Source organism: Thalia democratica, chromosome 1, assembly GCF_965202585.1.
Source record: "Thalia democratica chromosome 1, ktThaDemo2.hap1.1, whole genome shotgun sequence".
NCBI classification, from domain to species: Eukaryota; Metazoa; Chordata; class Thaliacea; order Salpida; family Salpidae; genus Thalia; species Thalia democratica.
Window position 1 is genome coordinate 24,185,977 of NC_139165.1, and position 72,089 is coordinate 24,258,065.

A 72,089-nucleotide genomic window follows, 5' to 3' on the forward strand; every position below is an offset into this window, starting at 1 on the left:
ATTCAATAGAATGTACCAAGACTACTGATTGTTAATTAGGGTAGTGGCAATGTATCAAGTTAATCTAAATAGTATTTTAGACCTGGGTGATACAAATAAAATATTGTCGTACAAATTAGGTCATCGATAATAAAAGTTTATTGAAATGGATAGGGTAAACTGGTAAATATAAAGTTAGCTTGTAAAAATTAACTTAGTGTTACCGAATTATTAGTAAAACAAAACGATTAAAAGTGTTTACATATTCTTAAACACTAGCGGCGCTAAAGGCTACAAATTTGGGTGCACAGAATTTTAATTTTGTGATTCCGGGTTCATGGATTCGAAATAGCGTGCCGACCACTGATTTAGCGTATAATAATTACTTTAAACTAAAAGTTTATAATTTTTTCAAAAAAGCATTTTAGTTATTCTTTCAATAAGCTTAAATTTAGCATTGACAAAGAAAGTACAATTAAAAATTAAATTATCAACACAAAAAGGTTTAAAAATTTAAGTAAATGAAGATAAATTAACCTTTATCTTTAGAATAAATCGTTCTTATTGTAGTTACGACTGTTTAATACAATCTATTGTTTTGGTACTTTTTGTAAATCTACATAACTATACAACTTCTTTTTTATCCCATCTTTTTCATCAATGTTTTATACACATACTTTGCTAGAATTATAACTTTCAAAAAAGCACACACAAAAAAAAATCATTTTGTAATGGAAGCTCACCGTTTTACATGCATTAAAACGTTTAAGACTACACGTTAGCTTACTTAAAGCTTACTTAATCATACTTATAGCATTTATGTATCTAGCTTCATTCTACTGTTTTGGTACTTTATGAATATCTACTCCACAGAAATTATTTTCAAGTAGAACTTCATTTATCATCCACTTTTATTCATCTACATTGTAAAAATGTATTTTGCTAGTAGTATCTGAAGAGCATCTATAAAACACTAATATTTTATTTGTAAAACTCACCGTTTTGCATTCAATAGATCTCTACAAATAACTCTGTAGATTGAAACTATATATAGTAAACTTTCTTAAAACACTATCATAAACTACAGAAGCTCTTTTTTCTCGTCCACCTAAAACAAACAATTTGTTAACAATTGTTACTGAAGAATGATCACATCTACGTTTGATCAAAGCAAATAGAATATTCCAGTTAATTTCGTGATGATCAAAAACTCTTACTTATTTTTAATACCTATTATAATCAAGACCTCCAGTAACTACTATTTGGCCTTCAAAAATTAACAAGTATTTTCACCTCTTCCCTTGTTTTAATTTACTATTTGTCGCCAATCGTCATTGGTTTTATCATACATGTAACATTCTTTTTTAGGTATAATACCTTGATAAGAAAAACCTAGAATAACATAAAAAGAACTTATAAATATACAAACACTAAAATATTTTAGCTGATTATCTAAAAACGACAGTTGTTTACAGACTTAATCTTTTTAAAATACACTTCAAAAATGTTTGTGTGAACTCCTTTTTCGAACACTCTACCAAACATGTAAGTATCATTACCAATAAAAACAGTTTCCCTTAAACTTCTTGATGGTTGATTATAATTCCGTTTCACAGAAATTATATAGTCAGGACAACTAATTGTAACAGTTACATTTGTGTTTTTGTTTGTTCTTTCAAAAATTTACAAATCTAATTAAACCTGATTGCAATAACATAATTTAGGTTTATAAAAGCAGCTTATAAGTTAAAACTTTTAAATATATTATAGTTTATAAAATCGAGTAATAAGACAAATGATTACACTTCATGCTTTTCTGAATACTTTCCAGGAGCCGCATCTTTGAAGACAAATTGAAAAAATTTAAAAAATTTAATTTGGTTTAATTTTTAAACATATGACAATAACAAAAACTAAATAATAGTAATTTGAATACTCATCACAGTAAAGTGAGCCATATAACAGTACTTTTTGAACTTATTTAAGTCATATAACTAAAAAAAGTTTATTAGTTTTAATGAAAAAACACTTTAATTAAAAATAGTTTTATGATAAAGTTACGATTTATTAATGACAAAATTTAATATAAGAAAATTATTAAAACTTGGAGAAATTTTACTATTTTCTCCCTTTAAAAGTTCGAAGGTTGAAATTTACTTGCTTTATTTTTGCATAACTTTTATAAATGAAGAGTAGAATTGAAAAACTTTTATTTTTATTGAAGCAAATCACCTTATTCTAAATGTATCACATTATAATGTTTTTTTAAGTTTTAAATCAGTTAAGATAAGTTAATTTTTTATATGGGTTTTGATCTGTAGTTTTGTATTTGTTGACACTAAATTTTTTTTTCTTGTTTTTGGTAAAGATTTACATTGCAGTTTAATTAATTGTTTCACTAATTAAAAACTTTTAGAAATTCTTACGATGTTTTTTTTTTGTTTACGCTAGCATCAGTATACATAGAAAAGACTAACAACTTACTTGTGTTGTTTTACATTTACAATTGTATTAGGTAAAAACGGTCGATGTTGGCCAACTTAACGGTATCATTGTAAAGCCAATAGTTTTAGTAAAATTTCACACATATTTATATTTTTCTACGATTAGAAATACCAAACTTATGTATACTCGAACATTTTCTGCTAAAATTTTAATTAAACACTAGACATTATTCTAACAATCTTTTATATAAAATCAAACAAAAAAATTTTACATATTTAAGAAGTTCAATCAAACTGTTCAATTACTTTTGACCTGTCGTAATTTTTTAATATTCGATCAAAAATCTAATTATAATTAAACTTCATTTCATTGTCAAAATTTTCTTCATACAGTCTCGAACATAAAACAACATACTGTATAATCAAAATCTAACACTAGAAAATTTTCAAATATTTTCTAGGCCTAATAAATGCCGATGATTGTAGCATAGTACACGGCCTATTTCTTAAAGTACTATTAGGCTCACTAATAGTGGCTAAGTAATAACGTTACTAGTGCAAATCAACTAACAGTGGCAAACAAACAAGTGTTGATAGAGAGAAGTTAGCTAAACAAACATTCTTTAAGTAACGTATTCTAATAAAGAATACGAAACACAACTCCTTAATTATCATTTTATCACTGGTCACTGACATCTGTTTATAAATTTGTTTATTATAATAAATGCATGTATATCACTGATTAGATATATTCTAAATTATAAATTAGAACAATAATACAACTATCACATCACAGTAGATGTAAACAACAAAATTTTTACATAACAGTAAATCGCAACAATACAACTATCACATCACAGTAGACCTCAAGAATACAACTATCACATAACAGTAGATAGCAACGATACAACTATCACATCACAGTAGACAACAATAGTACAAGTATCACGTCACAGTAGTCAACAATGATACAACTATCACATCACAGTAGATAGCAACAATGCAGCTAACACATCACAATAGATGTCAACAACAAAACTATCACGTCACAGTAGATCGCAACAATACAACTATCACATCACAGTAGACCTCAAGAATACAACTGTCACATCACAGTAGCCAACAATGATACAACTATCACATTACAGTAAACACCAATGTTACAACGACCACACTACAGTAAATAGCAACAGTACAAATACGTAGATAAAAACTATTTGAAAAATCTATTTGCAGTGATAGCTTTCCCGCAGTCACTTTTAATTGGCCAAAAGATCAGGAAAAAACTTTATGTAAACGTAAGACAAAATGGTTGCGTAAAAGTTTCGTTTTTAAATAATTAAATAACAGAAATTTGATAATAGTAGTTCCATAGTGTTGCGGACAGCGGTTTGTGATTGTAGTAGATTCCATTGTGTTGCAGGCAGCAATTATAAATATTTGTAGACTAATAGGTATTTGTAGGTGCTTTTTGATAACTTTCAAGTTTTCGGTTATGATTATACGGTTTGTTGTAATATGTTCAATACTACATGATCTAAAATATAATTTTTTGAGTAGTTTTGAATTTAAAACAATTAATATTAATGTTTTATCTCATTTTAATAAGCTATGATTTGTCAAAAACTAAATTGATTATTAAATTTACTTTATACTAAATTTTGGTGTTTTAAGAACATTTGTTAGCATTAAAATAAATTCTACGTCTTTATAGAAATGCATAAAAGCTTGAATCTAATTATAAAACACTTGTGATGTGATACAGTAGACTACGGCTTAAGTACGCGATTTTTTTGGTACGCTCCTCGCCTTAAGTACGCACTTATCCAGAAAGACAACAGAGAATTCTAAAATTTTTAAATAATTTTTGTAAATTATTTATATATTTATATCAAATTTAGATAAACAAATGACCTAAATAATTGCTTTCACAGATTTTTTTGCGAGAATCCATTCTCATTTAAGCATTAAAAATCCTAAAAAGTTTCCTCATATTATCACGGGAGACATAAGAAATTTTATAAAGTCAAAAAAAACATATAGAAAGAAACAACAACAACAAAAAACTAAAGTTTAAAAAAAAATAATGAGTATCTTATCATTGTGCAATTGTATTATAAATGTTTCTACTGGTATAAACTTTCTTACAAAAAATTCTTAAACGTTTTTCTTTCAAATGAAAAAAATATCAAACACTTTTTAGCTAATGCAAAATTATAATAAATGTATTACTTTCTAAATTAAATTTTTAATAAAAATCTCAGCTATAAAAAACAAAAATAGGTTTATTCTAAACCGAAACAATTTAGCAAATTACAGAAAAATGGTTTGAAGTAATAAACATAAGTTAACTTATTTAGACTAGTAATCTATTCAGAATAAGAAATAAAAACCTTTGCTTTATTTCATCATGTCAAAACAAACAACTAAATTTCATATTATACTATGTTGTCAAAAAGTACGCATTACCCGTGCTAAGTACGCACTTTTTGGTCGGGTTCAATTTGCGTACTTAAGCGGTAGTCTACTGTAGTTGTTTTGTTAAAATCTACTTTTATGTTAAGGTTGTAATTTTATAACTTACTGTGCTGTTATTGTTGTAACTTTACAATCTACTTTGATGTAATAGTTAAATTATTGCACTCTAATTTGATTTGATAGTAGTATTTTTGCAATCTTCTGTGATGTGAAAGGTGCATTGTTGTAATCGACTGTGATGTGATAGTTAAATAAATAGAGGTGTTTAAATAAAATATTTTATTTACGACTTGGTTTCGGTGACAAAAAATTGCGACCTCTTCAAGGGAAATAAATAGAGGTATGCAAACTAAATATTTTTTTTACAACCCGGTTTCGGTAACAAAAAAAATGTGAATTCTTCAAGTGAAATAAATAGAGGTATGCAAACTAAATTTTTTATCTACATACGGTTTAGGTAACAAAAAAAAATTGCAACCTCTTTAAGTAAATTAATAGAGGTGTGCAAATTAAATATCTTATTTACAACTAAGTATCGGTGACAAAAAAGTGCGACCTCTTGAAGTAAAATATAGAGGTGTACAAATTAAATATTTTATTCACAACTCGGTTTCGGGGACAAAAACATTGTAACATAAAGTGAGTCGGTTTCGTCAAAATAAGGTATAGATAGTGATAAAAGAGATTTATTTATGTTTTAAGTTATTTTCGGATGTCATTTCCAACAAATTTATTTTACGATCTTATTTATTTGCAATTAACCTATTAGTAATTTGTTTTGAAGGACAACCATGAAATTTCAAAACTACTAGTGAATAACACCTGACTTACAAATATCAGTAGTTTAATTTTGATTATCTTTATTAAGTTTTCTAAAAATTAAAAATTAAAACGTTAGTCAAAAGTTTGTAAGAAATAAGCTTGTTTTAATTAAGGTTTATTAAAAAGAGACTGATAACGATTTTCAAATATTACCTTTGAAATATTTATATTAGTCAGTTTTAAAGTTTTAGTTCTAAAAGTTCATTATTGTTTTTAGGTTTTAATTGTAAAAACAATTATATGTGCGTTCGTTTATTTAGGTACATCAAATTTTATGAAATGCTAAGATTTTGTTTCTGTTTTCAGACAAGTTGTGTTTATAAGTTATAAAATACAATTATTTTGATAATAGAGCTGTTTATTGCAAATACATTAATCACACCTAAATGGTTAATGTGATCTAATGGAAGTTTGATGATTGAATTCAGCAATAAAAACTATTATTTTAACCTGTATAAAAATAAGAGTTACAAAGGGTTTAAATAAAGAGCTTGATTAAGAAAAGTCAGGAATGGTCCCAAAATGTATCTAAGCTAGGTCTGTGGCAACCCTGGACTTGCTGTTGTCGATAGTCTTTTGTTTAATTAACTATTTATTAATTTATAAATATATTAGGATAATTTTGTAAATAACCTATTGTATGTATATGTGTAAAAATTATACTTAATAATAGAGGCTAATAAATACATTTTAAAATAGCTAATTTCAATGCTTAAAAAAAAAGTTAAAACAGTATTGATAAAAAATAAATACAATTTTAGATATCACCGGCTGATTTGGAACGTGATATAAGAAAACTTCATGCAAGCTTGCAAAACCAACTTCTAAATATCAGCAGCATTGCCGAGTTAAGACGATTCGTACACGACCTTTATGCAAAATCAGAACGATTTTATGTTAGAAGACGAATGGTGAAGCTGTTAAGAGTTTCGAAACAATGCACTGGTAAAGCTATAGCTGATTACGATCTGAACGTCTACAAGTCTTGATAAAAAGTCTACAGCGAATAAGTTTCGAGAATGACCGAATCAAGCAGCTTGCTATTAAAGATCAGCAAAGAAAAACGGAAGAAAGTGAAGGAAGAAAACGTCAGGCTAAGGCAAAGCTGAATAGTTTACTTCGAACAGAAACACTGTTTGTTGATATGTTGTTGGAGGTTGTTCATGAAGCAAATAACACATTTCTCCAGTTGCAAAATCTAGGTTTGTCTCGAAAAACAATTAAGACGTTCAGTCTTTTCACAGCTGACGAAACACATGTTGGTGATCAGTGTAGTATTTGTATGGAAGACATACACGTTATTAGAAGAATGAGACGTCTCACTGGCGATGGTCAGCATTATTTCTGCCAGGAATGTATAGACGGATGGCTTGCTAAACACAATACATGTCCTTTATGTAGGCATAAGTTTAATTAAAACGTATTTCGCAACAATAAAGAAATAGATTATAAGTAGTTGTTATTTATGTTTAGTGTTGAGACATTACTTGTTGTGAAACATTTTATGTGTACGTTTACAAAATTGTATTTTTGACACTAAACATCTATTATAAATTGATTTAAGTAAAAAATGTACATAAAAATAACCAGTTGAATTTGTGCAAAGTGTTATCGAATAAGTAATAAACTTTAATTATCATTTAGAACTGTAGATTAAAAAATTTTATAAATATATTTTTTAATTAGATATCATAACCTATAGAAGAATAGTTTTCAATTAAACATAGGAAATTTAAAGTAACATCTAAAAACTATCGTTTTTTTAATTAAACTTTATTTTCCCCTTAGGTTTATTTAAAACTGACACTACAATTGATATTCTTTTATGGAGAATTAGTTTTGAAATAAGAAATAATTAAAAAATTTTATATTGTTTTGGATAACATTTTAGATTAAAAACCAAACTAAAGCAAATATACTAAAACTAATAACTTTAACATTTTCCTAACTAGTCATCATTTAAATTTCAATTTAAAAATCAGAAATTTTATTTAATAAGAAAGTGCGTTAAAAAAAAAATTGTAAACGATATCTTCATATCGTGATCCGAGATGGAAATTAAGACTGTTTATTGTTTACTTAATACATCATTATACACATGTAGATTAAAACCTATTATTGAATTAACTAAATTGACAATAAACTTAACATTTAATACACTATTTTTAAAAATAACTAATTTTGATTTATTAGGACTCAAGTTGTATAACCTCAAGTGCTTAATTTTCTTAAAAGTGATTAATATATAAATGCGCATGAATGGTTGCATCAGACTCTTAATATTCTCTCAACTGTTCATAATACTATTCTTAACTTTTTCAAAAATTTAGGCTCCAGGACCGTTTATATTAATTATTTGCTTTTAAACAAGTTTATTATACATTTTCAATACAGAGTTTTCACTAAACATTCTAACTTATTAATATTTGTTGAATATGTTTTTGTATGTTTTTGGAAATTTAGGACTTAACATTAAAAACAATATTTTTAACTGCTCGTAATAGATTGTTAAAGCATGTGATTTACGACTCGATAACTGAAATGTTCTTTGGTATAACTTTTCGAGCGATAACCTTTTGTCGTTTCAAAAACAGTAATAAAAAAACGTTTATGTTTAAACAAACTACTAGGTTAAAATATTAAACATATTTAATACAACTGGCTAGATACTACAAAAGCACATAAACTCTGTATTTTTAAAAACTAGAGTTAAAACATGCATGACTTATTCTTACAACAAAATAACTCTGTATTAAACGGAATCTTAGTTATTTTTTATAACAATTCCTGATAATAATTAATTAAACGTTTAACAAAAGGTACTTAATTTTATTCATTACATAAATATGAAAAGTCGTGAAAAGTAAAAAATAGAACTTAAGAATGTTTTTGTTTTTATACTATGACTTAAATTTTAAAGCATTGTATCATATATATTTTCAAATGTATCAAGCTACTATAGTTTGGAAAAAATATAATGAATCCTTAGTTAAACTAATTACTATTAAAATTTTATAATTAAAAGTTATATTACTGAAGAAGTTTAGTTTTGCTTATAAGTTTGTTAATCCATGCTATAGTGACGAACCGTGTCATTTTGTCGCTGTGCCAAAGTGACCCTCTGTGCCAAAGTGACGCACCGTGTCGTTTTGTCGCTGTGCCAAAGTGACGCACCGTGTCATTTTGTCGCCGTGCCAAAGTGACCCTCCGTGCCAAAATGACGCACCGTGCCAAGGTGACGCACCGTGTCATTTTGTCGCTGTGCAAAAGTGACGCACCGTGTCATTTTGTCGCCGTGCCAAAGTGACCCTCCGTGCCAAAATGACCCACCGTGCCAGATTGACCCACCGTGTCATTTTGTTCGCTGTCCCAAAGTGACGCACCGTGTCATTTTGTCACCATGCCAAAGTGACCCTCCGTGTCAAAGTGAAGCACCGTGCCAAAGTGACATTTTATCGCTGTGTCATTCTGATACCCACCCAATTAATAATTTATAGAGTGTATATACTTATATAAGTTTCTAATAGTAATCAAGTGTATTAATCATGAACATAATTATTATTATAACCGAACAACAGTACAGCAAACCTATAAAAATATAATAAATAGTTTTTAAATTTTTTATTATTTGTTGTATAAAGTTATCTTTGAAAATTGTTATTAAATAATAAAATATCGAGTAAAATGGTTTTATAAGCAATAATGCTTTGTTGAAACGAGTATTTCTAGTGAGATATACATATGTTTTTAAAATGCTATAATATTTGAATTGTAATGAAAACAAACATTAAATATTAATTCCTTCAAAAAAAAGTTCAAAGCCTTAAAAGCCCACATTCTTAAAGTTTCGTTTTTTTTTAAACAAGGATCAAAAAGTGACTGTACATTAGCGTGCATCTGTTGCCCGATTAAAAATAAAAATTCTGTAGTAGAGCAAAGTTTAACTTCTTGTGCGTGGCAAATCAAATAAATATACAGCAAAAAAATAGTTTCCTACTATTTACTACCGTAAAGCTATTTAAATTTTTCTAAAAAACAGCCCTATGTAAATTGTATGGGACCTTCGAGTTTTTGGCTGAATTTTTTTTTACATAAAGTAATTTTTTCAAAAATTAGTGTTATGAGTTTTCAGACAACTTAACAAAAGTTTTTTGGAGGAATTTCTTTGTTTCTTTCATAAAACTTTGAATAACGAAAAATGATAAAAAGACACAGAAAGTCTAAAAATACCTCAATGAAACGTTCTTCTAATGGTTTGAAAACGCGTAGAATGTGAATGTAGAATTTGTGATGGTTACTGAGGTAAAAACAGTCAGCCAAAAACTTGAAAGTCTACACTTTAAGGTCCCATACAGTTTACATAGGTTGTTTTCAAAAAAATGTAAATAGCGTGACGGTAGTAAACGGTAGTAAGCATTTTTTTTGTCCTGTCTATTAATGTGATTTCCCGCTCACACAAAAAACGACTAAGCGAAATTAAAATTTCGTAACAGCAGATGCACCCTACTGTACACAATATAATATATTTAAGTGCAAGTTTTTCTACATTTATATATGTTAGATAACTTCTTAAATAATAGATCAATTTTGATCAATTAAGTTATTTTTTCATAGATCAATTAAGTTATTTTTATGTTTCAGCCATTTTGGATCTTGCAACATACAAATGGAAAGTTTTCAAAACTGCTATTAGAACCCTTGAGCCTTTAGTCTACTCAATGAAATAGAAGTAAACTTATTTATGTTTTTATTTTTAAAATATGTTTCATGAAACAACTAAACATTATCCGAGATCAAGTAAAAAGACTGGACTAAGTTTTTCAAAAACTTTTTAAACTAACTTGAGTTTTTTTTAGTAACAAAATTATCGGTTTTAGTCAACCTGAGTTGTAAAATAGTATAGATACTTCGCATTAGACTTATGGTTAATTTTAGATGTGTAAAGTATATCTTATTCAGTGATATTGTTTGTACAAATATTTTAATTTATAACTAATTAAGAAAAAAAAAAATGTTTTATTAATTTCTAAAACAAAAATTATAATATTTTATGTATAGAAATTTAATTTGAATTTTTCCATTTGTTTTGGTTTCTGCTAAAACTTAGTATAAAAAACATAAAAAAAAAGAATTAAAAACTATTTTTTTAATCTAAAACAAAAGTACTTTTTTGAGAATAAATCTTATGTTAAAAAAAATATTTTAAGTTTTTAAACATAAAATTCATACTTTTAATATACACATGCCAATATGCACTAAACTATTTTGTACTACATATGTATTTCATTAAGTAATCAAAATATTTAATACTTAGTGTTAGTTACTTTAAGCTGTGTTTCAATAAAAAAGTATATTCACAATTAAATACTCTAACTAATCAGTGAAATCGTTATTGTGTTCATTGTTTTGTAAATGAACGCAGTTTGAGCTAAAAACCTTCAAATAAAATATATTTTACGAATATTAACTTGCTCCTAGATTGTAGAGCCGAGCTAAAAACAGTTTGAATTCAAAAGTTTAAAGTTAATTTAATTAAGGAAATTAAAAAATGTTTTTAATTTTTAACTGTGAGATTTTTAGATATAAACTGAACTCTACTTTTATTTTAAATGCTACTTCAAGGTTTAAATACTTTTGATTTTTTTTACATTGGTTTAGTAATACATGAAAAACCTTAAAATTTATTTCAATGAATATTTAGTAAAAGAGAAGTTTATGAGAGATTTTTATAATACGAATTTGCACTTTGTACAAAATATTGTTTGATTAAAAAGTGCAAACTCAAGAAAATTATTACTGTATAGATATAATACAACTAATTACTGTATGTCAATTTATTTTCAAAAATTTTACTAAATAGGTAAAATAACCTAATAAAAACAGTTCAAGTTATTAGTAGAGTAACTATTAGTTATAAAGTTTTAAAATCACGATTTAAGTGGTATTAAATCCTTAAAATTTTTAGAGAATTGTTTAATATATTAAATTTTTATTTTTAATTAAAATCATACTTGTTCCTTTACTAATATAAAAGTAAATTAACGCAAATCTATTTTAAAATAAAAAAAAAGATAACTTATAAGTATTATGAAATTAACATTACTTTTTTATTAATAACTGTATTTTATTTTTAATTGTACCTAAAATTCTATTTGAGGTATAAGAGCACAATCAAAAAAGCTTCTATCTTTACATTCTCCAATTGATTTTTCATACCACTTTTCTTTTTCTACGTCATAACATAATGCTGTTTTTGATCTGTTGCGAAAAATAATAATCTCGCTTCCAATGGAAACGATATAAGCGGCATAAAATAAGTTAAACTTAATTGCCTCTGGTTTTCTTTTAAGTAAAACAAAATGTTTACTTGTAGAATCGAAAACTTCACATTTTTCTTGCTCCATATCGTCCATATCTAAGCCACCGAAAACAAACATTTTTTTTTTTATAGCAACTGAACAGTGATCAGATCTTCTTTTTATCATATTAGGCATAGATGACCATGTATCGTCGAAATGGTCATATGCCTCAACTAGGTTCATATCTTCGAACAGATCATTCCATCCGCCAGTTACAACAACTCTTCCTTCGAAAACTACAGATGATGCTCCAGTTCTTGCATTGCTCATCTTTAAAACTTTTTTCCAACTTTTATCTCTTGTGTTAAGCCTTACACACGAGTCTAAAGTTTCTTCGTCAAGATATCCGCGATTTCTATCAACGTAATAAATTCCACCAATAATATATATCTGATCCATAAAAGCACAGACGCTAAACTCGTCTCGGTTATCAAACATTTCGTCTACATATTCCCAAGTGTTAGTCGAAATGGAGTACTTTTCAATAAATTTTACTCGTTTTTTCACCTCCCCAAATCTAACTATTTCATTTTTACTATCCCAGCCACCAAATACGTACACCTCACCTCTACAATAAACTGATTTGTGTCTTTCTCGGCAAGCTTTCATTGAAGCAAGTTTCTTTGTATTGTTTAAGTTACTAACTTTCAACTTGTGCATGCTAGGGAGTATTATTCTTAGTCTATGATGCATGCCGCCGCTAATAGTTATATCAAACATTTTTTGACTACAATACCTACTTAGAGTCGAATAATTTTTTTTGTTGTGTCTTAATATCTTACCATTTTTTTAAACATCTGAAAGTATGGACGTTAATCCATTACTTTTCCCAAAACACAGTTTACTATTTAGTATAGCGTCGATAGCATGATCGGACAACAAATTTAGTCGGACTTTTGACAAAACGTCGTATCCATATTTGCTTGTATTTTCAAGGTCGTAGCTTAGCCAAGTACAAGCTGCGTTTAGAACTTCGATTTCTGAATTAACTATTAACTCAGAACTAGATAAAATTTTTATAAGCAAGTTGAAGTTAAGGTGTAATAAATTATTATTTTCGTAAAGTTTTGTAAAAAAGCGTTCTATATAGCGAATAGATAACTTAACGAACTCGTTGAAATTAAAATATTTGGCTACTTGGTAAAATGTAAACACATTTTCAAAATTGACTTTTTCTCTTGTTTTCATTAAGCTTTCGTTTCTAAATTCTTCACTTATTAATGTACTGTTAGCCTGCAATATGGTAATGAAATTCTTTTCGTCTAACTTCTTAGTTCCTTAAGTTGAATTTTAAAGACTTTAGTAGTTTTATATTAATACTTATTTTCAGTTGTTTATTTAATAGTTTCGCTGAAATAAATGATATATTTATATAGGTTTAGTATAACAAGTTATAATAAATACTTTAAATAAAATGTAATTCTACTATGTTTAAACGTCAATACAATTTAAGTTAATTTTTTATATTCATAATTAAGTAGCAAGAAAATACTAACTAGTTTAGTTTTTAAATGAATCTCGAAATACGCATAAACTAATAAACTACAGAGATAAAACTAAACAAAATAAAACTAACTTAATTTTTTATTATGGATAAAGAACTTTTTACACTTTTTTTGGTAATATTATGATAAAATCAAATAATTACAGTAATCTAAAACTTAAACCAAATTGTCATTAAAAGTTCCAAATTAATAAAAAACTTATTTAAACAGCTTAAAATTAAAATATACTATTTAGTATAGACAAATTAATCTACATAAAACTGCTGGTTTTTCATTTTTGTATTTTTTTTCCTAAAAGACAATTAAAGACTTATCTACTAAAAAATATGTGGTGTTTCGAAAAATAGTTTGTTGTTTTATTTTGTCGTATGTCTCACTGTACATAATTAGATTTTTTTAATAACTTAATATTCTCATTTATTTCCGTCTTACTGAGTGGAATTACATTTTTATAACTGGAAATTAGTTCTTAGAATATTTATATGGTTTTTTGAATTTTTAACAGTTCACTAAAATTAAAAATATATTTTTTATAAATTTTATATAAATGTTTATGCAACTCATTTATTTTAGTTGTAAATTTTTATCAGTTATGTAAAACTGTATAAATATTTTTTGTCTTAAATATTTCAAGACATTAAGTTTAAATTATACCTTAAAATAACAATTCATATTAAAATATAAAACAAAAGACAATACATGTGTATATTGATTAATTTTTAAATAAAACATAAAATAGTCTTACCAGTTGCAACTTCATTGTAATTCTTTAAAACACTTTCATCGTTTATTGCATTCGTTTTGTTTAATATGACAAACTTATTATATTTATTTAATATTGTGTCATTTAAAGTGAATTTTTTCATATTTATATCCTAAGTTGCTGTAAATTGTTTTAATTTTTGCCTTACTTTCTATTTAAAAATAGTTAATCATTGAAGTCTATTCTTAAGTTTTAAAAAGATTAATTTTAAAGTATAGTATTGTTTTCAAGAGCATTTAAATTTGTCCTGGACATGACATTAAACTTTATCCTGAAGAATAACTCGATAACTGAAAGTTTTTTTGTGCACCAGGTCTTTAGACAAAACTTTTGACCGCTTAGATAAATAGTCAATATACACGAATAATAAATTTTTATTATTAGCACGAGTCATGTTTTAAGCTTTAAAAAATTTTGTGGTAGTCAAAAAAGTAAGAAAAAGTTCACTAAGTATGCAATTGTAGGCCATGAATGTAGGTTACTTATACATTTAATGTCGTTGTTATAGTATATGTTACAACAACACTATAAACCATAACCAAGTTAAACCTAACTAATATACTAATAAAACAATACTAAATGCTACTACTAGGCATGACATATATAAACATATTCTATTAAAGAAGCATTCAAACAACAATAACAATATAAATTTATTTTTTGAGAATGTTTTAAATACAGAGAGTTAAACCTTTAAACACTTTTAAATTCAAGATACTTTAAAATATGTATAAATAATATTATATTCAACTATGTAGAATTTCAATAAAATGATGAAGATTAATTTAAATTTAAATAAAATACAATACTACAAGTTAAATAATTACTTTTCAATAAACAACAAATAAAACAAATGTCCATTTTCAATGTTGGCATCATTTTGATGGTTTAGAATTAATTGCTGATCCAACTCTTGAGTACTTATATATGGCTGTAACAAATTAATGTAAAATTACATTAGTTTGACCTTGCATACTTTCTCTAAACGCTTGGATGAACAATAACTTTAACTAAAAACCTTCCATTAGAACTAAAAAGTTATCAAATTCAGTTTAATATCCTGTTGCACTTCTTCTGAGTCACTTTAAAATTAGAATCTTTACTATAACTTTCCTCTGCCTTTTTGTTGGATAATAAACATGACCCTTTCTAAATAAAAAATAAAATAAAAAATAAAACATATTTAAAAGTAACTTGGTCGCAATACTGTTATAAACGCTATCCAAAGAAAGATTTAAGGTATGTTAGAAAATAAATTTACTAAACAATTTTTAAGAAATGGTCTTTTAATTCTGAAAGGTTTTATGTATCTAAAATGATGAAAAAAGGCTTTTATCAGACCTTTAACTATATATTTATTCTTAACTCGGACAACGCAATTATGAACATAGTGGTTTATTGAACAAAAACAAAAATTGCTTAAAAGTTCTTTGGTTCAAGGACCTGGATACTCAGACCTTTCGGTCATCGAGTTGCATTCGAAATTTAATCAAATTTGTAATGAGCTACGAATGAAAAAAAAAATACAGTCAAAATTTGAACTTCAAAACGAAAAATTCAATGAAAAATAATACTATTAAATTCACAACAATAAATATTTTTCTTAAAAATAAAACAATTTTTCGATACACATATATCTAACATTATTAGGACCCCGATCCGGACTTTTTTTTAATTAGGATCCGGCCGGATCCGAATCCGGATTTTTTATCAAATTAGAATCCGGCCGGAACCGGAACCGGAAATTTTTTTCTAAATTAAAATCCGGCTGGATCCTGAACCAGATTTTTAATACTTTAACTTATTTGTAATGTAAGTAGTATAAAAACTACTATGTACGATAATGCAATTTTATATAACTAACTACTAACTAAGTATAATTGTGTGAAGTTTATCTTTTATGTGTTATATTTAACTATATACTTTTGAATTTTGAAAAATTATAGTTTTAAAAAAATTTAAACTAAGAAAATATTAATGTGCTGGTAAAATAATTAAATAATAAGAAAGTTTATGATATGTTATTAAGGTCTAGTTAAGAATAAAAGTTAAAAATAGTAGCTGGTATGTTTGCTAACTTTCTGAACAATATTTACATTTAAGTTTTATTAAAATTGAAAGAACAAAAGAAAACTTGAAATTGAAAGAACACTAAAATAACTTAAAATTGAAAGAACAATAAAAACATTTAAATATCTTTTTTGCTAAACTTGTAAACTTTCCATAATTTTTGGCAACAAGAATATCACCTAATTTTAGCTAATATCAGGGTTGCCACTCATTGATTCAAAAAAACTAACCTGAGTGATTATAAACTTTCCTGAGTCAGAATGAGCTTTGGAAAATCAAAAAAATATTACTTTAAGATAATAATCCGTAGAACAGCTAGCCACAAGGTTGAACATTTTAAGTATGTTTACAATTAAGGCTATAGGGAGGTAAACACTTTTTATACGAATTGATCTTTTTTAATAGAATACTATCTTAGCTACCAGATGTTTTTAATAGCTTTACAAAATTAAAAGTATTTTTTGAGATATAAGCGGTTAAAACCGGAAAGTCCCATAGGAACTTAATGGAAGGCGCAAGCTAAAAACGCGGAAATATCCATTTTACTAAAAATCTTTTTCCTCCTAGGATTTTTAAGCTAGGTACCTCAAATTTTCAAAAATATATTCCTTACACAGTTTAAAAGCTTTTGAGTGTTGGAATTTCAAATAATTGAAATTTACAAACTTAAGGTCTAAAAATCAAAAAAAAAACTATTTTTGAAAAAGGGGACTTTTTCTCAAAATAAAAAAATTTCCTACACTCAAATGATTTAAAATTTAGTAAAGAGTAAACTGTGAAAGTTCGAATAAGATTGATTAAAAACTGTAGGAGGAGATAGATTTTCAATGAAATGGTTTTTTTTCGCCTTTTTAGTTTGCACCTTTAGTAAGGAAGCTATTGAGCTGGCCGGCTCTGACCCCTTGTATCTCGAAAACTACTTTTAATTTTCTTCAGTTGTAAAAAGTATCTGGTAGCTAAGATTAATATCTATTAAATAAGATCAACTTGTAAAAATTAAGGTGGACTCCCCTATAGCCTTACCAATCTAAAATCAATTAAAATCAAGTTCTTGAACAAAACTAACTAGAAAATCTAAAAATACTGAAAACTGGATCATCTCAAACTCATTCAAAATCTAAAAAAAACTAGCCTGATTTTTTTTTTTAATCTTTAAACTAGCCTGAGTTTTTATAAAAAACTAAACTAGCCTAAGGTAGCCTTAGATTGTCAAAAATTTTCAAACTAGCAGGGTTGCCACTGTTTAAGTCAAAAAAAAAACTAGCTAGCGTGATTATAAACTAGCCTGAGTCTAAAATTACTTAAATCTAATAATCAGTAGAACAGCTAGCCATAAGGTTGACAATTTGGTAGTAAAGTTTTTAATTTTACAACATAGGAAAAGAGTTGTATTTCTAAAATCTTTAATAAAAATAAGAAATTAAAGGACAGACAAAAAATAAATTCAATTTTGTAATAAGGAAAGAAAAGGAGATTGTAGAAATAAACCCAAATCAGCTTTTAATAAACAGACGTGGCTTTTCAGTGACTTTCAAAATTTTCTAGCTGTAATTTTAATTATTTTTAAACGATACCGGTTACACTTTTTTTTAGCAAATTTAGAGTGTTTTATTTTTGAACTGATTAACTTGAAGACGTAACATTCCTTAAACTTTTAGCTTAAAGTTATTTGAACTTTAACTTATGTTAGTTGTTAAACTGTCTGATGAACCATTATGTCTACTAGATAGAGATAAATTTTATCAAAAAAAAAGCCTTAATAATAATGAAAATTGATACAACTCCTTTAAATAATCGCTATATTTCATATTTAGCTAACAACAGCAGTATTTATTTATACACGCACAAGGCCCATATGTATATAAACTTTTGTCTTTTGTAAAGTCCGTGGATGGTAAGAGACAGTGTGGAAAGACAGATGTTGCTAAATCTTGTTTAAAAATTACTACTTATGCTGTTGTTATCTGATATCTAATTTTATATAATTTGGTTTTCACATTAACAAGAATGCAAAAAATCTAACAGACTGAAGCCCTAAATCGTTAAAATAACAAAAGTTATGCTAAAGTTAATTGTTTATACATATACAGATGGATAAATAATATAATTATATATTTATGTATATACAGATGGATGAGCAATTTATTTTTACAGATTGAAACACATTCCTGGATACAGTTCAGTCTATAATATTACTGAATGTCTGAAAATGGTTTATAGTAAGAGTTTTGACAATATTTAAATATAAGCAATTTCAAAACATACATAACTTACTACAAAACACAAACACCATGCATTTATTGCGAACTCTATGTGATAACTAAATAAAACGGAAGACTAGCACAAATGCACGACTTTTCTTAGTTATCTCTTAAATGTAGGTTCCATAAGAATTATCGAGCACATAAATAAAGAAAAAGTTTATTAAGAAACCTCTAAAATAAAAGTAAGACATTATCAAACAAAGTCGCAAATTATACTAAAGTAAAAGTAATAAAGTTATTAACAAAAAGTAACATGCATCAACTCAATTAGTTGTAAGTCTTATAACACAATAAATCAATTTTTTGAACTTATTTGATAAAAAGTAAAATAAAAGACTAGTCAGTTTTGCTATTCCATCAGTATTTATTCTGTCTAGCTGGAAGAAGCCTCATAAAATTTCTTCTACTTTGAAGTTATGATAATATCTAATGATATTTGATAATTGATTTGACAGAAATATATGTGGTTTTAACTGTAATTATAGCTATGAAAGGTACTTCACAGATTTAAGCAACAATTTTTTTTAAACATTTGAAGAACATATTCAAGTATTTGATTTTGAATTGCAGCTTTTCTGAACTTAGGTGCTGTGCTTATTAATACTCTCCTTGTAGCTTTGACTTAAAAAGTTTTAAATAGTATTTTTTATATAAGTTGAATTAGACAATGCTGCTTATATAGCTCAGTTAGTTAACATTTGAATCTTGCAGATATGTTAGAAATGTTCGTGAAATCAGTTTTAATCAGAGCTACATCCTTCCCAAAGAGCAAGCATAGAAAAAAATTAAGCTTTTCTTTCTAATCAACCACAAAGCCATTGGTGCTTTGGTGCTTAGAGTAATAAGTTTTGTTAAACTTTTTTTTTAATGTTTATACCTTGTAACAATCATATTAACAAAATTAGATCACTTCAACAGTTTTAAAAGACTCAACATGTTTTAGATTAAAAGATATGAAATCTAATTGATACAGACCAAATTTGATTTCTAATAAATTTGCTTTTCCTAAGGACATGGTTTCCTAAGCTGAGCCAAGTTGCCCAGCCAAGTTGGAGCGACTATATAAGTTTAGGCATCTATGAGGTCATAGTTTAAAACTTACACTAGATATTCTGGTAACTAGCAAAAAAAGTCTTTTGCAGTTTAAATAGTAGCTTTTTTAGAGATCTTGTTGGAAGGGGCTAGAGATTTAAATTTCTTTAAAGAGGGCCTTATTAAAACATATATTATAAAACATATTTGAGAAACCCTACTCTATGATATAAGTATATCTGAATATTTAAAGGTTACAAAAGGTTACCGTGACAATAATAATTTGAAACTAACTTTACTAAATAAACGAATAAAAATAGTTAATTTTGTCTTAAATTAATGTTTATTTAAACCCTTTGGTCTTTTATGATGTTACAGCAATTAGGGCTGAGTTAAACAGTGATAACTTTTAATATATTTACCACCTTTATCCTGACTTCTATTCAAGTAAGAAATTTATTCAAAGATTTTTAACTACACCATTACACAACTTTTTAGGTATTGATTTGGCTTAGTAATTCACAACATAAAAATATAAATCTGGATTAGATTATTTTAAATAAACATTTCTAGTTATTGTAAAGCTTTAAAAGTATTTGCACTGCATATTAACAAAGCTGAAACAAAACTAACTATATCTTAGAAGTTTAAAGTCTGCAGTGTTTGAAATTTTGAGTGAACATCTTTAATTAAATATAAAAGACCTCTTAAAATGAACTTATGCTCATTTGAAAGATCTTTAGGTTGTCTACTCTGTCTTAACTTTAGCTTTGCAGCTTCTATTATTTTTATATCTGGTAGGTTTTAAGTTTATATGCTCTCTAATTTACTTGAATATTATTTTACAGCATTTCACTAAATATGAAATTTATAACAAGTACCTATCACTTTGCTCATCAAAAATATGTTTTATATGTTCAGGGTAAACGGTTACGTGACAATTCAAATTCGGACAACTGCAATTCCGACAATTCAAACTCTTAAAAAATAAATAAATTACTATATTTCAATAAGTAATATAAATTTGAGGAAAATAAAAACTTCATATGTAGACCTTATTAATATCTACAAACAATTTTTTTCTTTTTTTCAAAATCTAACATACTTTTCAAGATATTTTAAAATTACTAATGATAACTATGTTTTTTACTTTATTTAAGCCATATCTCTAAAAAAATTTAATGTTTTGCAAAATAAAAAAATAGCTTGTAGATATTAATATGACTTACATATGTATTTTTTATATTTGACAAATATACATTACTTTTTTATTTATGGCTGTTTAAATTTCTTTACAAGAACTTGAATTGCCGGAATTTGAATTGTCTGAATTTGAATAGTCGTGCACCCAGGGTAAACAAATAAATAATTTTAATACAAAAAGTATAAAATAAAAATAGCATAATAATTAAGCATATGTGTAAAAGTAACACTTAACAAAATTGATAATGTACACGGTAGCCATAACTCGAGTCAAAAATACTGTCCTGAATCACCTTAAACTACCTGAGTCACCCTGATAATTTTATATTCCCTAAGAAAAAATTAAAATTTTTAGAAATAAATAAAATTAAGTTTCTAAACAAAATTGGTTTTAAACTAACAATATATTGTATCTAAACCATATAAATGTCATTCAGAATCCATAAACAAAATGTCCTAAAGTTTTGAAAATACCTTGAGATTTTAACCTGAGATTTTAAAAAATAACTAAAACTGCCGGATTCACCCTGCGTTCTTAAAAAAATTCAAAATACCCTGAGTTTTCTTGAGATCTTTTTTTTACAACTAATTTAGTGCCTTGAGTATATGGCAATCTTGAATACAGCTTTAATTTTTTTTTTGCCAAAACAGAGAATTTTATTTGTTCAAGGGTTTTAAGATGTTTTTATTAAAAATATATATTTACAATAAAGTTTAAAAGCATGTAAACTTTTGCTACACCTAAAGATTAAAGTTTGCTTTTAAGAATTATTTTGCTAAACTTATTTTACATAGTTTTAATTTAGCTACCAGTTTTGTTTTACAAAATAAATAAATTTATATTATTTTTAACAAAATCTTTTTTTTATATAAAAATATATATTTATCTTTGAAATCATAAACTTCCTTCTAATAAACTATAAAAAAATTTGTAGATTAGGCTGTAAAAAGTTGGCAACAATTAATTTGAAAATAAATGTAGGTTTTAAGTAAATTTTTATTTTTTGCTGTTTTAGCTACCTTCTTCTATTATAAGCCTATTAAACCCTCTAAATTAGACAGATTGTATCAAAAAAATTGACAATTTTTAAGTTTATTCAAAATTAACAATGAACTTTGATAAGATATTTAAAACAAGAAAAATATTAAAATGTGCTATATCCAACCTTTGACTGTCACTTTTTTTGTTGACAAAATGTTTTGAATTGAGATTTGTTTTCTAAGTTTAATGTTTTTTGTTGGAGTTTCAAATTCAATAGGTTTCTCAGGGTTATAAATATCAAAAGTATTATTAAAAGATTTTTTATGAGTGTGAAGATAGCTTAAATAAATTTTCAAAAACTTTCCGAACTATAAAATTTAACTATTTTCCTTATCTTAATAGCTGATTAAAACCTTTTTTTATTCTAGAGTTAATAAAAACTTTTATAATTTTTTCTATGAGTTTGAGAAAAAAATGATAAAGATTTTTTTTTATACTATTTGTATAAATGGCTATAATTTTTAATTCACTGACTGTCAATATTTTGCACAATTTGGCCGTAATTGTTTTATTCATGTATTTATGAATTATAAACTTAAACGCAAAAAAAAATAAAAAAACATAAAAAAAACTCTATAAAGTCAAAGTTGTTCAAAATATTGACAATTAGTAAAATAAAAATATAGCCGTTTACACACATATTATAAAGAAGATTTAAAAAAAAAATTGTAATTTTTTACTAAAACTCCTAAAAAAATATTTAAAAACCTAACTTTTTCTAAGATCCCTTTTCAAAAAACTATACCCCAATCAAAAGAATTTTTTTAATTAAAGACTAAGGACAGTTTTCTAGAATAACAAAAAAAAAGTTTCTATTAGCTATTAAGATAAGGAAATTAATTATATCCAAAGTTTGGACAATTAAAAATAAATTTTTCTAGCTAACTTTACACTGGTGTTTTCTTTTATGACAGTCATTTTTAGGAACTTAACTTTATTTTAAGTTATTTGGTAAAACTTTTTAACTTTTAAATAAATAGACAAATGATTTATAAATATGACTTGTGAAATATGTTCCTAAAAAATTATACATTCTATTTTATTTGATTTACCTGTTTTTTACTTTTAAATTCAAATTAAAATGAATTTGGAAAATTAGTAAACTTTTAAACTAAATTTTTAAAAAGGTATGAAAGTAATTTACAAGTCTATCTCTGAACTTAGTTTAATACCAAATGCACATTAAATAATCTTTAAGTTTATATAATCTACTCCACATTTTTTTATCTACATTAAATCACGTAGCTTAAAAGAGAGGTTCCTAAAAGCATTCAATAATTAAACGAAAATATCTCCTTACAATCAACTTCATTTACAGCTTTTATTTAAAAAAACATCTACTAATGCTAACATATTTACTAAAACTAAAAATTTTAATATTATTAGCTTCTTGAAACTATACTTAAAGTAAACTAAATATTTTCAAAGTTTATTAAACTAAACAGTTTGACTAATAATGTTATCTGACTATTAATACTTCTAATCTGCACCTTACCATTTTCAACTTTGAGACAAACTAAACTAATGGTTGCCCAACAATAAAATAGACATTATGGCTTTTATTAATATATATCCAAAGAAACTATTACGCCAACCAGGGGTTTTGTGTGGGTTGGAGCATTGGAGCAAAAACCCCCAAAAAGCTGTAACACCTATTATAATGTTATAAACTAATAAAACTATTATTTTTTATAAACAATTTTGTTTATAATCATTTTTAATAAGTATAGTACTTTTATTTAGCAAAATATGTATATAGTTTTAAGTAAAGTATGTAGAAACACAAGTCCAGAAATGGATGTAAACTGACAGGATAATTATTTGGTTCAAGTGGAAATAATAAAAATTTGAAGTTTGCTTGATTAGATAAAATAGTTTAAGGTGTAAGTGAAAGATTTTATATTAAAAATAATTTTTATTTTGTAAAAATATCATAGTTATGTACCTAATCTGTTACTCCAAGCTATCCTAGATAGAGATTTATTAAAAAAAGGCATTTTGCTAATCTATTCTTTTATTTCATAATAATTATAACTAAAACTTTTTGTTGGTTTCGATTAACAGAATTTTATAAAACTTGTCATTTTAAAAAACTTAAATTCCGAAAAAAAAATTGTATACTTGAATATTATAAAAAAATGATATTATAAAAAGGAGAAACATTTAATTTAGGAAATCAATCAAAAACGATATTTAATTTATAAAATGTCCTATTTAGACTTTAAGTTGTACAAAAAGTCTAAGCTAGATATATTTTAAAATTTACTTAAATAAAATCATAAAACTTCATTCTAAGATGCGTGAGTTAATTTGCACGTTACTAAAATTCAAAGAAGCTTTTTCGTGGTATATTTTGTTAAAGTTATTTTTCTATGATTTTCCATAGAGCAGAGACTTGGAACTTTTTTATATTTAATATTAAATATTTAACTTACATTTTTCTCAGACATTTTCTTGTTTTTGTTTTACATCTTTTTTAATTCTTTTATTCAAAGAAAAGTTTTTGATATCTTTTTGAAAAGTCTTTTCTATTAAACTTGATCTGAAAAGAACCTCCGAGAATTTCGTTGTTTCTACTGTCGTACCTGCTCGGCGGAGCTTTAAAATTCTCGTTTTCGTCTATATCGAACTCGTGCAAACCTGGTTTGTTTTTGAGATACTCCTCAAACGTTACTTGCTTTGAAAAATCGCTCGAATGTTTTGATGCTCTGACACTCCTTACTTGGTTAACAAACAAGTACGTCAAATTTTCGAGGCTAGAATTTACCCAACCGTAACATCTTCCATACCTGGAAGCCACATCCACGTTGTTAGACATGTACACTCCAGGGCCAAAAGAACCTTTGGAGGATGGTCTGAAACCCTCCTTCAAAATGCTTTCAAAGTGTTGCCCTTTAGTGCCGTGGAGCAGTAATACAGGCGGATCGCAACTTTCAAGTTTTTGTTTTGAGCTTTCGGTAGGGACAACTCTGTAGATGTTGTAGAATTTAAGCTTTATATTAGGGTAATGTTGTTGGCATCTTGTTGCTTTAAACATACTGTTTATAGCGCTACGGTACTCATTGCTTAAACCAAGAGAATCTCCTAGTAACTTACAATCATAATCGTTTGACTTCAAAAGTTCTAGGTTATATTTAAAATCCGAAAATGGTTCTTGTGAAATTTTCGTTTCGAACAACATCTCATTGATCTTTGCAATTAGTTTTTCCTTTTTTGCGTTTAAATTCCGAGTTTCATAATTTATTTTTTGGTTATTTAATTCTTTTTCTTGGTTGTACAAACTAATCAGTTCATTTTTATAAATAGGGTACTCATCAAATTCCATGTTTATGTTGTCAAAGTATAATTTTACCTTAATAAGTGTTTTATTTAAGTTTCTGCAAAATGAAAAGTTTTTACAAGCTTCAATACTTCACAAAGTTATCGAAATGTGTATCACATACATATCAAATAAATGAGAACGGGTTTTAATTACACATAGAAAAATTTTTAGGAGTTTACTAAATTTCATGATTGCACAAAATTGCGAAAGCCAAATCATCACAAATAGAAATCTGCACCACGGCACAAAGTTACACGAGGGAAGAAAATTGCACGAAGACGATTTTGCACCAAGTATCAATTTTGTATAAGTTACATTTTGCAAGAAAGAAAAAAACACAGAAAAAAAAGGAATAATTTAATGTAAAATTAGAAAAATTAAGTTACTGTCCTGGCGTAAATATATATAAGTAAGATAAATAAATAAATAAATAAATTCGATGGTAAGAATTAGGAAAAACGGTGATAGTAAAAACCAAAATATAACTAAAGAAACTTATTATAAGAAAAAAAAACTGATAAAAAAAAGCTACCGACCAAGGGTATAGGTTAGGGTTATTAGTGGTAGTAAAAAAACAAAGTTAATAAAAATACTAAAAAAAAAAAAGAACCCGTGCAAAAATGTCTACTTGTGCAAAAGTGACGTTTTGTACAAAATTATCTTCGTTCAATTTTATTCCCTCGTGCAAAAGTATCTTCGTGCAAATTTGTGCACATGTGGAATTTCGTCCCCTCGTGCAATTTTGACAGCTACCCGTAATAAATGACTAATTCACCACTCAACTTACAGCAACAGAAATTAAATTAATGGAAATAGTATATCTTATACGATAATAAACTGGTTGAATAAAAACTAACAAAAGCAGAGTATGATTGAGCTTAATTTAAATGACTTCTATTCGAGTATTTCTAGCAATACGCTGCGGAAAAACTCACATTAATTTTAACAGTTTTTATAAACTTATAACAACGCTTTAAAAATACTTAGGGTCTTAGAAGATAGAAACTAAGATTTTAATAAAAATAGGAAACAAAAGGACAGACAAAAAATAAATTCAATTTTGTAATAAGGAAAGAAAAGGAGATTGTAGAAATAAACCCAAATCAGCTTTTAATAAACAGACGTGGCTTTTCAGTGACTTTCAAAATTTTCTAGCTGTAATTTTAATTATTATTAAACGATACCGGTTACACTTTTTTTTAGCAAATTTAGAGTGTTTTATTTTTGAACTGATTAACTTGAAAACGTAACATTCCTTAAACTTTTAGCTTAAAGTTATTTGAACTTTAACTTATGTTAGTTGTTAAATTGTCCGATGAACCATTATGTCTACTGGAAAGAGATTAATTTTATCATAAAAAAGCTTTAATAAAAATGAAAATTGATACAACTCCTATAAATTAACGCTATATTTCATATTAAGCTAACAACAGCATTAACAAGAATGCAAAAAATCTAACAGACTGAAGCCCTAAATCGTTAAAAGAGCAAAAGTTATGCTAAAGTTAAATTTTTAAACGTATACAGATGGATAAATAAAGTAATTATATATTTATGTATATACAGATGGATGAGCAATTTATTTTTACAGATTGAAACACATTCCTGGATACAGTTCAGACTATAATATTACTGAATGTCTGAAAATGGTTTATAGAAAGCGTTTCGACAAAATTTAAATAAAAGCAATTTCAAAACATACATAACTTACTGCAAAACACAAACACCACGCATTTAATGCGAACTCTATGTTATAAATAAATAAAACAAAAGACTAGCACAAATGCACGAGTTTTCTTAGTTATCTCTTAAATGTAGGTTCCATAATAATTATCGAGCACATAAATAAAGAAAAGTTTATTAACAAACCCCTAAAATCAAAGTAAGACATTATCAAACAAAGTAGCAAACTATAGTAAAGTAAAAGTAATAAAGTTATTAACAAAAAAGTTACATGCATCAACTCAATTAGTTGTAAGTCTTATAACAAAATAAATCAATTTTTTGAACTTATTTGATAAAAAGTAAAATAAAAGACTAGTCAGTCTTGCTCTTCCATCAGTATTTATTCTCTCTAGCTGGAAGAAGCCAATACCAAAGTTCAGAAAAGCTGCAATTAAAAATCGAATACATCAATGTGTTCTTCAAATGTTTAAAAAAAATTATTGCTTAAATCTGTGAAGTACCTTTCATAGCTATAATTACAATTAAAACCAAAATATGTTTCTGTCATATGTCGATTTTGAATTGCAGTTTTTCTGAACTTTGGTATTGTGCTTATGAATACTCTCCTTGTAGCTTTGACTTAAAAAGTTATAAGTGGTATTTTTCATATAAGTTGAATTAGACCATGCTGCTTATATAACTCAGTTAGTTAACATTTGAATCTTGCAGATATGTTAGAAATGTTCTTGTAATCAGTTTTAATCCAAGCTACTTCCTTCCCAAAAAGCAAGCATAGGAAACAAAATTAGGATTTTCTTTCTGATCAACTGCAAAGCCATTGGTGCTTTGGTGCTTAGAGTAATAAGTTTTGTTAAACTTTTTTTTTAATTTTTGTACCTTGTAACAATCATATTAACAAAATTGGATCACTTCAACAGTTTTAAAAGACTCAACATGTTTTAGATTAAAAGATATGAAATCTAATTGATTTAGATCAAGTTTGATTTCTAATAAATTTGCTTTCCCTAGGACATGGTTTCCTAAGCTGAGTCAAGTTGCCCAAACAAAGTTGGAGCGACTATATAAATTCAGGGATCTATGAGGTCATAATTTAAAATTTACACTAGATATTTTGGTAACTAGCAAAAAAGTATTTTGCAGTTTTAATGGTAGTTTTTTGTGAGATCTTGTTGGAGGGGGCTAGAGATTTTAATTTCTTTAAGAGGGCCTTATTGAAACATATTTTATAAAACATATTTCAGAAACCCTGCTCTACTATATAAGTATATATGAATATTTAAAGGTTACAAAAGATTACTGTGACAACAATAATTTAAAATTAACTTTACTAAATATACGAATAAAAATAGTTAATTTTATCATAAATTAATGTTTATATCAACCCTTTAGTCTTTTGTGATGTTACAGCAATTTGTGCTGAAGTTAAATAGTGATAATTTCTTATTTACAATCTTTATTCTGACTCCTATTCAAGTAAGAAATTTATTCGAAGACTTTTTATTACACCATTACACAACTTTTTAACTTTTGAACGTGCTAGTAACTAACTACATATAAATATAAATCTGGATTAGATTTTTTAAAGTAAATATTATTGAGAAATATAAATCTTTAAAAGTTTTGGCACTGCATATTAACAAAGCTGTAACAAAACAAACTATAACTTAGTAGTTTAAAGTCTGCAGAGTTTTAAATTTTGAGTGAACATCTTTTATTAAATATAAAAGACCTCTTAAAATGAAATCATGCTCATTTTAAAGATCTGGGGGTTGTCTACTCTGTCTTAACTTTTGGTTTTCAACTTCTGTTAGCTTTGATATCTGACAGGTTTTAAGTTTAGAAGCTATCTAATTTACTTGACTATTACTTTAGTACTATTATATCTAAATATTAAATCTATAACAAGTACCTATTATGTGCTCATCAATAATATTTTTTTTACCTGTACAGGGTAAACAAATAAAAAACTTTAATACTAAAAAAATATAATAAAAATAACATAATGACTAAGCATATGTGTAAAAGTAACGCTTGAAAATTGATATAGTAACCGGTTGCCACAACTCGAGTAAAACAAATTGTCCTGGGTCACCTTAAACTACCTGAGTCACCCTGGTAACTTTATATTCCTTACAAAAAACTAATAATTTATAAATAAATAAAATTAACTTCCTAAATAAAATTTGTTATAAAATAACAACATAATATAACTAAATCATATAAATCTCATTAAGAATCAATAAAAAAATGAATTAAAGTTTTGAAAATACCTTAAAGCTGCCCTGAGATTTTAATAAAAACCTAAAACTGCCGTAGTCACCCTGCATTCTTTAAAAAAATCAAAACACTCTGAGTTTTCTTGAGATATATTTAACAACTAACTTAGCACCCTGTGTATGTGGCAATCTTGAATATAGCTTAAAAAAATTTAACTTTTTTTTCAAAACAGAGAATTTTATTTGATCTAGGGCTTCAAGGGTATTAAGATGTTTATATAAATAGTATATATTTACAATAAAGTTTAAAAACATGTAAATTTATGCCACACATAAAGATAAAAGTTTGTTTTTCAGAATTAACTTGCTAAAATTATTTTACACAGTTTTTATTTAGCTGCCAGTTTTGTTTTACCAAATTAATAAATTTATATTATTCTCAAGAAAACATTTTTTTTTATATATATAAATATATTTAACTTTGAAATTTAAAACTTCCTTCTAAAAAAAAACGTTTTTAAAGATTAGGCTTTAAAAATTTAACAACATTTACTTTAAAAATGAATGAGAATGTAGGTTTTTAGTATTTTTTTGCTGTTTTAGCTTCCTTCTTCTATAATAGGCCTATTACACCCTCTGACTTAGACAGATTTTATCTAAAAAATTGACAATTTTTAAGTTTATTCAAAATTAACAATAAACTTTGATAAAATATTTAAAACAAGAAAAATATGAAAATGTGCCGTATCTATTCCTTGCCTTTCAGTATTTTTTCACAAAATGTTTTGAAAAACTTAAGATTTTTTTTTAAGTTTAATATTTTTTGTTGGAGTTTCAAATTCAAAAGGTTTATTAGGGTTAAAAATATCAAAAGTATTATTAAAAGTTTTTTTACCAGTGTGAAGTTAGCTTGAAAAAATTTACAAAAAATTTCCCAACTTTAAAATTTAACTATTTTATATATTATTTTTAAAATAAATTCATTGGATTGGGGTTCGGTTTTTTGAGTGGAACCTTAAAAAAAATTAGTTATTTTTATAACTTTTTCTATCAGTTTGAATAAAAAAATGATAATAATTTTTGTTTTATTTTTATTATACTATGTGTATAAAAGGCTATAATTTTTTATACTAACTGTCAATATTTTGCACAATTTGGCCTTTATTAGTTTTTTCATGAATTTTATGAATTATGAACTTAAACGCATAAAATATAAAAACAACATAACAAAAACTCTAATAAGGCAAAATTGTTCAAAATATTGACAGTTAGTAAAATAAAAATATAGCCATTTATACACATATTTAAAAAAAAATTTTAAAAAAGAATTGTAATTTTTTTACTCAAACTCATAAATAAAAATATTTATAATCTATTTTTTTTTTAAGGGGCCCCACTCAAAAAACTAAACCCCAATCCAATGAGTTTTTTTTATCTAAAGATTACGGACAGTTCTCTAGAATAACAAAAAAAGGTTTAATTATTTAATTAGCTATTAAGATAAAAAAAAATAATTATATCCAAATTTTGGACATTTAAAAATAAATTTTTCTAGCTAACTTCACAATGGTGTTTTCTTTTATGACAGTCATTTTTAGAAACTTAATTTTATTTTAAGTTATTTGGTTAAACTGTTTAACTTTTAAATGAATAGACAAATGATTTATAAATATGACTTGTGAAGATATCTTCCTTAAAAATCATATATTCTATTTTACTTGATTTACCTGTGTTTTACTTTTTAATTCAAAGTAAAATGAATTTGGAAAAGTAGTTAAACTTTTAAACTAAATTTTTAAACAGGTATAAAAGTAATTTACAAGTCTATCTCCGAACTTAGTTTAATAACAAAAGCACATTAAATATTCTTTAAGTTTATATAATCTACTCTACATATTTTTATCTACATTAAATCACGTAGCTTAAAAGTTTAAAGCTCCTAAATGCATTTAATAATTTTACGAAAATATCTCCTTACAATAAATTTTATTTACACCTTTTATTTAAAAAAACATCTACTAATGCTAACATATTTACTGAAATTATAAATATGAAATTGTTAGCTTCTTGAAAGTATACTTAGAGTAAAATAAATAATTTTAAAGTTTATTGAACTAAACAGTCTGACTAATAATGTTATTAATACTTCTAATCTGAACCTTACCATCTTCAACCTTGAGAAAAGATAAACTAATGGTTGCCAAACAATAAAATAAACATTATGGCTTTTATTAGTATATTTCCGAAGGAATTTTCAATTTTTTTTTTTATATTATTCCACAAATTAGGTTCATTATAATTTTTTTTTAATATGTTTTTAAATGCTAACTCACCTCTCTATATCTTTAGACTTTGTAAACTTTGTAAAAAAGGTTAGTAACATAAACAATTTTTATTAAACACTTTTCTTATATTTTAAATATTTATGTTTAAAATAAGAAACCCATTACAGCACTAAATGCACATTTTTGTAAAAGACTATAAAAACTAATTTTAATATAGACACGACACCATTTTTTAGTACTTTTTGGTACCATACTTAATTGTTAAAAAAATTTACTAATTAGAATACAATATAAATGTTAAGTATTAAATATGTCAAATATAAATTAAGATAAAGTCAAAATCTACTTATTATTAAAATTAGTAAAATTTTTATATATGTGTTATTATTTTATATAAATTTAAATTTTTTTTTTATGTATGTATAATTTTTTCGTTTGTTTTCATATTTATAACTAAAGTGAGCGAATTGTAAAAAGTGGGAAAGTCCGCAGTCCGATTGTAATTAGAATCAATATAAAAAACAGCCATTATAAAAAGTATATTTGGTACTCTCGTATCTTAGCGCATTTTTTCTGTGGCCACAATGTGCGTAAATAAGCGAGAGGTTACTGTATCATTACCAATAAAAAAGGTTTTTATACAAAAAAATATACCTTACACTATCTTAAATTATTTAAGACTGCAATAAAACACTATTTAACTGTGTCATAATCGTATCTACTTACTATGTTTATAAAAACGTTTTTAGAACTGTTAGATAATTAAATTATAATTTGATACAGGTTGACATTATTTAATTTTATAAATCTAGCAAGTCAAAAATGATGACCTCTAGTGTTTAGTGTTCAGTTTTGTATGTAAACCATTATTGCAATCAGGTTGAAAATGATTTTGCTGTTTTTGCAACAAGAAATAAATCTGATTGTAAAAATGAAATTGTTACAATAACCTGTCCTGATTTTAAAACTACAGCTGAACGCAGTTTTATTGCACCACCAATAAATTTAAGGAAAACTGTTTTAGTTGGTTTTGATAATTACATTTTTGATGAAGACTTCAATAAAGGAGTTTATTAAAATATTTTTGAGGTGTATTCTAAAAAGACAAAAATTGTCAAAGAACTGAAGTTCATAAATGATCGAGTAATGTGTTTCAGCGTTTGTTCATTTATGAATTCTATTTATGTAATTGGAGGTAATTTCAGAAGTTGTAATCTTACAGATAGTTGCTTTGAGTATGATAAAATAAACAAAAATTGGTATAAACTAGCAAGTTTGTATGTTAAAAGGTTTAAAACAACAAGTTTAGTTTTTGAAGGTAAAGTTGTGGTTACTGGAGGTTTTGGTTATAATGATTGTTTAAAATCAGTAGAAGCATATGATCACCATGAAGATAAATGGATTATCTTACCTGATATGAATCAACGTAGATACGATCACTCTTCAGTTACAATTGGTAACAAATTGTTTGTTATAGGTGGACGAAGAAAAAGAACCTCCTAGGATTATGATAGTGTTTCAAGAAAGTTTACTATGTTTAGTCTCAATCTACCGTGTTATCCCTACAGACGTATTCAATGCAAAACGTTGAATTTTAATGACAAAATTAAAGTTTTTTGTAGATGCACTTGTGACAACACTAGCAAAATATATGAGTATAATGTAGATGAACAGAAGTGGGTTGGAAGAGTAAAAGTGCTTAAATACAACTTATATAAAGCAGATATGCATAAAATACCAAAACAGTAGAATGTAACAAAATATTTATGCTAAGAATGTTATTAGAATTCTACTTAAACAATTAAAACTTTCTGAAACATAACGTTATTTTAGTTTATTATCACCTTTTCTTACGTTTATAGTTATGAGAACTTTTTTATTTATGTTTCAATTGTGCTTGATTTTTGAGAAACTGAATAAAAATTACTTCTTATACAATGAGTATCGGGGTTATGTTTATATGGTTTATAGAACAAAAACAAAAAATTGCTCAAACATTTTTTGTTCATGGATCTGGATACGCAAAAAGACCTCTCTATCATCAAGTTGCATATTCAACTTCAACAAAATTATAATGAGCTACAAAAAAAAACTTTACAATCAAAATGTAAACTCTAAAACGAAAAACTCAATGTAAGATAAAACTATTAAAATTTACAACAATAAATATTTTTCTCTAAAAATAAAATAGTTTTTTTTACACATATATCTAATATTTCATAGCTTAATATATATTGAATTTTACGTCATACGGTAACGTTTCAATCTGAAATGTCTTTTATTTTAAAATTTATCTAGTTTTAGAAAATAATTTAACTTTTTATATGATTTTATAGATATAAAATAAAAAAATTTCTTCAAAGTTTGTTCCAGAATTTAGATTTTACTGTCAACTTATTTCTACTTATCAAAAAATAACCAAAAATTTATAATATATCAAAAGTAAAACATAAAAAAAAATATTTATATACAAAAAAAAAAAAAAAATAAATAAAAACATTTTAATTCAATTAGATAAAAAGTATAAAATAAATATATCCTTTTATTTAAAATTATTAGTTTTACAAACTTGAATAAAAGTTTAAATAAGGAGTTTAACTATACCGAAATAATAACGTAAACAACCGAAAAAAGACTTAATAAAGTAAATAAGATTCTTTTAAGAAAAAATAAATACGATAAAAAACACTAATAGTCACAAAATAAGTTAACCTTTTACTAGGTTTAAATTTTATTAGTGATTTCAGCTCATGATTTTAATATTTAACTTTCTTGTTTTCTAGCAAAAATATGGTATACTATCAAAATCAACCCGATCAAAATCTACCGGCGTTCAAAATCAACCCGATTTTATTTAACATTTTCTTTATTTACTAGTTTTTTTATATATTTTTTGATTTTTTTATTTATTTTTTCGTTTGTTTGTTTTTCATTATCACTGTTGCCCCTAATCAATACCCTCGTTCTGTAAGCAGTTCTCATATTTGACTGGTTGGATTTTGTACGGGGATGGATTTTGATCGCGGGTGGATTTTGAACGTGTCCCGAAAAGTAATATATTTAGAGACTTATCATTTTATTTACACAGTGTTTTAGATAATAATCTGTAATAAATCTTTGTATATAATTATATTAAAACAATCTTAAACTCAATTTTGCTAACAGTTTACCATATTTTTTACTCTACATGTTTGTTAAATCTATTAATGTTCATTTATACAGTTGCTTTAATAAGATTTTTTAATGGTTTAAATTAAAAAAAAAACGATGATAAGGTATGTTATATCATTTACGAGTTCTTTTTCATATACTAACTTTACCTTTTTTTGTTGAGAAGACAGTTTGAAAACATTTTTACTTTGATATATAATCTTTAATGAAAAATATAATAAATTTAGTTTTAATAGAAAAAATAGTTTATTTAAAAAACAAGTCTAAATTTACTAGAAAATACTAAACCACAAAAGCTATCTTATTTTGTTTTGAACGCAATTTTCGGCAAATGACGCTTTTTTTGACTCAAAAAACTACTGTTTTCATTTGTTTATAATAAACCTTTAAAATACTTGTGTAAACTTATTAACTGTAATCTTTTAGTTTTTTTTTTATAATATTTTTGTAGTAAATGTATAATTATACATATTTTTATAGTTAAGATAATTACTGTAATCAACAATAGCTTTAAAATAATAGCTGTAATAATAAAATTTAAAAAAAAAATCTTAAACTAATTATTCTGTTCGTAGTAATTGTTAAATAACTGTTCTTAATTGGAATACATTACAATACAACAAATCATTATTATGTTTTTGATTTAAACAATTCACAACATTTGAATTGTTATAAGAACTAAAATTATTATTTTAGTTTTTATTTGAATCAAAGTATCTATTTTTTATATATTTGCACTACACACACTTGATTAGAGAGTTAATTAACTGTAAAAGTAACACTTAACAAACAAAACTACCTAAAAGTAACAATACTGATCTGTCATGGAATTTATGACAACTAGATTTTTAATGTTTTGTTTAATAATTCAGTATATGACGAAATCAAAAATCTAAATGATGCTTTTTTAGTAGTTAATAGAAAGTTATTTATAGACTAAGAATCATATTAGATGATAAAAGATAAACATTTTAATATCTCTATTGTTATGCTTGCTTTTTTCAACTATGTCTATCAAATTAAAGGTTAAACTGGTTTGCTATCAGAAGTTTTCTTAGTTTTACAAATAAGTTATCATAGTAGTTTACTTATATTGACTTCAAAAAATAATGATAAAATCAATAAGTTTATAAAGCAAAAAGGTAAATACGGAAATATTTTTAATAATCTTATCAAACTAAATAATATAAATAAGATAAGTTATAATATACTAGAAATATATACGATTCAACTAACTAAAGAGCTGTAAACTTTAAGCTTCTAGGCTTTTTTGGTTTAGTTGAAACTTGAAGTAATATTTAGGTTAAGTTTTAAGATGAAGTTTTCTACCAAAAATAAAATAATTCGATAAATAACAAAAAAATAACTTTGTTTTTTTTCTAATAATTGTTAAATCAGCATTTAAAAGATACAGATTGTCAATTAATTTTTCAAAAACAAAAATACTACAAAGCTTATATAAACGAGTTATATAAAAAATGTGTCTCAAAACATTAATATGTCTGTTTTTATTCTATTTTTTCGTACTATATAAATGTATGCTCCAAACAAAATATTTTCTATTTTAAATTCTTATGTTATTATTCACTTATGTTTATCTACACTGTACAGACACATTTTTATAGAAAAACTTGAGGACTATCTACAAAAATTTAATATTTTGTTATTAAAACCCTCCGGTTTGCACTGGATATACTAAAAGGTAATTGCGGAAGTTGAGATTAAACATAATAAGCTTATTCGAAACTCTATCACAAACCTCAGAGCATGTTCCGGTATTTCCACTGATCATAAACAACTTGTTACCAATTGCAAGTGAAACATGCATTTTTCTACTTTAATTCTATCAGGTACTATATTCTATTTGATATCAACATGATCAAATGCTTCTACTGTTTTTAAATACCCGTTGTTATCTTTACTACAGTATTTAAAAATTTGCTATCAACCAACAAGTTGTATCACACCTTTTAGCATTCAACTTTGCAAATTGCCGCTATCTGATTGGTTATATTCTTTAAAACAATCACCAGTTACATAAACAGAACTCTTGAATAACCACACAAAAAAGTATTTTAGTTGATTGCCAAAAACTTTCAGATAATTTGACTTTTGTCCTTTTAAAATTCTTATTTAAAAGAGTTGAGTCAGTCCTTTTCTTAAACATTCTATCAAAAATATAAATATTACCACCAATAACAGCAGTTTTTAAATTGCAGTCCGCAGAAATTTTAAAACTAGAATAACTTATATAAACTATTAAATGCATAGATTTGTTTATTTTTCCGAAAACAGCAATATAAATTTCACCATGGTTGTGATAGTGATTTTCATACAAAACTGAACACTTAACACTAGGAATCATAATTTTGATTCGCTAGTTTGTAATAGATTGTAAAACTAAATTAATACTGTCACCCTGTATTAAATAATTTTTCATCTACTTTAGATGTTTGAATACCTTTTAAGTAGTTAGAGCAGGGGTCGGCAAACTGTGGCCCGCGGGCCAATTGCGGCCCGCGAAGGGTAAATCTGCGGCCCGCGAGCACGTTATTTTTTTGAATGGAATGCGGCCCGCGAAAGAAAATTTTGTGGCCCGCGAGCATGTAAAACTGGCCCGCTGAGCAAAAATATATTTCAAGTAAATTTTTTTTGGTAATTCGATTTAATTTGTTTAGTTTGGTTTAAAATAACATTTAAAAATAATTAGAAGAAGTTGCTACATTAATTTAAAAATGTGAAAAACATAGATTAGCATTCTAACAGGATATTTTTCTGAGTTTCATAATAACTTCTATTTTACAACAGCAAGTAATTATTTGAAAAAAAAGTGCTTAAATTTAATAAGTTAGTTATATTATACCTATTTATCAAATAAACTAAATGCAAATATTTTCCATTTTGTACAAAAGTAATGCACAGTAATTAACTAAAGTGTCATTTCTTTATAGCTTAGATATTCTTTCCAATATTTTTTTACCTAAGTTTCTTTTATATATTCTTTACTTGTAAATGTTATGTTTTAGTGTAAAAACAATTAAAATAACATAGTAATAAGAAAAAAAGGTTCATTTAAGTTTTGTTTTGACACATTTTAATTTTTTAGAAGTTTTCTTTGCACTTAAACTAACTTATATGCACACCAACTTAATAAAGTGCTCATATTTTAAACCACTTTTTCTAAAATATTTTAGTTAGTTTAAGTTTAGTTTATACATAATTTTCTAAGTTTGTTTTTTCTACATGTAATATCTAAATTTGTACAGACACAATTAAAACAATATATATGACATAAACTAATATAGTTTTTGTTAGGTATACATTTTCATTTTTCAAACATTAATTTTGTCAAACTAAGTTAACTTTTATGCTTTGCATATCAATACACACATTTGCTGTTTTTTTGAGCTACCTATTTAATATAAACTAGACTTAGGGATAGTTTATAAACATTGACACACACTCAGACTATCACTATTTGAAGACTTCAAATCTCAGGCCAACTAAGTCATTTTATAAGTTTTTGGCTAGAATTGTTTTTGTATACAAAAATATCAAGAATGTTTTTGTTAATTCAGGCTGGCTTTTTGCTGAAAAGAGTGGCAAATTAAACTTATGATGTAGGTTTTGCTCCACCCAAAGTGTTAGTTTTATTTATAATATATGTTATAATATATAAAGTTCAAGCTTTGAACTTGAAAATTTATGCTTAAAAATTTTGGAAAAAAACTTGAATTTGAGAATTTTTGAAAAAGCCTGGAGTTTCAAACAATTTTTACATGTAAAATAGTGAAATTTCGATTTGACACAAAAAATTTAGCAAATAAACATTTTTTTTTATTAAAAAATATACTAAAGTAACTTAACAGAGTTTTTTAATATTGATATACTTTATAAGACACTTTTTAAACTTTAATTAAACTTTATACTAAAAATAAAAGAAGGAATTGTACTTCTAAAAACTTTTGGTGCATTGCACCTTTACTTGTAAAATTTCACCGATTGTTGTGCTTCGTGTTTGAACTAAATCAAGAAATTATACTTAAATGTCAAAGTTAAAAAAACATCTCTAAAAAAAATTCTCAGATGAGCAATAGTTTTTCTATCAGTGGTCTCATCTTAACATACTGATTAAAGTCATAATTTGGTTTATGCGACTTAATAACCTTAATGCATTTCCTAAATAGGACTTTTTGTTGTCATTGAAGAAATAAACAAAAGTTTTTCATTACTGCCAACAAAAATTCTTTAAAAAAGTTTTCAATTATAAACGGTATCTCATTATTATTAATTAATTTTACTACTTTATAAATTGCCTTAATAACTTTTTTCTGATAATTCTGTAGTTACTGAAGATAATCATGTGTTTTGTTGGAACTGACTTTGGTGATTTATTTTTTCATCGTTTCTCGCAATAACTCCTAACTAACGTTTTTTTTGTTGCTCGTCTTTTATTTTACAACTAATATATTTAATTCTTATTGCAGATAAAGAATTGCTGTAATGCTTAATAAAAAATAAGTTTTTCTCTTCGCTAATGACTCAATAGATTTTATACTTTTGTCAAAAATGTTTAAGAAAGTTAATTTTCCATTCCAGTTGACTTATATTTTTTTGGCATGTAATTTGTTTACTGTTAATAAGTTTCGTTATTTCTTTATGTTGTGAACTTTGTTTTTACTGGGTTGCTACACAAACAGGCTATTTTAAAAGCTTGAAAACTCAGATGTGTGTGAAACTTTTATTTCAAACACTTTAAATAAATCTTAGAATTCCCAGAATAGTTTTTATGACTGTAGTGTAGTTTACTAATTGTAGTTTTTTCTTGTTTTTTTACACTTTGTGTACTTTTTAATAATGATGATATTTTTACTAGGTACTTGAGCTTGATTTACAACGATTTACTAGCTTTTTAAACTTTTAATGAACTTAGGCTGGTTTGATACAACTCAGACATTTTTGTTTTTTAAGTGACAACCATGTAAAAGACTAGTTACTAATAAGATATTTTATTTAAGTATTCGAGAATTAATTATGTTAAAGAATTTGTTCTAGCTTTCTATAATACAATAAGTTATTTTATTAAATTAACTAATTACTAAATTCTTTAATGAATGTAAACCATTTAAAACGTAAAAACTTTTTTTGGAAGTTAATATTCTTAGAAATATGAAAAAAGGGGTTGATAATATAAAAAATATATAAAAGTAACTAATAAATTGTCTTTCAAGTTTGGTTTTTATAGAGAGTTAAATTGTATGTAAAAATACAAAAGTATTAAATATAACTTAGTAAGTTCTTATGAAAGTACATAGTTTATTAACACTTAAGTATATTAGTCAATGTAAATTTTATTCTAATTTTATTCAATATAATTTAAATAGTCACTCTATGTATAGCTAAAAGTTATTTAAAATGATAAGGTGAAAAAAAGTAAAACTTTTCTCTAGTTTGACTATAACTAAAACCAAAATATTATTCAAATGTCACTAAAACTAAAACTGCGGCCCGCGAAGACTTTGTAAACTTAAAATTTGGCCCGCAACCACCAACTGCCTGCCGACCCCTGAGTTAGAGGGAAGAAAAAAATATTGATGAAATATTATATCAATATTATATCGCAACTTTGTAAAAATTTTAAATGGTAAAAGGCTTGGTTTTCTGATTATTTAAAAATTTAGCTATTCAAACTAAGTTTTGTGTTTACTTGTATAAACTAGATGTTTTTGAATCACATTACTAGCTAACTTGCTCGAAAAAGACTAAAAAGAACGTATGTTAAAAACAAAAAAGAAAATTTTTAGTTTTATTTTAGTAATTTCTAAGTGTAAATGATTGTTTATATGGAATTGTTGATGAGTGTTTTAAAGTTTATGACTCATTGTATGTTTGTTTAAATGTTATGTTTTCTAAATTACGCTTTTATTTCTTAAATTCATTTGATTGATCAAATAAAGTTTATAAGGTAATTCAACCTGTATTAAAAATTACTTGTATTCAAATTCAAAACCTTAGATAAATTTAAAGTTTACAAAAAAATAACTTCATTTGTATTTTCTAAGTGCACAGTTTAGGTTAAAACATAGTAGATTTGATTTAAACAAAAAAATTGTAAAATATTGTAAACGAAAAAGTTACTACATTAGCAGGTAAAAGTATTGAATAAATTTCATTCGAACTAAGTTAAAAAGACTTTAAAACTACTAGTTAAACAGACCAAGAAAAGTTACCTTTTATACTTAATTAAGTAATTAAAACAATTTAGTCGGAAAAAAATAATGCCAATGTGTAAGGTACAATTTGTACCTATAGAACACACTTTTTCATGGACTAAATATTTGTAAGTTATTGATCTTTTTACTGTACTAACCTTTTTTAAAACTTCATCAACAACTTTATTAAAAAGAAAAAGTTCTAGATAACATAGATTTGAAAAAAAAAAACTAGAATTAAATATTTTCTAATATTTTCAAGTGAAACTATTCTTAAATTAATGAGATGATTGTAAATTAAAAAGTTGTTGAACAAATAATGCATATAATTAAATAGAACTTAAAATCAGAGAGTTAAAAAAAATAAACTGGCTGTAAAACCGAAAATAATTTCATCACTTAATAAAAATAATAAGTAATAAATGAAAAAAAGTCAAAAATATAAAGTTTAAGTAATTAATGAATAAATTACAAGTTAAAAGCATTTTAATTTACAAAAGAGCTGAATGAATTTGAAACATATGTATTAATTAACTTAGTTAAAATCTTATTTAATAAATAGTTAATAGTTAATAAACTTAGTTAAATTTACTTAAAATCAGTAAGTTAAAAAAAAATAAACTAGCTGTAAAACCGAAAATAATTTCATCACTTAATAAAAATTTTAAGTAATAATTAAAAAAAAGTCAATAATATAAAGTTTAAGTAATTAATGAATAAATTACAAATTAAAAGCATTTTAATATACAAAAGAGCTTAATGAATTTGAAACATGTGTATTAATTGCTTTTTACTTAGTTTTTGCAAAAAAAAAGAACTTTAAAATGCTAATAAATAAACAAGTTAATATATGGTAATTAATCTTAAAATTTATATCTTTAAAATATTATTTTGTAAAAAGATCAACTGTTATAAAAGATCGTAGATGGCTTAGTTGTTAGAATAATGTTAAAGATAAAATTTAATAAATTCTAAGAAAGTAGCAATGCTTTGTCAGATGTACTGTAAACAACGTCACAATAAAATTATTTTGAAAGTATATTTAGCTCCATAAAAGTTCTTAATATGATAGTTTTAAGTTAAATAAGTCACATATTTTTAAATTTTAAACAAAAAATTACTTTATAGAAAACAAACTTTTTTTTCTAATTAAATATGTTTAAATACTTGTATGTCATACAAATATAATATTTTACAGACTATCAATATTTGTTTCCAATGTTTGTTATGAATCGTAAAGCTAGAGCAAGTTGGCCGGAGAAGACAGAATAATAAGCAAATGCAGAAGGAAACATTTTTTGGATAAGCATTTATTTAAGTAAAGTATAGTGTTTAATGTATATGTTGCTACACTAAAACGTTACTTTATAAACACTTTGCAAAAGAACAGTATTCATACATTGCTTAATTAAAGCTTGCTTAATACAAAAGATAGTAAGATTAACACAGCGTTTATAACAAAAGAGCTATGTAAATATGTTTTTGTATTTAATTTTCGTTACTATTATATGAATGTAGTTTGAATAGTTATTTCTATAATAACAAAAAGTTATAAAAATGTGAAGCGCATCTATTGCTAGATATTAAAAGTGTAGCACAAAAGTTTTAAAGTTAAACTAGTATTTGAAACAAAAGTGTTTGTATTGATATATGAATTGTGAAAAAGTATATAAGAAAATGTATAAATTTGTTTCTATTATCTTTTTTATAGTTACCAATTCAGTTTTTATAAGTTAATTTTTAAAAACAGACTACTTTATGTATAATAAGTATAGCATAACTAAAATAAATTTTACAGTTGAAATTCAGAGTATAATAATAGAATTTCAAATATATATGACTTAAATAATTAGAAGTAAAAACAAAAATAACTTAGTTATTTATAGCATAAAATTTTATGTTTTTACCAGCATTTTCTTTATTTAGGATTAGTTTCAAAAAATTATTTTACAACAACTCTACATTTAAAAAACTAATCACCAACGTATAAAATACGTTATGTAAACTATGTTTGATACAAAGTTGTAAACTGTTAAAAAAATTAATATTATTGAAAACTTTTAGGCTTTTTAAATTTTCTTGAATTGATAATTATATATCGAAAAATACTTACTTTCAAAACTTTAATCTCAGATTTTTAAGATTTATTTATTGCAAATATGTATAAGAATGGAAGATTTTCTGTTTTGTTTTTTCTTGGCTCAATTATGATAATTCTTTTGGTTGCAAACAAAAACGGAGTTGAAGCTAAAAGAGGAATTAAGTTTTTAATTTATATATATATATTTGTTTTACTTTTTAGTTAATGTACTACTATAGTTTTAATACCATAAAATTTTTAACAACAACTAAAGTTTACTAAAAAGAACTTTTACTAAATGTCTTTTTATGTGACATGCTAACCAGTAAATTAAAAAGATCAACTGGTAAGTTACTTGGTCGAAAAAAAAAAAAATACTTCACATCTAAAAGTGATAAAGTTAAACAAAACACAAAAACAACATAAAGTTATAAATTAAAAGAGCTGCAGATCTTCTACCAACTACTAATTCATACATGCATGTGCACCCAGAAAATATTTAATTATATTAAAACAAAAATTGTAGGGAGTTTAAGAGGAAAGCCAGGATCTTGCCAATTAAATGGACTTTAGAAGCCCTGGACTGTAGGAGAGCGTTCAGGAAAAGGTGCGACCGTCTTCAAGATCCTTGCAAACCTTATACAATTGAAATTCTTAAAAGAGTATGGGTTGTTGATAAAACACGTGATCAAAGATCTTTGTACGGTAACATAAGATGTTAGTTTTGTAGTTATGTTCTTTTGTATATATTTTTCAAGTTCAAAATATGTTAATGTACAAAACTTAAATAAAATAACATAATGTTAATATTGTCAAACGTCGAGGTATTAATCAACTTATTATCACTGTTAAACATTTGTTAAACCAAGCTTCTACAAATGATAAAAAGGAAATAAGTTTTTATGGAGACAAAAATAAAATAAACGAGTCAAAGTAGTATTATTATATACATTATTAACATTTAATTTTAACAGTAAGCTTTTTTAGTCATGAACAACGAAAAGATCGACTGGTGTAATTTTTGCAACATAGTCTGTTGGAAAAAGAAGACTTACAGCCAGAATGTAGCCGAAAAAAGCGATTAAGTACATAAATAATAAAAAAGTTTCAATACAAGCATTTGCTTTAAATATTGATAATGCTTTCAACGCTTCTAGTTTAAATTTAAACTGAATATGTTCTTTATAGTTCTAATTCTTTAAATGTTATCAACAACAGTTAGTTATGTATATAATCAATCCTGTGTTTTTATCTTCTTTGTTATTAGTTTTTATAGTTTTAAATTTTAACTCTTTAACTTGTTTAGTTGTTGTGAATAATAGTGTTTATAAACTTTAATGTATATGTTATAATTTAGTATTTTAAATATTTTTTTTTTTACATGTCCTTTTGTTTATAGTTTAAGAATTTTTGTTATTACTTAGTAATACACGTATCAGCAGCTGAATTTTTTTATTTTTTAATAAATAAACAGTTTAACGACAAGAAAAAGAATCACGTATTTTAAGTTGAAACTTTTAAACGGTTAATTAGTAGAGTTTTTATTATTAAATCTAAAATATTAAAAAAGAACTAAAAAATGTAACTAGATTAAACAGTTTATGCGTTTATAGTTAAGTGAATAGAATTGTAGTACATCTTAGAAGTTTTTTTTATAATAATGTAGTAATTTGTATACTAGCTTTTTCTTCAACAAAAATACTAAGTTTAATCTTTAATTAACAATATGCTTATACACTGTTAAATTTAACGTTGTTAGCTTGTAATCTTTTATTGTTTGTACAAAAATTCAAGTAACAATAATGAAAGATTATATTTACTATTAATGAAAGATTATATTTACTAATGTAATTAACTTATGAGCTATTATACTATCAAAAAAAAAGCTATTATTATAGATTTAATATACAAAAAGTTTTATACATTGATTTATCAAAAACAAAACAAGTAATGAAACTGAATATTATTACCAAATGTAAATAGTATATTTATGCAAACGTTTAAGAGTATCATCTTATAAATCTATAAAAAATACTCTTTAAAACTTGATTAAGTCCTAAATAAGATACCTAAATTTTTAATCTAAATTAAAACTTCTTTGCCAAAATCTAAATGTGACGACCTTTAACCATATAATAATTGAAATATTTGATTATATTATCAACTCTATTGCTAAACTAAAAAAAGTTTCGAGACATTGTTGCTGATTATAATAGATTATTTATTGATATTATGAGATTTTTATACAAGAAATACTGTGAAACGCCAAATCAAAAAAAATATGGATAAGTGTTTTAAATTATACAAAAAAGTTACATAAACAACTGCAGAAATTCTTTATTGCGTCACTAATCTACATTAAAAGATTAATTTATTGGCTAAGCTGCATGATAGTAGATATTTTTGTTAAATAAAACTGCAGAATACTTTAGGTTGATTGATAGGTTTATTTAAATTAAAAAATTTTAAAAATTTTGATGAAACAGTTTAAACTTTTTAAATTCGAGCATGTTTAATTAAAACCGTTTTACACATGAATTTATATAAAAAGTCCTACATATACAAACAATAAATTAAAGCAACGGAAACTTCACAGTTTTTATAAAGTTATCACAGTTTTTGTAACGTTATCAACCAGAAAAAAAAAACTAACAACAAGATTATAAAAATCTTTAATTAAACTAACATTACTAACTTGATTTTTCGTGTTAACCCTAACATATTCACTTTCAGTTGACAATACCACTGAAACTAAGTAAGTGTCCTTAACTTCTTCTATAATATGGTATTGTGTACATTATTAAGTTATTTGAACGGCTAACTAAAGTATCACAACAACTTTCACTCCCACTCTGCACTATTCTGTAAATTAATCACTTAAAACTTATTAGCTAACATAATATGAGTCCAATTACAAAAACTAAACAAGAGGACAATTTTTGTGACTGCAATGCGGACATAGTTACAGCCGAAGTTGTATTAAGCCATGATTTAAAGAAAGTAAAAATTGATCAGAGTGCTGATTTGACGTAGACCTGTACAAAACTAACAATGAAGTATGTAAATAGGCTTTGTTATAAACCTTAGAATCACCCAAGTTTCTCGATGCTATGCAAATGAAGTTTTTGATATTTTTTAAAATTTGCTTTTGGTTATTTTATGACTTTACTCTTCAAGGTCTAATATTTTTGTTCACAAGTACTTTTACTATATTTACATTACTTTAACAAACATTTTTTTAAACTATTTTTATACTTACAGTAATAATTGGATTCTCACTTAAATGTTTTTTCGAGTCTCTTTGTTTTAACAAAAAATATATTTAAATTATTATACCCATATACTTAGCTTTTACTTAATTACTGATTTAAGTCTATTTATGGTCAAATAATGGTTTTAGCTGCATATAATTTGTTTTAAATTGTGCATCTTAAATATATTTCTCTGTTTATCAATAAGATGTTTAAATTTTTTTTTTTTGGTGCTAGAATTTTAGACTCTGTTTTTTTTTAATACTTGTTTATGAAAAACAATAATGATTTTTTGCTATCAAAGTATGATTAGTTTATTTAAATATATACTTTTAAAATTTTAAAAGTATAAGTTTGGTGGTTATCTTGTTGTAAACAAGCTATAACTGTTCATAAAGTTATATTTCGATAAAAACTGTTTCTAGTTACTTCTGGTCATTTTACTTTCATTAATAGTTTAGCGGAAATGAAAAGAAACTACACATAACTTTAATTTATTTTATTTCTCAAGATACTAATTATTTAAAAAAAAATCCAAAACATATGTTAGTAAATCTTAATAAAAACTTTTAAGTAAAGAAAATCCAACAAACAAATATAGCTAGCTACTGACTTAAATATTAATAAACTAAAATAAATTTAGTACAATAATAAGATTGAATGTATTGATTACTATATAAATAAGTTCCAAACACTTTTTTTTTATTTATAAGTGTGTAGCAATTGCGAAGCGTAGTATTTTTGTTAGGAGCTACGGAAAAGTTACTTTTTAAAATATGGTTTAATTAAAATCTTAGTTTAGCGCTTCGTATTCTTAAAATATTTGCTTCGTATTAGTTAAGTCCTTTTGTTGCCTCACTTGTAGCTTCAAACGCTAGCGTAGCCTCTCTACGCGCGTGATTACTAGCTATCTCTCTTCACTTACTAGCTAACACGCTTCAACTATTGTGTTGTTTCACTACTGGCCTGCTCCTGTTCCTTTGCTTGCTGGCTTAACCCGCTCGTGTGACCTGCGCATCTTCTTGCAACAAAATTTTGATTTTATCGTATCTTATTAGTAGTTTGTATACTCAGAATTTTTTAACGTAAATTCTTCAAAAACTTTTTTTTTGATTTGCATGGTGCTGAAGTTCAATTAGCTCCATCATTCATCTATTCAAAATCTATTTTATTGAAAGTTTGAATACATTTAAGATGTAGATGACAGAGATTGAGTTTTTTACTCCAATGTTACGAAAACTTTAAACATCGAATATAAAACTTCGGAAAAGAATTTTAATAGGAAAATTAATGACTGTAAGTACTATAGTTGTATTTTAAGTACAATTTGATGACTACATAATTTGTTAATTTTTTAAGGTAATATGATAGATGTTTTGATATTTCAAACTTCATTTCCTTAGCTTTACAATTAAGTTATTTATATTTTTTTAAAGTAAATAAATAAGAAAAAATGTTTGGATTTGTGCAGAGTGGGAATAGATCACAGTTTAGATGGATAAGTATTATCTATCCTAGTAACTATAATTTAATTATCATAAAGCTATGAAATGTGTATTATTATGTATATTAGCAAGTATAAAATCATTGAAATTTAAGTTCATGCCATTTTATTTTGTTAGATATAAAAGAAAATAAGTTCTTTATAGATAGATACAGAATTTTAACTTTGACTTAAACTTTTATTATATAAACTCAACGTAAACTTATTTTGCATATAGCAATTGTTTTAACTTAAGAACTAAAAACTTTACAACTATGTTATAAAATGTATAATGAATGCCATTATAACCATCTGACCTAGTAGTAATATATTATTGATCTGATCTAAGGTCATTATAAACGAGAGGTTTATTATTGTTACGAGAGGTAAAGGACATATTAGGGGAGAATAATAGGGAGCTTAAACCTTATAATATCATTAATTCAGTACGATAACTGAGTAATTGTATAAATGCACTGAGCACAAAACTTGTATCTTAACTTATAATAAAATAATATAAGGTCTTCGTGGTAAAATCGAATTAAGTTAAAGTACCCTAAGAGTAAGTAGTTAATAACTTTAGTAGTATTAGAAAACTCGAAAACTAATAAGTTAATTAGTTAATAAAAAAAATAGTTTTAACTCAAACAAATAAATATTAAGATAAATTTCAAATAACAAAATATTTCTTACTATTTAAAACTGTTTATATTAACATATTTTAAATACTTACTTAGAGTAAAGTTTAAACAAGTAACCCACACTACAATTTATTTCTACTTTTCAAAATTACGAAAATAAGATAGAATTATACTATAGTAACTTTTAAAATGATTAAACAACATACACAATAAGTAAATACTACTATTTAAGCAGCTAAGTAAAAATACAAGAAAATTCAATTTTGACAACTACTTGAAGTGAATGAAACTCACGATGAGTTTGAAACTGGACACAAAATTGAGATTATGAATGCCGAATGTATATATTTGCTGCTAAGTCAAGCAAGAATTGTGCTTCGACTGAAAATGATTAGGCGACGAACGATGACGTGATAATTAAAAATACAATATTAGCTACTTAGCCCGACGAATTATTGGAACGCGCTAAAAAAGACAAAACTCGTGTTTTTTATGGAACTACATTCGAGAGATTATGCTTTTTTTCTGGGAAAATTTCCATTTGCGCAGACATTTCTTATACTTTAGCTAAGTGCTTTTGTAACACACTTTATGAGGCTGGAAAATCTCATTTTAAATATGATGGTAAGTACACGAAAGAATATGAGCTTATCGAATGGACAGGTGGGTACAATGTCCTTACATCATGAAGTACAGAAAGTAGTTGCTTATCATCACCATGAAATAGTCATAAAAACAACTTAAAAATTATAGCTAGTATTGCTTGTAACCCTTAACCTAGAGAATAATTCAAGTTTTTACGACTGGAAACTGGAAAGAACATATTTATGCTAATCATGCTAATTTATTTAGGTTTCCAAAAAGTTAAAGGTTTTCCATCTTAATTTACTTTTGAAGAAAATACTTAAGTTGTGTGTTAATATTTTATTCACAGTTCCTATTCAATTGGCTTGAAAAATTCTTTTTCTTAGTTACTTGCTTTTATTTTAACAAACTTTATTCATTTGTTTTAAATTTTAACTTGTAAAAGGATGGATTAAAAATGATTAAATATTAATTTTTATATTACTACATTTTAGAACCTAAAACAATTTATTAGTATTCTCATATGATATTTAAGTATTCTAATGTTATTTTTACATTTTCACAAAAATATTTTTGATCGGTTTATTGTTTTATATTTTTGTTATATCCAAACATTTTATTCAATAACTTAATTATTGTAAATCTAGCGTTTGAAAACTCATTAAAACAATTCTTCTTTTGAAAGATACATAAAACAATAGTCTTTTAAACATTCGAGGTGGCCATTTACTTATTTAATATTCTACCCTATTACAAAGCCCCTTGTAGTTAAAATCGTATATAAGGTGGCTATTCAGCAATTTTTACAAAACTCTGATGTAGTTTCTATTTCAAACACCTACTTCTATTTAAAGTAAAATTCTACTTTTGAGTTATTTTTTGAGATACTTTTACTTTTCCAGATTATAATAAAAGTATTTTCGTTTTTCAACTAAGTTACGAAAAAAAATTACTCTAAGTTTCTAAACATACCATAACCGTGATGAAGTAGAAGTTGTAATAAAATATTTAATGGATTGTTTTATTGTAGATTTAAACTCAGTAAAACTGAAGTTATGGAAAAAATAGTACAAATAAAATTGTTTTATATAACCACATTATTTATCTTTTTACAATATAAGTTATATGCTTTATTGTTACATGGTTAACTAGGAATAGAATTGTGAAATCCAACTTAAGGCTAATTTATACAGTTGCTGCATACAAGAAAGTTTAACACGTCCGAATGCTCATCATAATGACAAGTTAGGAAAATTTATTTGTTATTAGTCTTAGTACATTTGCTTTAATATGATTTTTTATCTAAAATGTTATTTAAAACAATATAAAACTTTTTAATTATTTCTTATTTTAAAACTAATTCTCTATAAAAGAATATCAAACGTAGTGTCAGTTTTGAATAAACCTGAGAGAAAATTAAGTTTAATTCAAAAAACGACAGTTTTGAAATGTTATCATAAATTTTCCGATGTTTATATAAAAACTATTATTCTATAGGCTATTATACCTAATTGAAAAATATTTATCAAATTTATGAAATCAGCAATTCTAAATGATAATTAAAGTTTATTATTTATTCCTTAACACTTTGCACAAATTCAATTGTTATTTTTATGTACATTTTTTACTTAAACCAATTTATAATAGATGTTTAATGTCAAAAATACAATTTTGTAAACGTTTACCTAAAATGTTTCAAAAGGACTGGTGTCTACACACTAAACATAAATAACAACTACTTGTTTTCTATTTTTTTATTGTTGCGAAATACGCTTTAATCAAACTTATGCCTACATAAAGGACATGTGTTGTGTTTAGCAAGCCATTCGTCTATACATTCCTGGCAGAAATAATGCTGACCATCGCAAGTGAGACGTCTCATTCTTCTACTAACGTATATGTCTTCCATACAAATACTACATTGATCACCAACATGTGTTTCATCAGCTGTGAAAAGACTGAACGCCTCAATAGTTTCCCGAGACAAACCTGGATTTTGCAACTGGAGAAATGTGTAACTTGCTTCATGAACAACCTCCCACAACATATCAACAAACAGTGTTTCTGTTCGAAGTAAACTATTCTGCTTTGCCTTAGCCTGACGTTTTCTTCCTCTACTTTCTTCCGTTTTTCTTTGCTGATCTTTAATAGCAAGCTGTTTGATTTGGTCATTCTCGAAACTTTTTCGCTGTAGGCTTTTCAAACGTTCTACGTTCAACTTGTAATCAGCTATAGCTTTACCAGTGCATTGTCTCGAAACTCTTAACAGCTTCACCATTCGTCTTCTAACACAAAATCGTTTTGACTTTGTAAACAGGTCGTGTACGAATCGTGTTAACTCAGCAATGCTGCTGATATTTAGAAGTTGGTTTTGCAGGTTTGCATGAAGTTTTCTTACATCACGTTCCAAATCAGCCGGAGATATCTAAAATATTATTTATTTTTCATCAATATTACCGTTTTTAAAATTTGAAAATAGCTATTTTAGAATGAACTTATTAGCCTTTATTAATATGTAAAAATTTTACACCTTTTCATACAATAGGTTATTTTCAAAATTATTCTTATAGAGATGTTTCTAACCGGAATTTTTTACGGCCATAATTCACAAAGTTAAGATGTTTCGCCCCATTAATAATAAATATAGAGTTTACAAAAAGACAACCAACAGCAGCATCTGAGATAACCTACGACTAGTTTTGTACTTTTTAGAACTCAACTGGCAGACATAGCCGCTAGAAACCTTTGATGAAGTATAACCAAGTGGTCTTAAGTGCATAAGCACAGATGCAACAGTTTGTGTGTAAAAGTCCGAAAAAGTTACGCTGCCAATTTGTTCATAGCCCAACGTCAAAGTAATTGTCAGCTAGTTTTTAGAATTCTGTCTGCGCTCGTTGATAAACTGTTTTACGATGATCGAAATAAATAGTTGTCGAAACTGATTAAATTAGCGCAGACTAGAATCTTCAGACATTATATGTGATTGACTTGGCTGATTATTTTTTGACTTTACCCACAAACGTTTGCATCAGTGCTCAATAACTGCTTATGCACTTAAACCCGCTTGATTAGATCTCAACAGCAGTTTTTCGGTTGTGAGTGACTAATGACTCCTAATAAGGACCAAAAAGGTCTCAGTCTACCGAAAGATTGTGGTCTGATGATCGAATTGGTATGATCAAACCTTGTAAACTTGAGTTTTTCACACGGCTTATTAAAGTCCACGTTTTTATTCTGTAGGCTATAGCCAACGTTTTTGTTGACGAAGTCTAGTCATTTGTGCTTTTTTTATAAATAAACTAGTCATACTTTTTTCAATCCTAATTTTTGGATAGTTTTTAATATGGTGAATAAAAAACACTTTAAAAGGTTGTCTTCATATAATTAACCTTAAAAAAAATGTAGTGAAGTTCTCACTTCTTAAATATTTTCTTTTATAATTGCCTTTTGTTTATGGTTATTGAAAAGATTAAAAAAGTAAACACAAAAAAATATCAATATTATCAAGTTTAGGTAATGATTTTGAAAAATAGTTAGCTATTGTACTTGATTGTAAATAATCAATGTCTTTTACTAAACACAAATATATTTCAACAATTTTCATCAGTGTTGTATTTTTTGATTTTCGCATTTGTTTCTCAACAATTGTTACAAAAAAAAAGAAAAATTTAAACTTATATAGCCTTAAAACTGAATTAGAAATAAGTCAATCAAACAAAACACAAAACAAAAATAGCTAAAATTCTAAATAAACATAGTTAAACAAAATAAAAGGTGCACTGATTAATTAAACAAGGATAACAAATTTGATATTGAAATTTTTTCATTGCATTTAAAGTTGCTATACTAGTTGTCTATGGATTTTAAACAGAACTTTTAATTAAAATCATATTTGTGGAAAAAGGTACATTGAAATGAAATTAGAAATATTAAGAAGTTGTAAAAATATTTTTGAACTAATCGAAATTGAAGCCAAATAAATTCATTAAAATAAACCAAAGTTATGTAAGCAGAGAGAATTTGATTATTCAGTAAATTTTTTTATGTGCCCTTATTTTATTTTTAATTAAGTTTATTTAAAAATTGAATTACTTTTTGCTTTGTGTTTTGTTTGGATGACTAATTTCTAATGTAGTTATAAGTCTATATAAGTTTAAAAATTTTTAAGTTTTATAACAATTATAACACACTGATGATAGTGTTGATACATATTTGTGTTAAGTAAAGTACCTTGTTTATCATGAAAAACATAAATTAAAAATAAAGTCAAAATTTATGCTTATCCTATCACAATTTATCATGTCATTAATGAATGATTAAAGTACATAAAATTTAAATTTGTTTTATAATAAAGTTAATTTGTTCAATGGCGGAAAAGTATTAAAAAAAAGGATGTTTTTATTCAGTTATTTTACTACATAAAAAGTATCTAAGCGCAGTATAATTGATACTCGTAAAGATCATGGTCTTAAACTTATACAAAGTAACCAGAAAAAAAAGACATTTTACAAAAACATCTTTCATAAAAATACCAAATAAAATATTTGGGACTACATACTTTCAAAATTTAACTAAAAGAAAGAAGAAACATGAATATATGTTACAAGTTTTTAACAAATAGTTTATATTTTACATTGTATTAAATAAATGCTATACATAATAGTTAGCACAAATCTACTTTTTAACAGTTTTGTAGTAAAAAACTTCATGAGGAAAGACTTTATTTTAAAAAATTAAAAATTGTTTTACCTTATTTAATTATTTAAACTCCTTCAGATTATACTTACTCATTATAAACTATATAATAACAAAATTGTTCAAACATCAAATTTAAAAAACTGATCATTTCGTTAGTTTAATGACCATCAAACCTAAAAGTTTTCGTTGAATACTTTACTACACGTAATACACTTAATCATATTTTTTCAAATGTTTGTATTGGTTTTGTTTTTCGATACAGCTATTCAGTTGAAACAGTTTATCACTCTAAATTATGCCAACTATTGCTTTAGTTATCGAAAAATGAGTGATCGAAATCTTACGTAGTTCAAAAGATTGCACTTTAAAACGTTTAATAAGTAAGTTTAGAATTTATTTAAAATTCATGTCAATCAAAGTTTTGCTTTGCAAAAATATCGTATTGTAACATACATAAAGATCAGTTTTGTATGTACAGACGTTTAAAACACTGTGAAAAATAAGCATAATTAATTTTAACTGCAATTTTTAATTAAAAAATTACACTAGTTTTAATAAAATAAAATAGAATTCATAGGTAATATATTAAATGTTATAAACAAAACAAAATTATGTCATTAACTAAATTAAGAATTTTATAGGACGACAAACTTCTGCAAATCAGTTTTAGTATAGGTAAAATATCAGTTTATAATCTTTTCAAAAAATAATCTCTCAGACTATGTGTGATAATAAAACCTATTTAAAAGATTACTAAAGTATATTAAGAATATAAAAATTCATTTAAATAAACTTTTTTATTACAAAAAAAATTACTAATAGTTTTTTTTTTGGTATAAAGATATAAATATTCTACAAGGTAATATGTGTGTAACTATAAAATATATCAATAAAAGTCAAATTAAGCATTAGAACTATTGTTTAATGAACAATAAAAAAAACGCTAAACAAGTTTTCTATATGGACCTGGTGTACAAAGGAAAGTTTAGATTATCGAGTCGTACACCACATGCTTATAACGTTTCTTAGGAGCTATTACACATAATTTGTTTTAATATTTATATATTTTAGTCTTTAGTAATAAAACCGTCAATTGAATAAAAACAATTTTGAAAATAAAATTTTACTTTCACGAAAACTTACTCGTTTAACAGGATTTTCTACCAATAAAGAACCAGCGTTACCAGGTTTTGGACTATCCATCATTTATTTTATTCCTTTTTAATTATTCAAGCTGGAAAAACCTTTAATTTGTAAAACATTATTTAGTTTAAAGCAACTTTACCAAGAATTAAATAAAAGCAACAAAGTTAAAGTTAAGTTTAAAAGAAAGTAGACAAACTAAACAATCCAACAACTTATTCTCCTTTATTTTTTATATGTCATGTAATCCAGTATTCTTCCTACTTGGTAAGCAGTTTTAAGTATGAAAATTTGTTTATAAGACATAGTTTTCTAATTAGAATGGTATGTAATAGGTATGTATATCCTATTAAACACTTTATAAAATAGATTTTTTGGGAAGTGTTAAAAACCATACTCTAGAAAAAGATTACAATACTGAAAGTGATAAGAGAACTGTAGAAACGTAGTTAGTAAAGTCTCAGTTACATCTTAACAAAAAAAAAATTTCAGACTTAAAATTTCTTGTAAGCTAGAAATTTTTGTAGAAAGTGTCTAAAGGTCATTTTATCATTTTAATTTATTGATAAGACGTTAAGTTTCATTATTTTTACTGTTTTTGTTTTTAAATTGTACTTTATAAAACTTTTAAAAACTAAAATTCATTTAAGTTATCTCAGCAAAAAGCACTTATTTATAGTTTAGTATTTTATCACAAAGTCTGTATCATAAGGATAGCAGTAAGACATGATAGTTATAATTGTATTTTTTTAATTCGGTTTAATTTTAATACTTCCAGTTTTTATATGTATTTATGAAAAAATAAGATACTTAAAATTCCACAGAGACCCATTTTGAATATTTTACTTCAAACTATAATTAAAATAACTGTTTTTATGACATCATGATAAGACATCTTTAAACTTAAAATGTGTTTCTCAATTGCTACTCTTTTATTTATAAACAACATCGGTTAATTTTCCTTTACAGTAAAAATATTACGTCATAGGTTTATAGAAATAAAATTAAAAACAAAAGATAAAGGTTGAGTAAAATAACAAATAGCTTGTACTACACAGTTAACTTACAGTTTAGAAATTACATACTTGTAATTTAATTAAACTATTTTAAACTTGTTTTTAAAGTAATTTTAGTTTAGAATAGGGGTGGGCAACGTTTTTCAATCAACAGGCCGGATCCGGAATATTTAAGTCTTTTGCAGGCCGGAGCATTTTGAATTAGTGATTTACCTGGTCCATTATCTAGATCCAATCGAAAAATGACTTTTTAGATTCTAATCTGACTTGATAATAGTTTTAAGTCGAGATCCGGATCCGGTTGAATTTTAATTTAAATAAAAGTTTTGTAATTTGACCGGAATCTAATTTTATGTATATAGTTGATCACTTTCGCTTATCCATACTCACAAAACTTTCTTAAGTCTGACAACTTAAGATGTAGATTGAGACGTGTCGGATCTTTAAATAATGTCTATAAATAGAATTGACATCATAATTGATAAAGATATGTAAAATATCGTACTTAAAAAAACACATAGCTTAGGGTAATTTGGCATAAACATATTCAAACTAAGTTTTTAAAGTCTATTTTAACTTGTTTTTAAAGTCAAATCTATACAGTTTTGTTTTGTAAAAATATTATGAAAAGTTTCATAAAAGTTGTGTAATATTGACCTTTCGCAGGCCAGTAATGTTTACTTGCAGGCCGGATCCCATTCAAGTTTTAAAAACAGTCGGGGCCGGTCATTTTAACTCTGCGCACCGGATCCGGCCCGTGGGCCGTTTGTTGCACACCCTAGTTTAGAAGTTAGTATTTTGCAAAAAAATTTGCAGACAGATTTTTTAACTTCGGAAATTAAGAACAGTAACAGAAGATAAAATCAAAAAGTTGACCAAAACAAGTTTTATTGCCATAAAATTAGTTGCAATAGTTAAAAGAAATTATATTAGAGAAACTAAAATAATATTTAAAAGAAAAATCAATTTTTTCGCAGAAAACAAGGTCGAAGTTTATGAAAATCCTAACTCTCCTTAATAAGCAAACAGATTTTTACAAGTCCAGGGTTGCCACAGACATAGCTGAGAAAAATTTCCGGACTTTTCCTGACTTTTTTTAATCAAGCTCTTTATTTAAACCCTTTTCTAACTTAAACTATATAAAACTTTCAATCTTATTTTTATACAGGTTAAAATAATAGTTTTTATTTGTGAATACAATAAACTAACTTCCGTTACATCAATTGAACCATCTATTAATGATTGATGTACTTGCTATAAACAGCTCTATCAGCAAAATAATTGTATTTTATAACTTATAGATACAACTAGTCTGAAAAAAGAAACTAAATTTTAGCATTTCTTAACATTAATGTACCTAAATGAACGAAAAGACGTATAATTAATTTTACAACTAAAATTTAAATTCAATAACGAGCTTTTGAAGCTAAACTTTTAAAACAATAAAGAACATAATCAAACAATTTTTTTTTTACTGTTGTACCAAAATTTATTTTCTTCGGTTCTTATTAGTACTTCAACCTCTTTATCTAATGGAGATATTGTTTTCTTTATATTGTCTGCATCCTGCTCGATTTCCTTGCTTGAAACCATTTGCCTCATTTTACTATATTCGTTATCATCTGCTGCTTACACTTGTCGAAGTGAATCTTTTTTACTTAATCTAGCCACAGCTTGTGGACTTCTTTTCTTTTCTTTTTTGTTCTTATTTTACTACTTTTTACCAGATAAAGGCATAGAAAATTAATTAGTTTTGTAAAATTTTAGACTTTGAATTTTTATTGACTCTTTACTATCTAAAGACTTTGAAAAAAAAAATTATTGTAGAAAAACATCAGATTTACTATTCTCTCTGGAACTATTAACGGTTCTAAAGGTAAAACAAGCAATTTGTCATCACTTGTAACACTGGGTCCCCTTAAAAGTTAAAACTAAACTAAACAAAAGCTTAAAATAAAAATCTATCTTTTTAATTGAAAAAAAGAATCCTTAATGATACGTCATTTAGCAAATAATCAAAAGCTTAAAATCTTAACACAAAAAGCACAAAGTATAGGAAAATCATTAAACTTAAATCCTCTAGTAAGTATCCGCCGATGCTACTACAAAAAAACCTAAACAATCCAACCACACTGCTACCAATGTTTATTCTCAATCAGCAGTTGCATACTCAAAAAAAAACAATATCTATTTGAAAGTACTAAGTTCTATGAAAAAAATAGATTAAAGATTATGTTTTATAAGTAAAAAAAATAAATTTTATTTGTGTTTATATACATATATATATATATCAATACTTAATCATTAAATAAAGGTTAATACTTTCAAATATATATATTTTTTAGTATTTACTTGACCTAAGACTCAAAAAATTATAAAAAACAATCTTTTTTAATTTCATTTTTTTATAAATATAATTTAAGTAACTAACAAGAACCATTTAAATCTAAGAAAGATAATAACAATAAGAAAGATACTAATAATATATTTTTTTTACAATAATTTATAACAACCACTTGTTCATTACCAGGACATTCATTAATGAAAAGACCCGCACATCACAATCTGATACCCATGTAACATAAATAAAATTTCAATACAAACTAAGTATACATACAGAAGCACTCTAGATCAACTTCGTGTAGTTATTTAACAAACAGTTTTTATAACTTAATTTAAAAGAAGCTTTTTTTAGTTTTTAACAGTTTCAGGGAAACTAGACCAAAACTTGGGACCAAAATAACTAAAGCAGTTTAGGCTAAGTCTTGTTCTAAGTGTTTCTCTTTTTTTTTTTTTTTTGAAAACCCTGTATTGTGTAAGTAAACAGAGCTAGCAAATGTAAATATATTATGCTCTACATCGAACCTTGTTATGGTATTACGCATTAACTTACAAATTTACAATTTTTACACACCATTTGATTTAAGCACACTAGTTTTTTTTTAATACAGAGGGTTTGTTTTGGTCAAGGCAGGCACACGACAAACATACCTGATTACTCTTTTTTGCATATAAGGAGTTGGTTTTATGCCAAAGCTAGTAGCATCACCCAAAGCAGATATATAGTATTGGATGTGCAGATAAAACAAACAATAATATACCATTTAAAATGTAAATCTGTCGAAACAGTATCTAAATTTTGAAGAAACATAACAATTACAATACAATTTTAATTTCAGAGAACTTAAATATTTCTTGCAGTTCAGTGTATCATCCAAAACCACACCAAAGTAATTTATACTATTTTTCTTCTCAATAGGAAAACCTTTAGTCTTAACACTAAATCAGGGTTTCCCAAAGTGGGCGATATCGCCCCCCTGGGGGCGATTTTAGTAATTCGGGGGTGAATTTTAGTAAAGGGGCGAAAGGGGGGGCGATAACTTGTAAGGGGGCGAATGGGGGGAGATTTTATAATTTTGGGCAGTCATAAAGTTTTTACTTTCTATCTTGTTATTTTACTAATTTTAGCTTGCCATTTAATACTGACTCTGAGGTAAAACTTTACTTACAAAACAGTGTAAAATCACAAACATGTTCAAGAAATCTACACAAAGTATTGAAAATTGACAATTACCTTCTTATTATCTATCTTTTATAGTTGCTAAACAAGAACTGCCTCACAGCATTGGGGAAAAAAACGTTTATTCCTGTCTTTAAAACAGTTCTGGAAAAAGTCATACATTATAAAAACATTAGTAATGCTTTACGTTCTATTCCTTTAAGCAGCAACACTATAGAAAGACTTATAAATTAAATGTCAGAATGTGTTGAACAAAAATTAGTTCGAATAATGTGCAATATTTTTTTTGATCCAGGTTTACGAGTCCATTTTTCCGGAAAATAAATGTCTTTTTCTTGTATGCGTGCGTTTAATAGTTGATGATACAACATATAAAGAACTAGCGTTCTACCAACTAGTGGAAATGCACAGCACAGGAAAATTTGTGTTTAACAAATTGAAAATAATTTGAAATAAATAAAAAACCTACAAAACATCTGAGCGTCCCTTTAAATAACTCATTAAACTTTGAGATAAAAGCTGTGAACAAAACAAAAAGGCATGCTTTACAAAGTAGTCTGTTTAACCAGCTGTGCAATGACAATGATGAGGTTTTTGATAAGTTTATAATGTATACAGAAGTGAAGTGGTTATCAAAAGAAAACTGTTTAGAAAAATTTTGGCTGTTTTTAATTCAGTTATTGATTTTTTCTCTGAAAAGGATAAGGTATTGACAGATAATCTTTTTAAAAGAGAAGATAGACATTGCTTACATGCCAGACTTATATGGTAAGATCAACAATATGAACATAACTTTACAAAGTAAAAACTTGAATCTTGTAAAGTCAAAAGTAAGATAACCCGTTTCAGAAACCAACTAGAACTGTATGGAAAAATTTTCAAAAATAAATAGTTTTCACAGTTTGCAAGTTTGGAAAACTTCAAATAACTGAAGGTGAAATAGAAGTATTTTCATCTTATCTGAAACAGCTTAATAGTAATATTGATAAACGGTTTATTGACGGTCTTCAATTAAGCGTCCCGAAGTGGATTGTTGATACCTTCGAAGCAGATCTTTTTGAAGTAAACATTGACTTACAGGAAACTTTCTCAGACTTACAAAATGACCTTGAACTTAAAGTGAATTTTTCTAAAGAACGATATGAAAGCTTTTGAACTCAATAAAAACTAAGGCAAAAGTATTCAATTATTTGGGAGGAAGTTAGATTATTGCTTATAGCTTTTCTTTTTAGCTATGCCGTTGAGAAAGCTTTAAGTTCAAATATAATTTAGATATTTGTAAAGGAGCTGACTTGAGGCTTTATTTGACTGATTTAGAACCAGAAATAGAAAAACTCGCAAGCAGTCATGAAGCTCATCCTTGACATTAGATAAGACTTCAGTTGAAGACATTATGTTCTGTAAGGCTTAAATTTTAGATTATTTTAAGAATGTTTCTTATTTAAGCTGGTTTGTATTGTATTTAAGTAGTATTTTTATAATAACAATTTTATTAAATTACTTAATATAATTACTTAATATAATTACTTACTTAATACTCTGAAATACGCTTTCATATTTGGTTTTCAGTTCACAATAGTACTTTCTAGATCGAAATAAGAGTATATCAATTTATTACAATTGTGCTCAAGTTTTTTAAGTTTCTTATATGTTAGTTTTTTAAATTATGCAGCCCACAAGTACATTTTTTTAACAAGTCTACAATAGAAAGAAGTTTTAGTAAAAATGACTTGCTGACTACAAAAGTTGTCGACAACTAAGCTAAAGGTTTCATTAGTTTCAAAACAATTCATATTTAAACAGAAAGGATTACAGATTACAAAAGGCTTTTAAATATTAAAGTATTTATAACACTTTACTGGGCTTATAAGAAAGTAACTGTAAATTATTTTTTCAAGCCTTGTAAATTTCTTTGAACACAGCTAAAAAGTTCGTGCATAAAAAGTTCCAGACTAAAATATATTTCGAATACAACTTTTTTGGCTTAAAAGTTCGTACTCAACAAGATAAAATACTTTATAAAATCATGGGGGGGGGGGCGAATTTTTTTCAGTTTTCTGAAAAGGGGGCGATTTAGTAAATGAGTTTGGGAAACCCTGCACTAAATTCACAACTTTTTGAAGTTTTATTGAATGCAAACTAACAAGACCTAGTGATTTTTTTATTTTTTTTCAAAATATCTGACTTTCCTGTTTTCTCATGGCTTTTGTCATTTCCTTAGGTTTTCCTGACTTTTTTCTAAATTTCCTGACCTTATGGCAACTCTGAGTCAACTTAAGTTTCTTTGTTTAGTATATAAATAATAAACTAATTGTGAACTTTTAATACTTTAAAACAAACCAAAGTTAACAAGAAATTATCTCTTCTATAATAGAAAGTAATCTGCTTATGGCTTAAACATAAACTGTTGCTAAACCCTGTGGTGACTAAAACAATAAAGTTTTAGGTAATAAAAAAAAATTTACCAAGTTTTACATTTAAACTACTTTTTTCTTTTGTTTAGAACTACTTTGACTAGTAATTAACTTATCTGTTTTTTTAAGATTATGTATATACATAAACAAGTTTTTCAAAAACTTTTAAATAAATAAGTTTTATTAAATTTGTGAGTAAGTGAAGTCGTACAGTTTGTTTAGTTACATTAAAAAAAATTATTAATAAAAGGAATACAAAAAATTAAAACTAAGACTAAAAATAAAACTAAAGGATGATTAAGTATAATTTTATCTAAGCATAACAAAAAAGATTCAAATATTTTTCTTTTTTGAAAAGTATTGTTGCAAACAAAGCAACTTATCTATTTATAAATTATAATATAAACTAAAAAATTATTTTTAATATATTTATGAGAACTAATGCATAACAGCTATTTTTAAATGGGCTGCTTTAATAACTTTAAATATAAGAGCACAGCCTAGCGGATATTTAATAAAATAATAAAAAACATATTTTGATTAAGTAAGAAGATTAACAATTTTTACATCGTTTCTTAAAAATCTAAAATACTTATAATATCTCACTACAAATTTATTTAAAACGTGTAAATCATTTTGATGCTTACTTTACTACTTACAAGCGAAAATTTAAAATTAAAAACCTATGTCACAATAATGTTTCGAAAAAGTTCTTACATTGCTTTAGTTTAAAATAGACATGTATATGTGTAATATAACTAGTATTAAAGTTATTATGATTAGTTAAGTGTTTGACAATCCTGTTTTTTATAGAATTATTTTTCATTACCTGCTTTTTATCTAAAAACATTTAAAAATATTTAGATCAAGTTTGGCTAAATTTTAATTAATCTTTAAAATTTGCATTAAAAATATAAATACCTACATTTAAAGTTAGAAGTAATTTTGGATAGTATTATACATTAAAATTGAGAACGAGTCTAAGTTACACGAAAATCAAATTGCACGAGGGGACAAAATTCCACGAGAAAAAAATTGCAAGAAGCCAAACTTGCACGAGGGTACAAAATTGCACAAAAACGATTATGCATAAAAGTCAATTTTGCACGAGAGTAAATAAATACAAAAAACTAAATAAAAAACAAAAAATAAGATTAAAAAAAACTAAAACAAATTAAAATAAAAAGGTACCGATTGTGGGTAAGGGTAGGGGTAACAGAGAAAGTAAAAAAAATAAAATAACGTTTAAAACAAAATTACTACAAGTATTAAAAAAAATATATATAACCCGTGCAAAATAGTCTGCACATGCAAAAGTATCTTCGAGTAATTTTGTCCTCTCTTGCAAATAAGACAGCTACCTACTAAAATTAAACATAATTCTGTAATTGTTTGAAGCTAGTTACTGCTTATAAATATTTTGAAATTGTTGCATAATAAAAGAAATTAAGTAAAATAAAATTCTAGTTGCAAAATAATTTAAGTAAAAATGACATTTCAATAATTTGCAACAAAAAGTAAGTTATTTTGTAACAATATTAGGAATGATACTTTTCGAGACAATTTACCCTTTTTCTAAAATAGTAGTAAGGGCCTCGTAGTAAAATACTGAAAAAAGACATTATTGTTTTAGATCAAACATCTAAAATATAATAGAATTATAAGAGACATCATATAAACAAATTCAAACATTATTTTTAAGGCAAAAAAGGCTTTCATTTCAAAAATTTAGGCTTGAAGTAAAGAAAAAAAGTCTGAACTTGATCAGACTAATATATAATCCTTTTACAGTTTGAATTTTATATAAAATCTCAAAATACCTCAAACTAACTTATATTATTCAAATTACAGAATAGAAATTTACATAAATTTTTGAAATGAATAACAATTTTCAATTTTTTGTTTTAAATATTTAGGTTAAGTAAAAATTTGAAGACATATTTGGATTAATTTAATTTAAAATTAAAATTTAATCGTTTTAAAATAAACTTTAAAAAAGCACAAACAATTAATTTTATATTTTACAGGATATTGAATTTTTAATACATATTTTCTAAATTACATATCATTATAGTACAAAACACAAAAAAGAAAATTTTTAAGTAGATTTCAAGAATTTTCTCAAAATAGGAAGATTAAATTTTTTATTTATTTATAAATATTCTGATGAAACTAATGATATTGAAACATTATAACCATGAAGAATAAAAACTAAGATTGCTAGTTGATAGTTTAAGTAAAATTCGAAATAATTCATGATTTGTTATAAGGAGTATTAATATAAGTTGTGGCTTTCTTGAGTCCAAAACAAAGTGATTCTGAAAAACCGATAATAATTTTTGAGGTATAGCCCGTCAAAGTTGGAGGCAACAATAGGTTTCTTATGGGAGGCTATTTCTCAAAAATTAATTTGAATTTTAAAATCTGTAAACACTGATCTGATCAAAAACCAAAAAAGGGTGTTTTCCCCCCTATGCCCTTAATTGCTTTTTTTTTTGACAATATTAAGCAATTATATTGTTTACAATATTGTAAAATTAAGTTAAATTATATAGATATAGATTTTTTAAGAGTATTTTTTTAGATTAAACATACTAGGCTAAAAACTTTGATTTTTAAATAATAATTAAGTTTTAAAAACATGGAAAATATTATTTTTCAGTTAGATATTGGCTGCAAAGTTGAAGGCAATAATAGGTTCTTTATTGGAGGATATTTCTCAAAAATTAATTTGAATTTTTTAAATCTGTAATCCCTGATCTGATCAAAAAACAAAAAAAAAGGTGTTTTCCCCCATTTGCCCTTAATTGCTTATTTTTGACAATATAAAGCAATTATGTCATTACAGTAATTTATATTGTTTACAATATTGTAAAATAAAGTCAAATTATATAGATATTGATTGTTTTAGAGTATTTTTTTTGGATTTTACATATTAGGCTTAAAACATTGATTTTTAAATTATAATTATGTTTTAAAAACATGGAAAATAATATTTCTTCAGTTAACTATTGGTGCAACATTACCTTAAGTAAATACCAAAATGTTTATAATAATATCATTGCCACTCTTTGAATCTAAAAATTGTTCTACATTTGGCAAAAAAATGTTTTGAGTCATCTTTATTTTTTTCTAATCTAAAAGAAAGTTTTTTTTACTCTTTAAAACAAAAAAAATTACAAAAAAAACAAGTTATAAAGATAATAGGTTATAATAATTGTAAACCCTATGGAAAGCATACATTTTTGCAGAGGGGAAAGTGAATTCAGATGTTTTTCTATTTTTACAAAATATCAAATGACACTAAATAAACTAAATCACATTCAAAATATAGAAAAAAAGTGTTCTAAAATTATAATAAATACTTGAAATGTTTTGTGTTTTTCTTATAAAAACAAAACATCCTGAGTTACCCTAGGTTTAAAAATAAAATTTTTATACCCTGAGAAGTCCTAATTAATACTGAGATTTCAAAAACTTCAATATATCCTCAATTATCATACTAATATTTCAAAATTGTATGGTTATATTTAATTACTGGTTCAATAAAAATTAAACACATATTTAACTTTGATACATAGATTATCATACATGAATTTAGTTTTTTTATTAACTTATTAATATACTTGAATATATTATTATCTAGCTTGTAAAATTTCCCAGTAAATTGTGTAATTATGTTTGATTTTTCAACAAAACTAAAATGGCTTCTGTAGGTTAATTTTTTGTTTAAGGGATTTTATCAATGTAATATTGACAAAAATAAGGGACAAATATTTTTATGAATTAATTAAAAGAAAAGCTTTAAAGTCTTTCAAAAACATAAAGCCAAGTTTTGAAACCACAAAAAAAGTTGATTTTAAGTAAATAAGCTAGTGTATACCACTTTATTAATTAATACGTTTTACATTTAAAAAAAAATTAGTGCTGGTTCTGTTTAGCAAAGATAATCTTTTATGAAAGTCTACAAAACTAAAATATAATAGGAATCTTTCTGAAATTTTTTCTGAAATTTTCTTAAGTTTTTTTTCGACAATATTTGTGGTGTAAGATACTGAAAGAAGAAATTTTTATTTAAGATCAAACATCTAAAATATAATAGAATTATAAGAGACATCATATAAACAAATTCAAACATTATTTTTAAGGCAAAAAAGGCTTTTATTTCAAAAATCTAGGCTTGAAGTTAAGAAAAAAAGTCTGAACTTGATCAGACTAATATATAATCCTTTTACAGTCTGAATTTTAATTAAAATCTTAAAATACCTCAAACTAACTTATATCATTCAAATTACAGAATAGAAATTTACATAAATTTTTGAAATGAATAACAATTATCAATTTTTTGTTTTAAATATTTAGGTTAAGTAAAAATTTGAAGACATATTTGGATTAATTTAATTTAAAATTAAAATTTAATCGTTTTAAAATAAACTTTAAAAAAGCACAAACAATTAATTTTATATTTTACAGGATATTGAATTTTTAATACATATTTTCTAAATTACATATCATTATAGTACAAAACACAGAAAGAAAATTTTTAAGTAGATTTCAAGAATTTTCTCAAAATAGGAACATTAAATTTTTTATTTATTTATAAATATTCTGATGAAACTAATGATATTGAAACATTATAACCATGAAGAATAAAAACTAAGATTGCTAATTGATAGTTTAAGTAAATATCGAAATAATTCATGATTTGTTATAAGGAGTATTAATATAAGTTGTGGCTTTCTTGAATCCAAAACAAAGTGATTCTGAAAAATCAATAACAATTTTTGAGGTATAGCCCGTCAAAGTTGGAGGCAACAATAGGTTTCTTATGGGAGGCTATTTCCCAAAAATTAATTTGAATTTTAAAATCTGTAAACACTGATCTGATCAAAAACCAAAAAAGGGTGTTTTCCCCCCTATGCCCTTAATTGCTTCTTTTTTTGACAATATTAAGCAATTATATTGTTTACAATATTGTAAGTTAAAGTCAAATTATATAGATTGTTTAAGAGTATTTTTTCAGATTAAACATACTAGGCTAAAAACATTGATTTTGAAATTATAATTAAGTTTTAAAAACATGGAAAATATTATTTTTCAGTTAGATATTGGTTGCAAAGTTGAAGGCAATAATAGGTTCCTTATGGAAGGATATTTCTCCAAAATTAATTTGAATTTTTTAAATCTGTAATGCCTGATTTGATCAAAAATTAAAAAAGGGTGTTTTCCCCGCTATGCCCTTAATTGCTTTTTTTTTGACAATATTAAGCAATTATATTGTTTACAATACTGTAAAATTAAGTTAAGTTATATAGATATAGATTTTTTTAGAGTATTTTTTAGATTAAACATACTAGGCTAAAAACATTGATTTTGAAGTTATAATTAAGTTTTATAAACATGTAAAATAATATTTTTCAGTTAGATATTGGTTGCAAAGTTGAAGGCAATAATAGGTTCTTTATTGGAGGATATTTCTCAAAAATTAATTTGAACTTTTTAAATCTGTAATTCCTGATCTGATCAAAAATTAAAAAAAAAAGGTGTTTTCCCCCATTTGCCCTTAATTGCTTATTTTTGACAATATAAAGCAATTATGTCATTACAGTAATTTATATTGTTTACAATATTGTAAAATAAAGTCAAATTATATAGATATTGATTGTTTTAGAGTATTTTTTTGGATTTTACATATTAGGCTTAAAACATTGATTTTTAAATTATAATTATGTTTTTAAAACATGGAAAATAATATTTTTTCAGTTAACTATTGGTGCAACATCACCTTAAGTAAATACCAAAATGTTTATAATAATATCATTGCCACTCTTTGAATCTAAAAATTGTTCTACATTTGGCAAAAAAATGTCTTGAGTCATCTTTATTTTTTTCAAATCTAAAAGAAAGTTTTTTTTACTCTTTAAGACATTAAAAATTACAAAAAAACAAGTTATAAAAATAATAGGTTATAATAATTGTAAACCCTATAGAAAGCATACATTTTTGCAGAGGGGAGAGTGAATTCAGATGTTTTTCTATTTTTACAAAATATCAAATGACACTAAATAAACTAAATCACATTCAAAATACAGAAAAAAAGTGTTCTAAAATTATAATAAATATTTGAAATGTTTTGTGTTTTTCTTATAAAAACAAAACATCCTGAGTTACCCTAGGTTTAAAAATAAAATTTTTATACCCTGAGAAGTCCTAATTAATACTGAGATTTCAAAAACTTCAATATATCCTCAATTATCATACTAATATTTCAAAATTGTATGGTTATATTTCATTACTGGTTCAATAAAAATTAAACACATATTTAACTTTGATACATAGATTATCATACATGAATTTAGTTTTTTTATTAACTTATTAATATACTTGAATATATTAATATCTAGCTTGTAAAATTTCCCAGTAAATTGTGTAATTATGTTTGATTTTTCAACAAAACTAAAATGGCTTCTGTAGGTTCATTTTTTGCTTAAGGGATTTTATCAATGTAATATTGACAAAAATAAGGGACAAATATTTTTATGAATTTATTAAAAGAAAAGCTTTAAAGTCTTTCAAAAACATAAAGCCAAGTTTTGAAACCACAAAAATTATTTTAAGTAAATAAGCTAGTGTATACCACTTTATTAATTAATACGTTTTACATTTAAAAAAAAATTAGTGCTGGTTCTGTTTAGCAAAGATACTCTTTTATGAAAGTCTACAAAACTAAAATATAATAAGAATCTTTCTGAATTTATTTCTGAAATTTTCTTAAGTTTTTTTTCGACAATATTTGTGGTGTAAGATACTGAAAGAAGACATTGTTATTTAAGATCAAACATCTAAAATATAATAGAATTATAAGAAACATCATATAAACAAATTCAAACATTATTTTTAAGGCAAAAAGGCTTTCATTTTAAAAATCTAGGCTTGAAGTAAAGAAAAAAGTCTGAACTTGATCAGACTAATATATAATCCTTTTACAGTCTAAATTTTAATTAAAATCTCAAAATACCTCAAACTAACTTATATCATTCAAATTACAGAATAGAAATTTATATAAATTTTTGAAATGAATAACAATTATCAATTTTTTGTTTTAAATATTTAGGTTAAGTAAAAATTTGAAGACATATTTGGATTAATTTAATTTAAAATTAAAATTTAATCGTTTTAAAATAAACTTTAAAAAAGCACAAACAATTAATTTTATATTTTACAGGATATTGAATTTTTAATACATATTTTCTAAATTACATATCATTATAGTACAAAACACAAAAAAGAAAATTTTTAAGTAGATTTCAAGAATTTTCTTAAAATAGGAACATTAAATTTTTTATTTATTTATAAATATTCTGATGAAACTAATGATATTGAAACATTATAACCATGAAGAATAAAAACTGAGATTGCTAGTTGATAGTTTAAGTAAAATTCGAAATAATTCATGATTTGTTATAAGGAGTATTAATATAAGTTGTGGCTTTCTTGAGTCCAAAACAAAGTGATTCTGAAAAACCAATAACAATTTTTGAGGTATAACCCGTCAAAGTTGGAGGCAACAATAGGTTTCTTATGGGAGGCTATTTCTCAAAAATTAATTTGAATTTTAAAATCTGTAAACCTTGATCTGATCAAAAACCAAAAAAGGGTGTTTTCCCCGCTATGCCCTTAATTGCTTCTTTTTTTGAAAATATTAAGCAATTATATTGTTTACAATACTGTAAAATTAAGTTAAATTATATAGTTATAGATTTTTTTAGAATATTTTTTAGATTAAACATACTAGGCTAAAAACATTGATTTTGAAATTATAATTAAGTTTTAAAAACATGTAAAATAATATTTTTCAGTTAGATATTGGTTGCAAAGTTGAAGGCAATAATAGGTTCTTTATTGGAGGATATTTCTCAAAAATTAATTTGAACTTTTTAAATCTGTAATTCCTGATCTGATCAAAAATTAAAAAAAAGTGTTTTCCCCCATTTGCCCTTAATTGCTTATTTTTGACAATATAAAGCAATTATGTCATTAAAGTAATTTATATTGTTTACAATATTGTAAAATAAAGTCAAATTATATAGATATTGATTGTTTTAGAGTATTTTTTTTGGATTTTACATATTAGGCTTAAAACATTGATTTTTAAATTATAATTATGTTTTAAAAACATGGAAAATAATATTTCTTCAGTTAACTATTGGTGCAACATCACCTTAAGTAAATACCAAAATGTTTATAATAATATCATTGCCACTCTTTGAATCTAAAAATTGTTCTACATTTGGCAAAAAAATGTCTTGAGTCATCTTTATTTTTTTCAAATCTAAAAGAAAGTTTTTTTTACTCTTTAAGACATTAAAAATTACAAAAAAACAACTTATAAAGATAATAGGTTATAATAATTGTAAACCCTATGGAAAGCATACATTTTTGCAGAGGGGAAAGTGAATTCAGATGTTTTTCTATTTTTACAAAATATCAAATGACACTAAATAAACTAAATCACATTCAAAATATAGAAAAAAAGTGTTCTAAAATTATAATAAATACTTGAAATGTTTTGTGTTTTTCTTATAAAAACAAAACATCCTGAGTTACCCTAGGTTTAAAAATAAAATTTTTATACCCTATGAAGTCCTAATTAATACTGAGATTTCAAAAACTTCAATATATCCTCAATTATCATACTAATATTTCAAAATTGTATGGTTATATTTAATTACTGGTTCAATAAAAATTAAACACATATTTAACTTTGATACAAAGATTATCATACATGAATTTAGTTTTTTTATTAACTTATTAATATACTTGAATATATTAATATCTAGCTTGTAAAATTTCCCAGTAAATTGTGTAATTATGTTTGATTTTTCAACAAAACTAAAATGGCTTTTGTAGGTTCATTTTTTGTTAAAGGGATTTTATCAATGTAATATTGACAAAAATAAGGGACAAATATTTTTATGAATTAATTAAAAGAAAAGCTTTAAAGTCTTTCAAAAACATAAAGCCAAGTTTCGAAACCACAAAAAAAGTTTATTTTAAGTAAATAAGCTAGTGTATACCACTTTATTAATTAATACGTTTTACATTTAAAAAAAAATTAGTGCTGGTTCTGTTTAGCAAAGATACTCTTTTATGAAAGTCTACAAAACTAAAATATAATAAGAATCTTTCTGAAACTTTTTTCGACAAAATTTGTGGTGCAAAGGATTTTATTAACTTAGGTCTGTCGCATTTAAATGTTTTTTATAAAATAATTATTGTTTAGGCGTTTTTATAAAAATTCTAGTTTTAAGTTATATATATATCAAAAACTATGACAAACTTTTTTAAATAGATTAATTATATGTAATTTTTCCATAGTGAAGAGTGAAGACTATTTTTTAAATATATCTAATAACTAATAAACATAATTACAATAAGTGATACGACAAAACTCTACAAATAGGTTAGCTTAAACCTAAATATTAAAAAAAATAATTTTTTGGTCACAAAATTTGCCCTTTATAAATAAAGCAAACAAAAGAATATCTAAGCGCTAAACTTAATCGAAACAAGCACGAATATTTAAACTCTAAGATTTTTATAAAACAATAAAATAATAAAAGAAAGACAATAAAATATAAATAATTATTAAAGCTTACGTGACGAACCGAAATAATAGCTTTAAGTTTTAGCGTAAACAATATTATTTGTTTGTATGACTTTAATTAAAGTTGTTTGACAATTATGCAAAATCTTATTTTCCTTTAAGTGTCCAAAATTTTCATAGTTATAGAAATTGATATTTTCACTTAATACTATGTTTTTCCCTTTAAAATTACAACAACTAAATAAATAAAACTAGTTTCCAAAATAAATGCTAAGTTAAAATGGTTTCTGTTTCTTATTTCTTGAATGAACAGGAAACAACTTGTTTGCAGGTGTTGGCAAGTATGAGAGATCGCGTGATCTAAAGTTCAATGTCCATCGTAAATTTAAGAAAAAGAATCGAAAAACTATAAATACGCCTAAATAAATATATCTTTCTTGGTTGCATTTATTTACAAACTAGATAGGTAAATACCTATACATCTTCCCCAGATTTTATCTACGAAGGAGATAACACGATTAACTTACCTAGCGAAACAAAATTATTTTAAATTAATTTGTTACAATTTAAACCCATTTTCAGGTCTAAAATTCAACGAAATTAAACTCAAAAAGACAGAAATATTTAAAAAATTACGATTAACTTAGTTTACTAACTAATGATTTATTAAAAAAAAACTACAACTTAAACAAACAAACTGTAACAAAAAGTTTGAAACTTAATTTTTACTTTTCTTTACTCAGTTGCTGAATACAAGCATTCAAAAACTTGATTGCTTCACCGATTTGAATTTTTTAG